Raw genomic sequence first — 53,814 nt, forward strand, 5'->3', positions numbered from 1 at the left:
GCTGCTGTATACACACAAACGCTCCCTCTGTCAGGTCCGATTGGTAATTACTTCACAGAGCCAGTTTGCATCAAACAAATAATCGTATGTCATTTCTGTTCATATAGACCAAACGGGCAGAATTATCAACATCAAAAAAGTCTCACAAAGTTACGCACTGCAGCTTTAAGAAAATAAGGTCCTTATTCCCAAATTTGACTGAGCCAAAGTTATGATATATTTTTCAAACTGGAAATGTGTTTGATGTTTTGTCATCTTTATTTCGTTTTTTTTTTTGCATGCTATGATTTTTTGACTCGAAATGTAAAGAAAGTGTATAATCTATAATACAGGATTTGTATGCACAATTGGTGGCACAAAATGTTGGCCGTCACTACTTTGTTGCCCATGTAGTTATTACTCCTGTTGTCTTAACAGATGTCGGCCTTATGGTGTCCTGTTGAGAGGTTCACTAGGGGTCGTGGGTTTAAAAAGTTGCTTTATGACAAACCGGAGTGCTGAATTCAAAAAGATGACGTGCTGCAGTTTAAATGTGTGAACTAAGGAGCGAGTGACACGTTGTGTTACCAGTGTTTATAGATTATCCATCCATCCATCTTGTACCGCTCATCCGGGGCCGGGTCGCGGGGGCAGCAGTCTGAGAAGGGACGCCGAGACCTCCCTCTCGCAGGACACTTCCTCCAGCTCTTCCGTGGGGGGACCCCAAGGTGTTCCCAGGCCAGCCGAGCGACGTAGTCACTCCAATGTGTACTGGGTCTTCCTCTGGGTCTCCTCCCGGTGGGACATGCCCGGAACACCTCCCGACCGAGGCGTCTGGGGGGCATCCGATACAGATGCCCGAGCCACCTCAGCCTGGCTCCACTCCGAGCGGTGACAGAGCTCCTCACCCTCTGCCACCCTGCGGAGAAAACTCATTTCAGCCTCTTGTATCTGGGATCTTGTTCTTTCGTTCATGACCACAGGTGAGGGTAGGAACGTAGATTGACCGGTAAACCGAGAGCCTTGCCTTGTTCTTTTTCTTCATAACGGGGTTTGTGAACTGCTCTTAGTCTGATCCGTCACCTAGGACCTGTTTGCCATTTCAGTGTGTGGAGTATGTTTTGCAGGTTTTAAGGGATATGTGAAAAAATTAAAATTTTCAGATAATTAAAGATCGCATTTGGCCCCTGAGTCACAGTTGAAGAAACCAGCTATTTAAGGTTCAGTGTGTAACATCTAGGCAGAAATTGATTCAGTAAAATAAGTCTAATTTGTTTTTTCAGAGCCTAAGAATAAGTTTTATACAAGAGGCAAAGGCCCCGTGTTCATTCTGTTCTGCCATGTTTTTACAACAGCCTGAAAAGACAAACCAATGAACAGCTTGCTATGGAGTCCCATGTTTGCTGATGCAGTCATTTCAACCAATATTTTGTTAAACCTAAAAAAATAAAATTAAAGTTTGTTTGCATATAATATATATATAATATATATATATAATATATATATATAAATATAATATATATATATATATATATAATATATATATATATATATATATATAATAAATATATATATAATAAATGTCCAACCACTTTACCCAAGTAAGTCACTCAATAAAACACTCAAGGTTGTAAAATTCAACCATCTTTTTTATTTTGTGACCCAATAGTTAGGGACCTGAAGGATAGTTTGCATGAAACCGTGATGTGACAGTGGTTAAGAGAAACAAAAGGAATGTAAAGTTATGCTTTAAATGATACCATCACATTTAACAAGCGTCTTTGAAACCTGAAACGGTACAGCTCGTACCATGCTTTTGCTTCACACAGTGTCCAGCCAGGAAGTGCACAAAGAGCCTCCACGTAGAAAATGCTGGAACTTTTCTTCACTTTCCATAATCTGAACAAGAAATTTACATCCAGACACCAAAGACCCCAAGGAGCAGGTCCTCAGCAGAAGGTGATTGAATTCATTCCGATACAAAATGATGTGCTGAGCACGTCATGTTTGAACAAATGTAAGCGTATCAAGTCCATAACTTCTTCTCTCAATGTTTTCATTGCTCATTAAATTAAAAAGAAAGCATACAAGGTAAGACATGAGTGCTACATAGTTACAGACAACCTACTTTCATTTCAAATAAAATGATTAAAATGGTCCTTCTTATAGACTTTAGGACAAAAAGTTTGAGAAACATCTTCAAAATAAAAATCATACAAATAGGCACAGCTTTTTAAATTTCTTTCTTCTAAAACATGTTCATCTTTCTCCTCCCCCCCTTCACTGCTCATTTAAAAAACTGGATTCCCATGATGAAGTATCAAAGCAGTACCACACACAGACACTGGACCCTGAAGACACGCGTCCATTTCCTTTCTCCATGTGTTCAAGTCTTTACGCCTCATCCAAACTCCTGTGTGAAATCTATGATTAAAGGAATATTACCTTCTCTTTGCCTTTTTCGAGAACCTCTTTGGGGAAAGGAGGTGGTGCGGGAGGGGTATTGTCACTGTTGTTGCTCCTCTTTTGTGTGCTGAAGGACTGAGTCGTCTTCACACTGTAGCTGGTTCCTGGTGGTCGGAAGGCATCTGCAGGAAAAATGACATCAGGAAATAAGTACAGACTAACCACGGCAGGTAACATCTGACTATGTGACACAGGTTTTCTTATTAATTTCATACTTTATGCATTATATTGAATAATTTAAACACACTCGTTTTGATCAAAAACACCAGCATTTGCATCTGCTTTCAAAAGGAAAAATATCTTACATACTAGGGCATTAACAGAAAAGCCGATGTGATAACATCAGTGGCACAAGTCGACAAGTCGTGTGAAGAGTCGCATGTTTTGTTTTTCTCTCTCTCTCTGTGTGTGTGTACATAATGCAATCACATGAACTACAATTGTGCTCATTCGTTTACATGATTTCTTGGCCATTTTTCAGAGAATATGAATGATATCACAAAAACTTTTCTTTCACTCATGGTCAGTGGCCATTTATTGTCAAACAACTGTGTTTACTCTTTTTAAAAATCATAATCAACAGAAACTACCCAAATGACCCTGATCAAAAGTTTACATACCCTGGTGATTTGGCCTGATAACATGCTGACAACTTGACACAAATGGGTTTGAATGGATATTAAAGATAACCATCTTCAGGAAAGGGATATAAGAAAATATCAAAGGAATTGAGAATGCCAATCAGCTCAGATCAGTTCAAACTAATTAAGAAGTGGAAAATGAGGCGTTCTGTTGAAACCAAACCATGGTCAGGTAGACCAACTAAAATTTCACAACTGTCAGGAAACTTGTTCGGGATGCAAAGAAAAACCCACAAATAACTTCAGGTGAAACACAGGATTCTCTGAAAAAATGTGGTGTGGCTGTTTGAAGATGCACAATAAATAAGGAGGCACTTGAACAAAGATGGGCTGCATGGTTGAGTTACCAGAAGAAAGCCATTACTACACAAATGCCACAAAGTATCCTGTTGACAATACACCAAACAGCACAGAGACGAGCCTCAAACCTTCTGGCACAGAGTCATTTAGAGTGATGAGACCAAAATGTAACTTTTTGACCACAACCATAAACACTACATTTGGAGAGGAGTCAACAAGGCCCATGATGTGAAACATGGTGGTGGATCGCTGATGTTTTGGGGATGTGTGAACTACAAAGGCACAGGACATTTGGTCAGAATTGATGGCAAGATGAATGCAGTAAATTATCAAAAAATTCTGGAGGAATATTTGTACTCATCAGCCCAAAAGCTGCGCACGGGACGTATTTGGACATTCCAACACGACAATGATCTAAAACACAAGGCCAAGTCGACCTGTCATTGCCTACAGTAAAATAAAGTGAAGTGGAGTGACCACTTCAGTCTCCTTACCTCAATATCATTGAGCCACTAGAGACCTCAAACATGGAGTTCATGCAAGACAGCCAAATCATTTTCAGCAACTGGAGGCTTTTTTGCCAGGAAGAATGGGCAGCTTTACTATCTGAGAAGATAAAAGAGCCAGATCCACAACTACCACAAAAGACTTCAAGCTATCATTGATGTTAAAGGGGGAAATACACGCCAATAAGAACTGGGGTATGTAAACTTTTGATCAGGGTCATTTGGGTAGTTTAACACATTTGTTTGACAATAAATGGCTTGAGCCAACCACTAACCATGAGTGAAAGAAAGGTTTTAGTGTCATCATTCATATTCTCTGAGAAATGGTTAAGAAATCATAAATTCTGCCAGGGTATGTAAACTTATGAGCACAACGGTCTATGTGAGGGTTGGGTACCAGTCAGCATGCGGACACTGCGGAGGGTGGCCGGGGTTCATTTTAACCGGCCCTGGATTTATTTCTTTGTATGAAAAGGCTTCCATCTTGCTACCACACGGTCCAAACATACAGAGAACACTCCCCATTGTTGTCACAACCAGTACTTGGCAAAAAAAAGGTGTTGCTGCAGGTCACTGTTGTTCCATCATTTCTCCACTTTTTGATGATGGTCTTCACTTCACTGTGTTTTTTTGGTATATCCAATGCTGTGGACATTTTGTCTACCCTTGGGAGTTTTTTTTTTATACAAAGTCGGCGATGCAGAGCACTTGAACGTGAGATGATGTGTATGAAAACAGCATTATGTTGGGGATAAAACAACTGTACAATGTAAAACATGATCAAAATGAGGTACCCCCCATGAGATTATGCCAAGGTCTTACATGTTTGAACAATGTTTTTATGTTTCGGGATTACACCTTAATGAAATAAATGAATAGGCTACCACTCAAGCAGTTTCCCCCTGTAATATTATTGTTACTGCAAAGGACTACATTTTAACGTACGCATTGACCCGGGCAGCAATGTTCTCCTATGCTGTCTCCCTCTCTTTTGCTGCTGCAGCAGTGTTACACTTCCTTCGAAAAAGATGCTCAAACTCACCGTATGAGCGCATTAAGATTTACAACAAGAAGAACGTCGCCCCTCTGCTTCCCCGTTGCCATGGTGACTCGTCAAATCGGGGCGTCTTTTTATACTTGCATACTACTGGTGCAATGCACTTAACTTCAGATGAAACTACTCCGAGTTGAACAAACAAACTCAAATCAGCTGTTGTGGAACTGAAAACTCAGAGTTTCCTATCTCAGAGTAGAGTTTGTTGAACCTGCTTTGTGAAACGGACCCCAGATCTCTTTAGTTAACTGCTCAAAGAGAGAGTGAAGAGGGTTCCGTCACAGGGAGTTCATAATCTGCGCTGTTTGCAGCCAAGTTTCACTTTTGCGCAAAGAGACGTTCCAGTATTTAATATCTGATGTTCCACAGTGTCCTCGCATCTTGTTGGAATAGTTTTATTGGTGTTCTAAACCGATCTTGGACAGACTCTAAGCAGGTATAGACAGGCGCGTGCTGGCCGCAGTTTTTGCGTGCGTCATCACAACGTTTTGGTGGTTACCGGGGGAAACGGGAAGAAAAATAGGGCATCTTTAGGGCGTCCTGCCTAAAAGTAGGGCATCTCATATCTTATTATTTTCAGCACTCAGTCCCCAGGCCAGGACTCCCTGGCTGGCTAAAAGCCTACGCTTGGATCCTGTCTTCGTCACATTACAGCAATTCCACAGTCAGTCTTATCCTTGAACTTCCCACTAACGGGCCATTGACTCTGTTGAACACCGCGGTTATATCCTGGTTGCAGCGAGTGTTGACTGATCTGATCTTCTCCCTGGCACCTGCGGGTGGAGAGACTGCAGCTCTACGGGCTTGGCGGGCCAGCTCAGTCACTGAGGATGCGCTGATGCAGGTTTAAGCAAAAAAAGAATCACATATAGGCTGCTATAGTAACTTGACAACAGCTGAGACGTTGTGATATAGATGTGTGTCTGTGTGTGTAACTGCTGTTTTGAATCAGCAGCTGCTACGGTCTGCAGCTTTTTGATTTGTTTGTTTTTCAATTGAATTGTACAGGTCATAGTTCATATTAAGGGTGGGGAAAGTTTTGAATGACTTTATTGTGGGCTCATTTTGACAAAAACCTGGCATTTTAACAGGGGTGTGTACACTTTTTATATCCATGTGACATCCATTAGATTTATGTCTCAGCTAAAACATCATAAAGCTGCTTGACCTGAAGTTAAGGACATAACCTGGATATGCTGTGCTGTCTGGTAGTTATAAATCATAATGCTCCTGCGTCCTGTTTTTGGCACAAATCTCACAAAGCTGCTTCTCCACATGGTGGAGCTGTTCAGTCACTCAATAGTTGCGCACAACAACAATGCACACATAGTAGGAAATAACAATAGCAGCACAAATTGGTCGAATAGTCAAATCGTTATGGGGTGTGAATCATGAAATTATTTCTGTTTGACAGTGTGTACCTGACTGGTGGTGTCTACGAGGACTAGCGTTCCTCTTGGCTCTCAGACTGCCTCCTTCCTTCCCCGTCACTCGAATGGGCAGCACCTGGTTCACGTCAATAGAGGCTGGATGCAGAAAGACAACACATATTTAAGACAATTACATTTTTCAAGCAGTTCTTCTTAAACTACAAAAACCATGCAGTCACCAAAACTTGAGGCTTTGCAATATGAGGTCTGCCATTTGCTGACTATGATGATAACAACTGCCCAACTGCAGATTCAATTCAATGATATATATACTGTATATATTCTTTCTCTTTTTTATTTTATATTCTTTCTAACTGTTTTTGTCTGTACATTTAATGCACAGTTGATATGCATGGATGACAAAGACAAGTTGTTTCTGTACATGAGAGGAAAAGGAAAATAAACAAGGAATTCAACTAAATACCTCTATTCAATCCACACAGGGCTGAGGTTTTTTTACCATGGCCTAACACCCAAATATTACCATGCTTGCTAATTGTTAATTGTCAAAAGATTAAAATTTTAAATCAGATTAATCACAGGGTAGCTGTGGATTAACCTCTTCTTCACGGTTGCCCCCGGCACCGAAGCGTCATCGCGATTATGTAAACAAAAAAAACACGTGTCAGCTGGACAGTGGAGAATCTACAGATTCCAGCGGTACCATTTTTATCACTCTACGACCAAGATTCACGGATCCCGCCCATGACCTCCATGTGTTTTTAAGCTCCTACTGCATATTTTAAAGGTGATATTTGCACTTTGCAATATTTTATTTTGCAATAAAATAAAATTTTTGCCAGAAACATTCTAATTTTCTCTTTATATTGTTGTAGGAACGTAGAGATAAATAAAGTATGTGAAAATATAAATGTAAAGAACAATAAAATACTGTAAATATAATTAAACATTACATTGTAAAGAACCCACATTATAAGACAATATAAATATATAGAAAAAATAAAATACTGTAAATAACTTAAAAAATGATACATGGCACTGTAAATAACTCACATTATAAATAAAATATTAAGTATAGAAGTTTTCTTGGGGTTACTAAACCCACAGCAGGAAATTCCTTAGCACCTTTTAACCCATTAAGGCCTGAAACCTTAATGGGTTAAAAAAAATTAACGCGTTAATTCCAAGAATTAATCATCCTGCGTTAACGCGTTAATTTTGACAGCCCTAATTAAAATATAAAATGTTTCCTAAATATTTGTCTAAAGGGTGTGTGTGTGTGTGTGTCCTGACCTGCACTGTGTGTTCTTTGGTGTGATGCCTTGGCCTTGAAGCCTTTCTCTTTTCCTTTGGACAGAGTAGCCAGCTTGGTGGGAATCTGCTGGTGCACCACAGGAGGTTTGTATACCTGGTTGGTGGTGCTGATCAAGTGGATGGGGAGATCAGCTTTGACTTGCAGTGTGCTGATGCTCTCTCTGCGCGGTGGAACCTTTGGAGGAATTTCCATGGGATCAGTGGAGGTGGGGAGCAAGATGCTGGGCTTTGGCGTCAGGGTCCGACTCCCACCTCCGTTCAATATGCTTCTGAATGATGGGTAACTGGATAGACTCTGGCACCAGAGAGAAACGGAAAAATACATCAAACTAATTAAACTATTTCAGGTCAACTCAATTCATCTTGGTTGAACTTGCAGGGTGCATCTATTGATTCTAGTTATTCTACACTTTGAATTGCACCTTATGTCAACACCATTCTGTCATTTGGTCAAGTTATACCAAGGTTTTTGTTTTTTTCTTGCTTCATGTTGACTTGCTGTTCCACGACTACATTGTATTGTGCCACTTGGTTTACTGGCATAAATGGTTTACTGGCATAAATTGAATACAGTACTCTATTCACTACACTATTGCAGGAAAAATAAAAATGCCGTGTCCTTAGAAAAAGCCCTTCATCTCAAGGCAAGGGCACTTTTTTTATAGAAGCCACCAGCTTCCGCTGCTTTTTTTTTCTACAGAAGCCCAAACAGACAAACTAGCCCGAGTGTGCTCTCTATAGTTTCAAGGGAAATCTTACTACCCAAATAAAATCAAACAACATTAGGTTTGGTATGTGAAGGCCATCATAGATCCCTGATGCATTTGGGAAAAGGATGGTGAGTGGAGGAGTCTTGAAATCTGTGGATTTGTTGAAATCTGCAGCCTCACCATTATAGGTCACTAATTCTTACACACATGAGCTTTAAAGTTAAAATAAATACACCATGAGTGCGTTAACATTAAAAAAATGATTACTGGCAATAATCAGGTAACTGGAATAAACCGTTTAAGGCGTATACATGTCTCAAAGAAATCAGATTATTGACAGAAACCTAGGTGTGTTAAACAGGTTTTTCAAAAACCGATAACGGCAATAAACCGATAATGATATCAGTTTATTCCGTTTACATGAGCACTTGAATAACCAGATAACTAGGGTTAGGGTTATAATAATATTTTTTTTTAGTGTGCATGTATACGCACTCCATGATGTTGATTGATATTCAGTAATTCAGATTCCCATTACTCACATATGAGGGATCATCATAGTTGGAGTGTCCTGGGTTTGAGAGTTGCATTATTTTTAACTTCAACTTCTCCTGCAACAGTTCCAGACGCTCCTTCTCCTGAGTCAGACAATCCCGCTCCTTGTCCACAGACCTCGTCGACTCCCTCAGCCTCTCCAGGTCTTCCTGGTAACTTCCCCGCTGGTTCTCAAGCTCGCTCTTCTCACCATTGAGCTTCTCCTCCCACTTCCTGCATTCATCCTCCCTCTCCTGCAACTGGGCCTCCAGTGCCCCCATGTGTAGCCTCTGCCGCTCCTTCTCCTTCTCCCAGCGCTGCTGCTCCTCTTGATGCTGAGCCTGTAGCTTGTGCAAGTTGGCGAGTTCCTGCTTATGCTTCTCCCAGTTGCGCTGCTTCTCCTGCTCAAGCAGCGTATTGCTGTAATGACGCGTTGGCTGTTGGCTGTGTGACTGAAGAGCCCTGTGCAGCTCAATCTGGCTGTCCTGCTGGACTATGATTGCCTGTAAATTTAATTTAAATCAGCCTTAAAAATTCACGTCTTATTTTTTGTAGAAAAAAAAAGACAGTCAAAAGTCACAAAAGTTACAGATTTCAACAGTGCATTACCTGTAAGCTGTGGAGCATCTGTGCAAGCTGAAGGAACCTTTCATACACCTGCAGAGACAAACAAGTGGCAGTGGTAGACACTAATAATTATACAGATGAAAAAGAAAATAATAAACATAAGTATGAGAAGGGTCACCTCTTCCTCAGGAAAACGACTGGGGGCTGAATTGCAGTTTGGCACTGGGAGTGTGTCGTCATCATCAGCCTAACCCAAACAAGTATAGGCAATATAAATACTTTTTTTTTTTTTTCAAATCATGTGTCAAAGTCAAGTTAATATCTTTTTACACCCATCTCACTCACAGACAGCTCCAGGCCTTCAGAGTAGAACATTTCCTCAGACTGAGGATTGCTTGGACTTCCCTTTCTGCTTTCTGACTGTTCTGCTTCATCTGAGGACATTAAATCATCCACATTAGCATGCAAAGGGATGGGATTTAGGATGGTTGGATTATTATTTGGAAAACCACTGCAACTAGTACTTTCACTCCTGATAAACCTGTCCAGACAAAACAACATAATAATAAAAGAACATGTCACAGCTTACTTTTCACAGTGTTTGCATTGGAGTCATCATCAGCCTCTTCAAAGCTCTCAGCCCGCTCATGCTGCCCACCTTCAATCTCACCGTCATCCCGTGGAAGATCTGAGTCTTTAATCCTTGAAAAAAGCAGGTTCTGCAGGTTTTCCACTGTAAACAAAAGAAAAACAACTCCTTAACTTCTTCCTCAGGGTCACAACTGAGGAGAAACACATTTCAATTTCAGTGAAGTCCTTCGAAATCAAAAACAGAAAGTTCTCTGCTTTCTTATTCCAGAGTCAGTCAAAATAAAAACATTAACTAGGATGGTTGTCCTCTGCTCTTACCCTCATCAATGGCTTGAATGAGCAGTGTCTCCCCCTGCTGGAGCTCAGCAGCCTCTCCTCGCAGCAGCAGCCCTTGACGTTGTGTTTCCTGATCTGTCACATGCTCGTGAAGAACAGCAAAAATCTGTTGTTTCTCTGCCAGACACTGGATTATCTGGTAATCCCTCTCTTTTAGAGCATCTGGGGGGATATTATGTTTAACATGTAAAACTGCTGATATTATCTAAAGATAACAACGAGTTGATGACTGAGAACATGGTACTGGAAGAAGATTGTTTTTGTAAGTGTCTTTGTGGGGAGGAAACAAAAATTATTTTAACATAAAATATTGTAATTATATATAATATTCAGAACATCAATGCAACACCTTTACAAACTTTATTGACTTATTGACGGTTTGATGATCTCAGCCGTCTTACCTCGACAGTGCTGCAATTTCGCCATTGTAGTACGATGCATCTCCTCTTGTGGATAACTGGAGAACAGACATTTGACTCAGAATTGCCTTACATTAAATTAAAAAAAGATAAATGCCTTTTTTGACTTCGAGTCAATACATTTTTGCTTCTTAATACAACACAATCCACTCTCAGCTTACCGTTCCACAGCTTCCCGTATGCGGGTCATCCAGGTGATGCGTTCATCTCTGGAACACATATGGATCTCGTACATTTCTGGCAAGCTGGAGGTGCAGGCACAAATAAGGAACAATGCTTTGTCTTCATGGGCCACTTCCCTCAATATCAGCCCCTGAAGTGAGATTACTGATGGTTTGTTGTCCTGCACGCGTCAAGATACAAGGAGGTTAGTATTATTATTATTTAAACAACTAAACTTAATCATTAAAGCTTGTAGTTAATAATATTATAATCTATAATCAACTGACTCAGTTGCAGGAAATCTCTCCTTCCATCCCAGTGAAGGTGTTGAATAACAGCCAGAAAAGTACAGAATATTATATTTGTTGTCCAAGAAAAGTTGACCTTACACAGATTATTTCTGTATATTTTATTTTTCTAGTGTGGCTTTTCTCAGAAAATATGTCAAAATTTTCCTTTGACCAAATCTGATGGGATTTGTGAGGCATCACTTGTATAAAAAAATACAGAAGGTCATGTTTGTTGACGGATGGTTTTACTTACCACAGCAGCAAATACAAGCTTCTGATCTTTCTCTTGTAAGAGGAGGAGAAAGCCTGACAGCAGCACAGCGAGGATGTCTGAGGGGGAAAATAAATGCTGATCAGCATCAAAACAACAAGAATGCTCATTGACTCTAGCTACAGTGAAAGATCGACTCACGCAATTGTCTTGCACTTTGTGCAACTGTTTGTCTTTGACACTTAAGTAATTACATAAAAATATGCTGCTGTACTGGTATATTACTGGTTCTCCGATTCCTCTGAAGAACAATTTGCCCCAATGAACTTCCGATAACACTCGTCATCCCTTTTATCCTGCCGTAATCCACACTGAGCTGTCAGTGTCTGGATGCGTCACCTCTTATAATTAATACATGACACAAGCTTCATCTCATCTTTTTAAATAAACCAAATTCAAACATGGTTTCTGCAAAACTGGATGTGCAGCCTCTCTAAACTAAATGGTCTATGGTACCACAAAGAATGTGATTATAGTGCATACAGGCAAAGACCACTTACAGAGACTAAGTCAGAGTGTCAGCAAATTCAGCACAAACCTTTCTGTTTTCCAGAAGACTTCCAGGTGACAGTGCCTTCATGTAGCAGCTTCCCGTCTCCATCAATCAGATCCTCTCTGCGAAACAGATGACCGCTCTTCAGCCGGCCCTGAGACTTGGGATCCAAGCGCAGAATAATATCTCTCAGTCGAGAAGCTTTCTCATATTCACTGACCTGAGAGTCCACCTGGCAGATTGTGTTCTTTATCTGTGCCAATCCCTGAACCAGAGACTTGTACTCTTCCGTGTCAGCTGTAAGAAGCATGAATTGTAAACATCAACCATTTTTCTTTTCTTAATTTATACAGTACTGTGCAGAAGTATTAGGCCACCAATAGACGTGTTGTTTTAGCAATGCTATCTGGAACACATATTTAACAAATATGTATGCAGTTTTTTGTTGTTTAAAAAACCCCCCCAAAAAAACATCCTCTACAGGTGTCAAGTATTTAGAGTGATCTACCCTTACACTTGAATAATAACACAGCTCTGTTACTGGAGTGGAACCTTAATTAATGTTACTGGTAAATCCTGTGTTTGTCCTACTATTTCATTTAAAGAAATATCTGCTTTTGTAGTAGGTGCAGCAATATTAAAACTTGTTTTAACTAAATTATGGGCAATTAGCCACTGTTATGTTTACAGTTGAGTTTACTTAATCATTCAAATTTGTTAAAAAATAAAAACAATTTCATGTTTTTTTTGGCAAAAATGTACCAAACTGTGATGTCAAAACCAAAGTACGTACCGAACTGTGACTTTTGCATACTATTACACCCCTAATTTTTAATAATATCAAATAGCATATATATGCTATGAACCGATCAATGTCCCTTCTATTAATATTATAAGTAGGTTTGCTGAATCTGTTCCTTTCTTCAGTGTCTTCAAATGAGTAACTATAACACATGTTAAGCTTTGCTGCTTTTCCTCCCACAGTCCAAAAACATGCAATATGGAAATTAGGTAAATTAGATACTCTAAACTGACCATAGGTGTGATTGGAAGAGTGGGTGGTTGTTTGTCTATGTATGTGGCCCTGTGATGGACTAGCAAACTGTCAAGTCTATCGCTCTAAGGGCCTGATTTACTAAAGCTTTGCGCGTGCAAAAACGTGTGCAAACTGGATTGCACACGCAGATCTGTGTTGATGCTGATCTACTAACAAGGCGCAACGAGGAACGCGTCCCTCAGACGGGCAAAATAGCACTCGCAACCCGTTTAGCGTTCTTGCCTTAATGCATATGCAATATGGGGCGTTTACATGCTATTTTGCGTGTGATGGGAGGAGAAAATGTAAATATGTTATTTTAGCACGCGCAAATTGATTTATCAAACCTGAAACTGATTGAGGTGTTTATTTTTGCGTCTATATTTAGCACGTTTGAAAGGCAGGTCTTAACTGGCACAGCGGTGCGCACACATGGCTGCGGTTATTTAAAGTTATATTATATTTGTAAATCAGGAAATTACGCTTTTCCAGAGCATGTTCAACTACGCGTTCACAGATGACGCACATTCATTTCTTATTTGCTATATCTGAATAAATTCAATATAGATATCCATAGGAGAAATGCGTGTTTGTACTGGTATGGGCTTACCTTGGTCTGCAGTTTGTGGTTCAAGGAGGGGCCGTACCTATGTTCCCCGGTTAAGACCGGAGGAACGGGGAACCCCGCTTTACCTTAACGGGTCCAGCTCTAACCTGGTCTACTCTCAGTGCACGGCGAAGCGCAGGTGGCACAGTGCGCAAGCGTCACCAAAACCTCACAGGCAGGTTACCCTAACCCTAAGAACGTCAGCTGTACTTTCTGTCCAGTGGCTTCAAATTTCATTCTGCGCTTCCGTTGAGTCTGCTCTTACTCCATGTTGACAACCCTTGACTCGCGTAAAATCCTCATTTAATAGGGTGGTCTTAACCACTTCTGCTCCTGTAGTCAATTGCGGCCTCAATCTTAGTAGTTCACCCGCAAAACGTAATCCAGTAACAGTGGCAGTCTTTCTGCTCGCGCAAGCAATTTAGCGCTCTCTATTTGGAATCTTAGATAATCAGGCCCTTTGTCAGCTGAGATAGTCACAGGAACCCCTGCGACCAGCAAGTGGAGGATAAGGTGGTAGAAGATAGATGGAAGTCTGGGGATTTATTTCTTAACACTGGCAAAGAAAATGACATAGGGCTACAAATGACACATTACTTTATCTCTGCTAACATTAACTTAGTGCTGTGCCTGGATTCTTGTGATCCAAACACTCAACTGGGCTGCTCCCTCTTTCTTTCTTCACCCATTAGTGGCAAGTTGTCAGAGAGACTTCACGTTATATTTATAATGTCAAAAATGTCTGTCCAAGTAATAAACAAGTAGATAGTTTTGAAATCATCGTTACCCTTTTTCAAATGTCACAAATAAGGGTCATGCCTGTCATGAAATGGCCGTCTTTTATGAAATACTGATTGAAGGTAAGCTGCTTCTTTTAATTTGTAATTTGTAAAATGAGTGCCTACAAGAATGGTATTGCATCAACCCAAATCAAATTTTTCCATCAGAATAAATATTGTTCCTGAACCAAAGTGAAGTCCCTGTATCAAGATACATCTAACCATCCTCTTGCGGAGAGCTGCACATGCCTAACACAGGATCATTGCAACCAGAATTAGTTTTACCAAATACTACAGTCATAAGTTATGCTGGAAAAGGAGTGTAACAACTGTAACTACTTGAAAAAGGTAGGTAAACGAGGAGTGGTGAGACTTTACCTTCAGTGTTTTGGATGATTCGCTCCACTAGGATGGGATACTTTGTGATGCGTTGGGTCACCAACAGAAAACATTCAGGGATTCCCAACCGTCGCACAAGAGGAAGTTGACGTAATTTCTGTCAAACAAAAGAACAATGGTTTATGTACCTAATTTATGATGCAATGGAAATATTCTCCTGAATTTCACTTCATTTTCAACAGGTTGCTATTACAGGTTAGGCTATACTACATATATTAAAACTATAAAAAATATATAAGCCTATATTGAAATCCAATATAGGCTTTATTGTCCGTTTTTGCCCTCATAACACAATAAAAGCAATAATAAGCATAACACAATTAAAGCAATAAAGAAGACATAAAAAAAAAAAAAAATTATACAAAGAAACAACAACATTGGCCTCTCATTGTGCCTGTTACCAGTGTGTGTTTTCTTACTCTCATAAGAGTCTGGATCTTTTTGCTGTTCTGCAGCTGCTCTTTGTAGTAGCTGATGGCTTCAATGTGACGGCTGCAGAAAACACTGTAACACTCCATCATTCCTTCTCCCAGGGAATCTGAAAACTATTACATAAGATAGAAATGAGATGCGTAGAATATTTCAAACATAATGCCTGCTGCCACAGCTAACACTGAATTGTCCTCACTAGTAGAGCTGAACACATGCACACTTACAGAATATACTCAAAAGGTTGGTGACTGAATATACTAAAATAAGAATTAGGTGTTGCTAAGCAGGAAAAACCATGTTGATAAATAAACCATAGTTGACTGTTGAACAAATCCCCAAACCTGTTCTTGTATTTGTGTTACAGTATCAACAATAACAGTAATAACGGATACAAAGCAGATGGAGCCAAGTTGCTTGTTGCAATTTAGCTTTACACTTTTAAACAAAATATATAAACATACATAGGCAAACTTAAAGAGAAATATGACATATGCATTTCAGCTGTTTGCCTGGATGTGTAGATTAATGCCTTCCTAAATGGATTTTAAAAAATAGTTTATTCTCAATCCTTGAAATGATGATGTTCCCAAATGTCTCGTTTCATCTCAAAACTAAAACGTCTCAGTTTTAATGATTTCTTAGTATATGAAGCAAAGGAAGCAGAAAATATTCACATTTGAGAAGCTGAAAAATCACTGAACATTTTACAATTATTAAAACACTCTTCATCACAAATAAGCATGATTCAAGAATTGTGGTCTATTTAGTGCAATTCCTAGAGCTAACATCAGAAAAATCATGACCATATTTAGTATCTAAGACAATATCATCACTATTTTTGCAAAATGTTCTCAATGAGACTGCTTTAATGAAGTGTTCTATTAAATTATTTTATATAGTTTTAAATGACCTACCTGAGAGAGGAGTATATCACTCAGCTGTGTGATTTGGTAGTCTGGGCTGCCTTCCTCCTGACTTTGGATCTGGCGGGTTTTGAGACAATTGAGGAAGTGCTGATGGAGGGTGAGGAGGGATTCAATGCCAGGGAAGAGCCACTCCAGTTTGGCTTCCTCCATCAGGTGAGACTGCCTCAGCTCATGCAGATAGACCTGGAGGAGGATTTTTAAGGTTCGCACATGGTTCGCCTCCGTCTGCATCAACTCTGGGGAATTGGTAAAAAAAAAAAGAAAGAAGTCTGGTCTGGGTGACTGGCAATAGTAGGAAAGACTGTCACAGTCACAATAACATCTCTATACTCCTTGCTCCAGCTACTACTAAAGCACTAACAATTAAAATTGTCAATATAAAATAACAAACCATCTTTCCCACTCCTGAAAAAGCAGACATCACAGATCATTCAAATGCCACCTGTGACTAAGTGAAAACCAGAAAATGCTGTGTTTTCTCAGGTTAAATTGTTCCGTCAGACAAAAGAAAATTGCTGGTGCCATGTTGTTATGTGTGTACCGAGTCACATCAAAAGGGCTGATCAGGTTGAGAAAACATCCATCATCTTCATAATTACAGGCACTCTCTATACCATTTGCTTGCAATTACACTGTACTCTGCAATCAGTGATAAAAGTTTCACCTTCTTCACTGGGTGACTGTCATGAGAAGGCTCTGTCTATAATAGAGACCAGAGAGTTTGCATATATTATATGCAAACTCTCTGAGAGGTGTGGGGGTGGTTTCATTTCATTCAGTTTCCTATTATTTATTGAGGCTATGAGGCCCTGCATAATCTAATTTGTATTTCAGTTTTACGCTCAATTTCCAGTCCAGTCGGTGGTGTGCTGTTCTTTTGGTCTAAGAAGACGACTGGTTCTATTTTCATTGAGTGGCAACACATCATCTTTTCGCCGAAGACTTTTTATCGTTTTTGCACACACAAATCAACAGACAGAAATGCTCTTGATTTTGTCACAATGGTTTTTTTGTATTTTTGCCAAGTATGTGCAGGTGAATGGTGTGGGGACTCTATGTGGATCGAACATGAAAAGTATGGAGGGAACCTCCTCTGGTTTGGCCTACCATATATTACATCCTGTCGTTTTACAGCCTCTTTGTTCAAGGCCTTCAGGTAGTTCTGGTCCACAGCAACACTCCAGGACTCTGCCTCCAGGTTCTGGGCATCATACTCAAGCTCTCCTTTCAGATGAGCGTAATGGGAATCTGAATGTCACAAAGACTAAATATTAGATAAGATGGAAAATATTAGATAAGATGGAAAATATTAGAACTTTTTCTTATCCTCGATACCTGAACACACTGTATACATTTATATTAGGTCAAAAACCAAGAAAGAGGCTCAAAAAGGCCATCTAAATTTAGACTTTATTGAAGTCTTATTTTTCACATTAAAGTTAAATCCTCAGTCACTTTCAGCAGTTTTTCATTCCTGCTGACAATAATAAGCTGACCTTCTAGGTTGATGGGCTCAGCGAACGAGGAAGCCAGGGACACAGAGTCCTCAGAGGAAGTCTTCAACCGCAGGCCGTCGACGTCATCCATCTGTGCTCGATCTATTTCAAAGTGAAGCTTGTTATTGCAAACATTTCCTGACATAAATATGTTAATGACTTAGAGGGAAACATAGGAAGATACCATTTTAAAATCCGCTGAGTATTAAGCATTCGGGGAGGATACAGATTAACCTCATTTAACCTCATTTTATTAGTTTAATTTCTGTTTTAGAATGATAATATTAGATTCTGTCAAATCAAAACATACATATATACATATTTTTTCTACTGCATATTTGTCACTACCCATAACACAACAATTATAATAAAAGGAAAAATAAGACATCACATGAAAGATTTTATTCGACACACTGTGTCTGTATCACATTCTACAGGAACCTGGTGGAAAAACATGTGACTAGTTTAGTATTTCTTCCTCTTGTATGAGGACTAACCAAATTATGACACCGTCTGTTGTATGGGAAATGTAAACAAAAGATTCAAGATGGAATTAAGTATTAAAAAACATGTTCACCAACCTTGGACTTGTGTCGAGTGAAGAGGAAGCAGGCTGAGGACTGGATTTTTTAGGGGTGACGGTCATACCTGGTCTGTGGGAGTTGGCAGGTTGGCCATTTGTAACCGAGGCGGAAACATTTTCCCCAGCACTGAGCGAGAGAAAGAACATGGTAAAAATGGTTAGTGACAGGCCAAATTATAAATTAGAGGCACAGAGGAATACAATTGTTTTGTTTTTTTTGTGAACAATTTTTTATTTTATAAATAATAATAATAGTAATAAACGGGTTAAAAAAAATAAATAATAATAATAAAAAAAAACAAAAAAAAAACGTAATATAGAAATAATAATAATATTTTTTAAAAATGTGTATGCGTCAAATAGCCAAAATATGTGACAAAAATTAAAAAATGGAGAAGGGGTAGTATTATATAAGTTTTTCTTATTACTAATCCTTTTCAGACATGTTAAAATGTATTTTGTTGCTTTATTTTGTATGTTTATTTTTATTTTATTTTTTTTAAATAAACTAAACTGAACTGAACAGTTTACATGCATGATTTTTTTTTTTTTAAAGATGTTATAAAGACTTTCATCTGCCTGATATATCTAGTCATTATGACACAAACTTAAAAGCCCAACTTGTGAAAAATGTGAGAGAGTTACTGTGGAGTGTAGCCTATTTCTTACTTAAAATATGTTTTGTTTCACTTAATTTCTTTTTAATTAATAATGCTGAAAAAATGGCAACAATTTTTCACATCGTTAGGACCGACTTTGCCAAGCACATTGCCAGTGCAGTCATTACCAACATAAGACATGCATCCTCACTCCCTTTGAAAACATGGCTGCCAGTGGGGACACAAGGAAAACTGATTTTATCCACTTCAAGGGGCCTAATAAAACCTACACCTGCTAAAGTAAATAATATTTTCAAAAGGTGTTTGATACTTTTTCTTATTAGACAGCATTTTGCAACTGGAAACTGAAGTTTGTGTAGCTTTGAAATAAAACCAGTCACCCCCACACCAAAGTCCACAGAGAATTCATATGACAGCACATTTTGATCCACTGCTTCCTCCATCTGTAAGTTCAAATGTGCAATTTTATGACTTTGGAGTTTAAAATCCTATGTTCAGATGTGACACAAACCTCCCAAAAGAAGTAGCAGTAGACTACAGTAGCTTCTTTTGTCCACACAAGCTAAAAATGTACAAACTTCATATTCCTGTCAGGATAATCCAACAGTGAAGTAAAGACTTATTCAGGGATATATTTTAGGTAAGCCTCCTGTAAAATAGCTAAAATTCTTTGTCCTTGTGTCCCCATGAGCAGCCATGTTTTCAGAGAGATCAAAATAATTTTCAGGCATTGAAACAATTTGACAGAAAAACACCAACAAACATACCTTGAATATTTGTTACCAAAACCCCTACTTTGCCGAGTCACAAGTGATCAAACTCAAGCCACCTGAAAAGAAAAAAAGCCTGAGTCAACATTTAATTCATTGGTGTTGAGTCCAAACAACAGTGTTTAGAAAAACACATTTAGCCCTGTGGAGAGAGAACTGGTTCGACAAAATGCAACAGCACAGCTCTGGTCTGAGCACTCGCAGGTAAAAAGTGAATGTAGAATGCAGCGTTGTGTTAAAAGCAAATACAAACCATACAAATACACAGAAGTGTAGATTTATCCACATATATTAATAGACGCACAGACATCACAAGGCGTGTGACAAGCTCCGATCTACCCAGCAATTTTCTAATCAAGTGACATCTGCTTTCAAATCAAGTGTTCCTCGTGTCTCTGTTATTTGCTTTAAAGCGAGCATCTCGAATGTGACAGAGTCACTAACTGACATATGGTTTTCTGTGTTAAATATTCTACATTTGATTCAAACTGTAATACTGGAAAAAATGGGGCAAAATTATTCAACCTATGTATTAAAATGAAAGAGGAAATTGCAGAAAGCGACAGGTATTTGATGCTGCCATTTCCCAGCGCTATTGAATTTGGTGCCAACTCAAACAGAGAGCAGAGTTTGTCCCAGTTTCAACACTGAATGTGTCCATGTGTGTGTGTGTGTGTGTGCATGATAATTGGCCCTTGAGCTCAGTGAAGCTGATCTTGAGTTGTGAACAAAGGCCTCCACCTGATCTAGTAGCAAAGTTTGTGGGAAATCATAGAGAAGAAGGAGGTGGTGACAAATTACACCAGATAAACAAGACATTGATCAATGTGTGAGAGAAAATGTTCTAAAGGGAAGCAATGTATGAAAAACAGCAAAAAAGTTGAATAAGTAACCACAGACTGCATTCTATTGCTTTCTATTAAGTGTAGTGCAGAAAGACAGAAGCATTTAAGGAGAAAAGCAGCGGTACTTCAAAGCACTGTGCGAAATTAAGGGGCGTCCCATCTTAGACCCCCTTGATTAACACTCGAGACCCCCTGAAAGCCTCAAAGGCACAATTTGAGGGGGTCTAAACTAGGGCTGGACAAATTAATTTAATTTTATTCATGATTTCGATTTTTTGCTTCTCAAGATCATAAAAACATTATAGACGAAGAAATCCGATTAACGTGGAAGATGGCACAGCGTGTATGTAAATTCCTATGCTCGAAAAACACCTTGAATGCACCCGTGTTACGTGCAGCTGCAGCAATCGCGTGACGTGTGTGGATCAATAATATGAGGAGCGAGCGATTGAAAACATGGCAGAAAGGCAGCCTTTGATTGAGAAGAAAGGTAGGACAATATTGTTATATGTTACCTGGAATCACTTTGGCTCCAATTTGACGGACGTTGAGCTAAAGAAAATTGTTTGCAAAGTTTCTCGCACTGTCGTGCCTGCTCCTCAAGGCAACACGACCAACTTATTCAATCACTTAAAGTTCAGCCATAAAGTGGTCTATGACCAGGCGATAAAGTTCATCAGTCAGCGCCACCGCAACACAGTCCTCTATTAAGGACACTCTTTACAATGCCGTCCCAAATCCCACCACGTCCACAGACATCAAGAGATAACGGAGGTGGTTCAATAAATACTTTCGAAATCAATGGATATCGTGTCTATTAATCATGATTACAATATCAGTCAAAAATAATTGTGACTAATAATTTTGCCATAATTGTCCAGCCCTAGTTTAAACATGTTACAGTGTAATTGAAAAAATGCTTTTTCATGTTTCATGTTTTTTTTTTTCCTAACGATTGTAATTTCAGTTTTACATGATCTACATACATAATACACTTTGTATGCTTTCTTATCATTTATAACCAGACAAAATATAAATTATTTTATTTGTAATTTTATATTTTTAATGTTTTAATGAATTCCTTTCCAAATGGCGCTGTGGAAAAGGCCCACACAAGGGGCATAGGAATTGTGTTCCTATCTGCTACAGAGGCTGAGAAATCAGCCATTGAACCTCAGGTTTTAGAGACATTTTTTCCAGGCGCTTCAGGCCTTAATGGGTTAATGGGTATTTCGCACACTGCTTCAAAGTCAGACACACCTAAAACACACACAAGTGTTTGACTACAGAAGGTATGACACAAACTCCCACGGTAGCTCCCCCTGCTACCCTTGGGCTTGTACAGGAAACACTACCTCAAATGTTTTATTTGTATATTATAGTGCTGGGCCGTATACCAGTTCTCACAGAATACCGGTTTATACTTTCTTATGATATACATTTTTAATATACCGCCATACCGTTGTATTTGATTACACATCTGCGCAGCCGTCTGCTTTGCAAGTGGGCACGTAAGCGTTTCATTAATGTTAATATATTTGTTTCAATCACTGAATGAAGCCTGTCATATTTGGGACAAGAGTCGGACCTTAAATTGCTTGCACAAAACATTTGATCAGCACTCAGCTTTTGTTTGTTGTTCATCAGCACCTACACAGCAGGAGAGAGAGAGCGAGTGCAAGCGAGTGAGGTCTGCGGTCTTGGTCATTAGTTCATTTACTTATTTTTATGTAGGTAATATGTTGCGAAATACGTTATGGCAAATGTATTCACAACAAATGCAGGGGGGTTATCATCCAAGATCTGCCCTGTGGTATAGGGTCCTACACGGAGGTTCGAAAGAACATGGCTTTCCCCACATAATGACAGTCACTGTCTTGTGGAGGAACAACTTTGATATAAAAAAGCTCTGAGACACGCAAGAACCTCTCATTTACTCAGACCTTATAGAGAAAAATAAGAGCAACCCCAGGTTCCTCTTCAGCACTGTAGCCAGGCTGACAGAGAGCCAACATGTAACAAACCCAATCCCTCTATCTGAGTAGTAAAGACTTGATAACATTTTAATGATAAAATAGAAAAAATCAGAGCTAGAATTAACCACCTCCTCCAGAGTAACTACATGTCATTACAGCTTCATTTTATTTTTCCAGTAATTACAACACTAGTCAATATAGAGTAAATCCAGCATTTTCCAGCACAGTGCTCAAATTTCAACACAGTTCAAACCTTGAAAACACTATATTTAAAATCAAGCATTTTCCAGACTTTCAAGGCTCTGTACGAACCCTGTATTATTTTTGTATGATCAGCATCATTATTATAATGCTGTTTTGCAATTAAACTGTATTTTTATATCAAAACTTGGGAGGGAGGAAGAGTCTGTCAGGGCAGGGGAGTGTAGTCACTCACTGACCCGCAAATGCACTGACACACAGAGAACTATGGCTGAGGATGTGAATCTTGTTCTGGGTGAGTAAATTGTTTATTCTTTTAATTGTCCCGCATGTAAACCAGCACCATGCACATTTGGACATGTGCACATTCAAATGCCATGTTTTTGGTTTTCTTTATTTTCTGTTGGTGAAATTAGAGCTACAGAGCTTTCTAACAAGCCCCTGATTGTCTCCCTGTGTTCAGTATTCATGTCAGTAAAAGCGGGCGTAAAGTTGGAAATGTCAGCAGCGCACTTCTGCATTCATTACTTGTGAGGAATAAATAAAAAAATTAAACATTAGTCAAAGTGTTTAATATCCTGCCATCTTTATGCACGAGCGATGTGTATTGTGAGCAGCTAATTGTATGACCTGTTGCGGTCACTTCGCTTGGGCGGGGCAGAAACCCTCCACTTCACCTGCACCTTGAGATCTGATCATTTCTTGCCAAGTTTTAGTAGGAAATCCACACAAGTCTTTGTACATGAGGCCCCAGAGACACTTACCTAAATATCAGCTTAACACTCCATTTCTAATTTCTAATTCACCAAACTAAATGATTTCAAGGACCCGAGAGAACCATGTATTTAATATTATTGTTTTTGGTTCCTGACACTTAAAGGGACACTCCACCGTTGAGAAGATGAATGTCTATTAAAACTAGGTCATCCATGTAGTAGAAATGTGAAATAATATTTGAAGCAAGTGCCTTCTTGGCTGAGAAAGTCAGAAAAATGTATTTATCGCTCATGTACACGAATGACAACTCCCAGAATGCCCCACGCTCGCTCTCTGCTAGTCTCGCCAATGCCGCCATTGTTTCTCCGAGAGTGGCGGACACGTCCATGAGTAGACAGAGTGAGTTGTCTAAAGACACAAATCCCCGAGAGGAATTAGTTGGCGGATACATTACGGACCTGCAAGTTACACAGGGTTGTTTTCTATGGTGCTTAATTATACCGGGACGTGCAGTAAAAACAAGGAAAGGACAAGCAGTAAGTTCCCATTATTTGCTGGTCAGAGATTCAGAGCGGTACAAGCCTGAAGCCGGAAGGATAAGCTAAGCTAAGCTAAGCTATGCAAACTTTTTTGAGTTTTGGAGAAGTCACTCAAGACAAAAGCTGGAAACTCAGAGGGTTCACAGTTCATTTCCAGCAGGAAGACGTCACTGAGAGGTAAGCCTGAAAAAGTAAAGCCACACTCTATTCGTTGGAGAATAATGTCAGTGTTATTCAAATGTTTTATTGTTATTCATGTTTGTTCAAGAAGCCACAGACAATGTTGTCATTTTCATCTAATGTTATTCATAGCCCATACAGACCACATTAGAATGTTCACAGCTCACTCAGTTGACATTTTTTTCCTGAAAGGTTTGTTTTTCTGGAAAAAGAAAATAAGTACTATCTTCGTTCATATTTTATGTGTAATTGTATTCCTTCTCCTTTACAGTTGGAGCATGGTTTAATCAAGTCTTGGAGAAGCATCTAGCTGCGCTACTCTTCATCACTGACTCCTCCAGCTGTCCCACATCAGATTCTGACACCGCTCTACATGTTTCATTATTTATTTTTTTGGTTGCATATTGTGTTAGACATAGGGTGACCACCCGTCCCACGTGCTCGCACAGCGCTTGTAGCCCAATTCATGCATCCCGCAAATTGAGACTGTGTCACGCATAATCAATGCTTGCTCAAAAAAAAGTTGGTCGCTCTATATCCTGGAGCCCGAGGCAGCCAAACGAACATTACTTGACAGTTCAGTGCAGCATCAGACGCAGCGACAAAAGCGTCATAAAACCATATCTAACTTTAACAAACACAGACATGCTGCATACCCACAGAAAGGTCAGAAACTCAGCTAAAAGCTCATATAAACCATTCGTATGTTCACGAAACACAATTAAGACACCGATGGATCAAACAGCAGGAGCGAAAAAAAAAAACGTCACAGCACACACGGCACCGGAGCGTCAGCGTGATTATGTAAAAAACATGTGCTGACTGGACAACAGAGAATCTACAGATTTTAACGGTACTGTTTTTATCACTCTACGACCAAGATTGACAGATCCAGCCCCAAAATAAGAGCAAAACAACAACTGACTTTCAAGAAATACAAGCAGAAATGTTGTCTTACTTTTGTTTTATCAAAACAAGTTATTTCCACCGGAACAAAACCCACTTCCAATGAAGAACTACACTTCCCAGCATGCTTTGGGAACAAATCCCGGTCTGATTGATCATTACAGAGTGACATTAGATCGTTCTGATTAGAGAAGGGCAAATGTCCGCACAAATGCGTCACATGCATTTATGTCCTTTTGACTCGCTAGTGAAGTGATTCACACGCATTTGGAGACCGGGGTCTGATTCTACCGGTTTAGAGGTTTAAAATGAGCTGTCGATCACCCTAATTGACCAAGGTAAGCCAGAGCTATGGCGCTGCGTAACTGAAGACGCTACAGAGCCACAGAGTTGTTATTACGCAAAATTCGTAATTTTGCGTAATTGTCGGAGAAAGTGTAAGGGGTAAATACGGACTTCTCCCGTCTCAGGGGAGAATGAGAGAGTGTTGAATGGCCATTCAAAAGTATGACTGGGTTTCTAACAATGCAAAGCTTAATGCAAATGGGCTTAATTGATCATATGCAACATATAAGACCAATAAACGTCCTCAGCATTTTAACATACATCAACAAGAAAAAACATCATGGTACGTAATTCAGCCAGTGTGTGGTTGTATGGATAGGCCCCAAGTGAGAGGCAGCCACACCTCAAATGATTCACTCTGGGTGGAAAGGTAACACAGCAGCATGAAATACAGGTCATTCCCTCAAGAGACAAAACAAGACCAGCAAGTCTGCCAAGTATCCTGCAGCAGGCTGAGAGATAGGGGAAAACACTGCGTACATGTGGAAAGAAGTGTCACTTACAGACACAGGCTCTGTGCTTTAGCAGCAAAACTATGAAAACAAATGTAATGTAATTTTCTGTAATGACAGGACAAAGTGAAAGGGCGTGGTCTTCTCCCAGCCATGCTATAGCTGGTTAACAACCATGAAACTATATCAGGGTTTCCCCCAGTGCGTTGCTTGATTTTTTTTATACACCACAGATTTTTCTATAACAAGTGCGCTGGTCTCTGAGCAGTTAACTAAAGAGATCAGCTCATCTGATGCATCTTTTATTCCCTTAATTGCAGCTTTAAAGCGTCTTCGACACAAAGGTTGAGAACACGGCGTGAAATCAATGAAAAACTCGCTCTGCTCTTATGAGTCATCATCATGTTTTACTAAGATCTACTTGGATCCCCTGTACATCTTGACTGTACTCGATCCTCGTCATAAATATCATTATTCGTACTTGGGGATAAACCACGTAGAGAAATGATCCCGTCTGCTTTGGATACGGAGATGCGCAGCGCCGGTGCTGTGCGCATGAAAAAATGGGTCTGCACCAGATGAGGGAGCACTACCACTTTTTTATTGATGTTGATTTATTTTTAAATGTGACCATTGCATGGTTTGTTTTAAGATTCACTGGCAAATTACCATTTCATTTAAAGAGCCCATATTATACCCTATTACCCCAAGTTAAACTAGTTCCTGATGTCCTAATAAACATGTCTGTGTCATGCTTTAGTCAAAATATCATAAGGATGAAGCACAATAGCAGTTCAATAACCCTGCCAAAACAACCCTTTTCAGAATGCTCGGTTTTGTGCCTGGTCATTTACCTATTGTCATGCACCGTCGTCCCAACCCCCGCTCTGTATACCCCATAGTAATGTCCGTTTACCCGTTGTTACTGCGTTTCACCGTAATGCATAGAGTGACCACGATTTTGGCTTCTCGCGATCATAAAAACATTAGAATCGAAGAAAAATTAATAATGCGCGCCGTGTATGTAAATTCCTATGCTAGAAAAACACCTTGAATGCACCAGTGTTACTGCAGCTGCAAGTGACGTGTGTGGATCAATAATGAGGAGAGAACGTGGAAACACGACAGAAAGGAAGCCTTTGGTTGAGAAGAAATGTAGGACAAAATCTACATCTTTATGCAGTGCTTTCAAACGCGTGGTCTTCATATTATTGATCCTTCACATGAACGCGCAAAAACAAGGGGTAGGGGGAAGGGGGAGGGCTAAGGGGTGGAATTGGGATTCAGCCTTAGCCTTTTGGACTAAAATGCTTATTAGTTTTAGTCACTTCTATATGTGATAGTTTTGGTCCAGTTTTAGTCAACGCAACACAGCCAAGTTTCGCTATTGCACAGAGAGACTTTCCAGCACTTAAAAGGTGACGTTTCACCGTTTACTCACATCTTGTTGGAATAGTTTTATTGATGTTCCAAACTGAACTTGGACAGACTCTATGCAGGTATAGACAGGCGCGTGCTGGCCGCAGTTTTCGCATGCGTCATCGGTGCTAAGGACATGTGTCCAGCCATGGCAAAACCGGGAACAGGGATAGAATGCAGCAGCTGACACTATTTAGGTTTTAATTGACACGCACAATAAGCAGAAATGTCATGCATTTTAAACGTCTGACAGACCACCCACTAACATTTTCGTCCATTCTCGTCTCGTCAACGAAAACTCACACAAGTCTCATCATGTTTTCATCATCAAAGAGCCATGTTTATCTTGTCCCTGTCTCGTTATAGTCATTAAAAAAAAGTGGCGTTAATGAAAAAAATAAAAAAAAGTCAACAAAAAAAATCGACACGTGGCGCTCGACAATCGACTCTAAAAAGTTGTGAAATTCCCATCCCTAATTGTGGTGCTTATGTTCCGTGGCGGTGACGTGCCCGGTGGAAATCGGGGGTTAGTCCGGTTCCGGTGCGATGGTCTTTGCGGTCTATTTAGGTTTGTTTAGAAATATGCATATGTGAAAGCAAACTGTACCCATGTCTGTTTGCTACATTGTAAAATTTTTCTGACCGGTGCTGACCAAAGCAATCGAACAATAGGTGTAAAAGCGCCCTAAGTGACTCTCACCTGTGTGACATCTTGCGCATTAAAACCACTGTTTTTGAGCCAGAACTGGACTACATACTGCAGTCAAGATCTCAGAATTACCCTTCACATTAGTGCAGGCATGATTTGTTTAGTCCTATGGGGTGAATAAATTCTAAAATCTTAATTTTAATCTTAATTTTTCGTGATGATCAAAACCCCCGTTTTAAATTTAGAAGTTTACAGTAAGCATTTAATAGTGAATAATATGTAATGTTTACATTTTTAACTTAGATATGTTTAATATTCGCTAAAGCGTTTCTTTCCAGACAGACTTTTTCTTCATTTTATGTGGTCTTCAAATACAAAAGGCAGAGTGATTTTGGTAAAAACTTGAAAATGAAAAAAAAATGAAGGATTTCATTTGCAATAAAACTTTCATTAAATAGATAATTTGTATTTATTGTTATTGGTTCAAAAAATGTCAGGCTGAATGGTCGGCCCCCACACATTTTCACCTTAGCTAATCAGACCCTCTTTGCAAAAAGTTTGGACACCCCTGTCATAGGTGGTAAATCCATTATCAAATTGAAAATTTTTTGCAGCCCCAATTATTCAATTATTAATCAATTACTAAATTAAGTGTCAACTACTTTGAGAATGGATTCATTGTTTTTTTTTTTTTTCAATTTTCAGCTTCTTAAAATGGTGAATATTTCCCAGTTTCTTTTCTCCATATAACCAAGGAATCTTTCAACTGAACCATTTTGGTCTATGAACAAAAGACATTTGCCAACATCATCATTTCCAGGTTTGGTAAACACTGATCAACATTTTGCAACATTTTCTGGGTGCTCAATTAATAAAGAAAATAATTGTTTGCTGCAGCCCTCAAATCCATCAGCAGAAATATATTTAAAAAGCAAAGTTGTTTAAAACAGGTAAGACTATTAGACTGACATCTACAGATGCTTCAGGTTGTGATGGCAGTACAAAAAGGTCGAGCCATCACAAATTATATGGGACTTCCCATAAATCATATTGCTCTATTTTGTCTGAATTCAAATACAAATGTTAACGTGAAGCACATAAACACAAATGCAACATATGTTTTGTATTCATTTTGTTATTTGCTTAATTTTATGCACTCTGTTCAAAATAATGGTATATAAAGTAGAAGCATATTTCTGATTTCCAAGTACAATCAGAGGAAGCTCACGTACCACTGGTGGTACACACACCACAGTTTGAGAACCATGGCTCTCAGTAAAATAGGACAAGGTAATTTTATTCATTTACCCCAAAACCCAAAAACAAGGAGCCATCGAACACTCCAGCACACACACAAAAGCATCCATTTTAAGAGAAACACCATTGTTTTCGATAGGAATGTAAAGAATGCCATGTTGAGGAAGAATAAATGGACCTGGATTCATTCCCATTGAAACGGGAGGGAGAGTGAATCAACAGTCAGGTGCTGCCGGAGTTTCACTGTGCAAAACAAACACATTGAAAAACAGCATTGGCTGCAGGTGTTATATTAGCTCACAGAAGCTAATCTTATTAGCTAGCTTATTATAGTAGCTTTGCATATTTAGCAGACAGACGCTAACTAATGCTACTGACCACACGGACAAGCACAGAAACTGCGCTAACGACTGCTGTAGTTGGCCCATGTCCAAATTAAAACGTAAAAGAAAGAGGAGTAAATGAATAAAAAACTATGTCAAGTTTTTAAAAGCGCAAACTTCGGAAACAGCTGTTTCATTGTCGCGACGTCGTGTTTTCTATTGACGAAACCAAACGGTCGCTTTGCCAACGAGTTTGTCGCGTCATTCCTGTTCATTTATGTCACAAGAGAAGTTCAGTTAAGTTAGCGACAGCTTTTTTCCTCTTACCTGCTGATGAAATAAAGCAGCTGAGGCTGCAGTGGCGCATATGAGACACACTGTGTTTACGTTCAGGTAAGAACTCAACAGCTGAATGAGGCAGACACACACAGAGGCGAGGATGAAGCCGAAGAGGAACAAGTGCACAAGCAGATGAAATGGAGGTGAAGGGAGGAGGAGGAGGAGGAGGTGTGAAAGAGAAGATAAATCCCTCCCACTCTGGACTGGTACTTGGGAACCATGGATGTAATAAACGCGGAAGTCAAACACTTTTTTGGCATATGTGCTGGGTGAGCACCATGGACGTTGGATGTATAATATGAAATGGATAGAGCAACGCCCCCTTGCTTCCGTTCATTCCTATGAAGCTGCTCACCCAGCGCATTCAAGTAGGTCTAATGGTGCTTTCCCACCGGCCCGACTCTCAACGGCACTACACTATACGACTCTGTTTAGCGAGTGTCTTCTTCTTTCTTATTAATGGCGGGTTACAGCTTTTGTTTGCGTATACCGCCACCTACTGTACAGGAGTGTAAAGTGGATGGGATAGACTCACATTCTCATTTTTGCAAGGAGAAAATAGATAATAAATAAATAACTAAGTACAGTAATAATAAATAAATAAATAATCAATCAATGAATTAATTGATTTATAAAAAATAAAATAGAAAAAAGGCAAATAAATTTACCTAAATTATTTCCATTAATCTTGTATTCTTTAAAGGGACACTGTGTAGTATTTATGGGTTTATATAACCCAAAATCCACTTTTTTATACATATTATGTGCTCCTGCATTGTCTAGTCGCTGTATAATAGTTTTTGTTTCATTTTCGTAGTGTTTCAAAAAGTCATGTAAAATAACATGGGCCGTTTCTCAATACCCAAGTATGCCAGTATGTACTTGCTTACTTGGAAAGTACATACTTGACAAGTACGACTGAAGTACATACTTGCCAAGTACGAGAGTACACGAGCACGATTCTTAAATTGGAACAGCAGCGAGCGTACTTCCTTGTTCTACTGTTTGAATGGCGGGTGGCGCGAAGCACTTAAGCCTCATTACCGCCACCTACAGTGTTGATGAATGAACATATAAAATACTTTTAATAAATACATATATTGTTGTTATTTTCACTTTTTAAATATTTTATACACTTTAAAATATTGTCCATTATATGTAAATACATATACAATGACAGTGCGACTTTAATATAAATCTAAAATTCAAAGTTACAATAAATTAAACATTAATATTATACAAAAGTTCACACTGTCAGGTCAAAACGTTTGCATTAAAAACAAAACAACATGTCAACAACAGATCTATCGATCACACCAAGTATCTAATGACGGAGCCGTCTGAACCAGCGGATCATTTCATCAGGACAGACCGAGGTGACGCTGCTCTGTGCCGGGCACTGGCAAGTGCACCTGACTGCCGTTGCGCGAGTGACATCTGGTGGCGGAGATCAGGCAGCACATACTCAAACGTCAACGCTGTATAATAACAATAAATATATATATATTATATTATATATATTATATAATTTATTATAGTATATTATATTATATATAATATTATAATTTATTATTGAATTATTTAAATGCAATATTATTTAATTGATTATAGTATATATATAGCGAGAGAAAATATAATTATATAATTGTTGTTTTGTAAATCCCTTTTTAAATTAGAAGCATTTATTGATGGATTAAAACATAACAAACATGGATTTTTAAAGTTGAATTTCTCCATATTGGTACAGTAAAAATGCTTCATATTGACTGTATGTGTAGTCTTAGATGTGTAGAAGACAGAGATACTATCCATAGCCAGGAATTATTATGCAAAATTTGGCCGATTATGCCACTTGGAAAATATGGACTTTTATTTTGAAATTCTCCACAAAGTAGTAGAGTAAAGATACTTTGATCTTTTTTATTCATCATGGGTGGATGAAACACTGGAATGGAACATGTTTTATTCAAAATCTATGTTATAATTATAGTTCACTGTTTTAATAACTTTGAACATCTGACAGCTATTTGCAATTTACTGCATGTATCAACAATTTCAAATGACGAGAAGTAAAACATGAAAACTGATTTTAGAGGAAACGACACAGATTCGACGGCTTCCTGCAAAAGCGCGAGTGAAATTACCGTAATAACCACACGTTTGGCTTTCACATGCAACTTCTCAGCGTTCAGAAACTGTTGGAAACGCGTCATTAGCAATACACTGGGTGTTCAAGGGTTAAACGACAAGGTCACACATGAGATTTATTTATATAATATAATAGTACAAAACTGTGATGAAAGGAACATGTTGTTTCACAGCAACTATTTTAAGGGGTGATTTTTCATTCGTTTTATTTTTAATTTGTTTTAGTGTTAGTTTTTTGTCATATGGAGTATTTGCCAGGTGCAAATAGGTCATAAAGACCCAACAAAAGACAGCAATTAAAAAACGTATTAGCACACATGAACAACCATCCCTGAATGAAATAGAACAGTCGACGACAAATTAGCCTGGAGTGCAAAATGGAGTGCAATTTTCAATATCATAATAATCTGTCAAAGCAACTTAAGGTTTTGTGAGAAAGTGATTTAGCTGTTGATTTACATGACAAATAAGCAGATTTTACTTTTTTATTCATCCCTAAAACATGTTAGTGTGAAGCCATACACTTTCACATCACATTTGAGCAAATGGCAATGCTTTACAAAGTTCGACCAAAATCCAGCCTTGCACGACACCGTGTCACACTGAGTGCCTTATGCATGCTGCTCTTTAGTGAAGGCCGAACAGCCACTGGCTGGCTGCAGACCACACCTTCCTTTACCCAGTGCTCTGTAAATGCTTCACGGGCTGATTTTAACAATAAGTGTCATGTTACTGTCACTGTCTAGGACCTTCCAGGGCAAGGTAATGGGTTAAGAGATTCCTGTGATTTTTTTGTTCTTTCTTCATATGAAGAACAGGTACAGTTGGACTGAACCCTTGATCTGAATCATATTTGAAAAACAGACCTTCATTTGTTGAGATATGGATTTCTTACAGCTGCCAGGTAAGACTATATACAATACATGAGTTATCTATTTACTATTAAACTACAAATATGATCCAACACCTCAACACAACATGGAAGTTATAGACATGGTTTACTTTATTATTGCGTAAAAGGTCCGAAAAATGCCCATTTAACTGGAAATGTCTTCTCAGATTATTTAATTAATGCACACATGGCTACAATGTGTTGTTTTAATGTTTGTTGTTGCACAGTGATACATCGTGAACATTTCATTCTATCATTTTATCAGACATTTGCTTCAGCAGTTTACACTGTCTTTTCTTTGATGTGGACTTAATCAACACACCAGCACATGCAGTATAATGACGCTTGTTTTGTTGTTGTTAGTTTTACATTTTCCTATGTTGTGCATCCTTTTCCCCTGTCAGTTCACACGTATAACTCAACAATCATAGCAAATTTGTGCATTTGCGATGGCAGCGGTTTACGTGGTGAAAATGTCAAAATCAGAATGTAACAGAATAAGAACAGAATGTAGGCAGGAAATAAATTGTGAATGTAAACGCCTGAAAATAACTGTCCACAAGCAGAGTTAAGAAGGATCTGCAGAGAACAATAGCAGAAAATCCCCCAGTCCAGGTGTGCTTGCATATTGTGACATTGCTGCAAAGGTGTTGAGTAAAGGTTTTTTGTTTTGTTTGTTTCTGTGTCCACTGTGACTACAATCTAGCTGTTTAATTTTGCTGTTGACGATCAATGTCTATTTTTCCAAAAGAAAAATCTTGCTGATAGATTACTGACTATACAATGTTTGACTGCGCATAGATGTCCTTACATTTCCAGACACTTATCTTTTTGAGTGTTTCACGTCACAGTCCATCATTTACATACACAATCTAATCCGTCCTTACATTTCCAACATTAGCAACCGAAGTCATGCTCTCACATCCCAGCAGATAGTGCGTTTTGCAAATGGGAGTTTTCCATACAAAGTCGGAGATGCAGAACACTTGAACGTGATATAAAGAATGAGAAGTCATTTATGTGTGTGAAAACAGCATTATGTTCACAATGTAAAACATGATCAAAATGAGGTAATCCCATGAGATTATCCCCATAAATTTAAACAATGTTTTTATGTTTCATCTTAAACTGCTGCCAAGTGCGCTTCTCCCCCGTGGGATTACACCTAAATGGAATAAATTAATAGTCTACGACTCAAGCAGTTTCCCCCTGTAATATTATTGTGATTAGATAAAGGACGACATTTAAACTTACGCACTGACCCGAGCAACTATGTTCTCCCTCTCTTTTGCTGCTGCAGTGGTGTTACACTTCCTTCTAAAAACATGCTCAAACTCACCGTATGAGCACATTAATATTTCCAACTGCAGCGGAGTGAAGAACGTAGCCCGTGGCAGACATTATTTCAGACTGCAGCTTCAACTTTCAGATAAACGTTCCATTCTCTGGACTAATTCTAGTCCAGAGAATGCTTACACATCACAATAAAAGCATGTAAAACAAACAAGATGAGGGCCCACGTTCGGTGTAGTGGTTAGCACTACACTACAAGAAGACACAGGTTCCTGGGTTCGAGCCCCGTTTGGAACAACTTCGAACAAGGGCCTTTCTGCATGGAGTTTGCATGTTCTCCCCGTGTGTGTGCGTGGTTGTTCTCCGGCTTCCTCCCACAGTCCAAAAACATGCACTATGGGGATTAGGTGAATTGGTCTCTCTAAGTTGACCGTAGCTGTGAGAGTGTGAGTGAATGGTTGTTTGTCTCTATATGTGTCCCTGCGATGGACTGGCGAACTGTCCAGGGTGTACCCCGCCTATCGCCCAGTGTCAGCTGAGATCACCTGCGACCCTCCGGTGGAGGATAAAGCGGTAGATGATGGATGGGTGGATGAACAAACAAGAAGTTCATTAGTGGAGTCTAGTGATGCTGAAATATGTATTCAGATTTGCAGCTTCCCAGTCAGCAGTTTAATGTGCCATATGTAAGTACGTGGCCAAAAACGGTTACTACATTCAAATTAAAAATACTGAGGTCTTTTAGGTTACGTTTTCTGACGTAACTGACAACCTGTGGTTGCTCGGCAGCTGAGACTCTACTGACTGCAATGATTGGTAGACGGTGGTAGGCGGCGCCACATGCCAAAACATGATTTGCAGTCTGCAAAATATTTTTTTTAATGCAAATATTTTGGCTGTACTGTTGTTGTTGGTGAGTTCAGTTTGTTATATGAACATTATTCCTGAGACTCTGTGACATATTAGGAGGATTTTATGGCCAGTTGCTTTAGATTTATTACATAATGCACCTTTTAATAAAAACTTACAGGAAACTTAGCTTACAACAAGCATGTCTATGTATTATCAAAGCGACTGAGAACAATTGTAAAAATAAAAATGTACTTAATCCCTTTATGAACATGTTGTGACTACTACTATCAGGCTATTTTTAATTTACAATGTTGTGCATGGACAGGCATAGTTTGAACACCTGCAAAACATAGTTACTGGTTTGAATAATATGTAAAATATTGAGGAGATTAATTTCCTGACCAAGAATGACCATGATTTGCCCTTGATGAAAAAAAATACAGTGAAGTAAAATGCAATCAATCACTTTATAAGATAAACTATAAAAGCCAAGAATTTCATGCCATTAATAACTTGTTAATTTCCTCATACCATAAACAATTTAATGGTATCTTATATGTTATTCTAATATATGTATATATATATATATATATATATATATATATATATATATATATATATATATATATATATATATACTGTGGTATTCAAAAGTAAATATACTGTGTACATTTTCATGATTTTCTTTTATAAATCATTGGTTGTTTGAATAAGAAATTAGATCAGTCAGATATATCTTAGAGGAGACAAGCACAGTGATATTTGAGGAGTGAAATAAGGTTTATATGATTTATAGAAAGTGTACAATAATTACCAATTATGTATGTATTATGGTGTGAAACTTAAAAACTTAATAATTCCTGTAAGTGTCTTTATCCATACTGCCCAAGGACTATTCATCATGTAAACTAGAGAAAAAGAGATTCAACCTGCTCTGCCATCTGAGTCACAGGAGGAGGTGATGTTTTTAATTTTTAAAATCCTGACCCTTTGGTTTAGGATTGAAAAATGGACATTGAGCAACTGAAATGTATACAAAGAATTGTAGCTCTGGCTTTTCCATCAGTCAAATGTATAATTTTAAGGAATTGGAAAGAACGCAAACCAAACTCCTTCCAACAAATTCACAGATAAACCCATGCTGATGAAAACACAACCTTCTTAGTAGAGGAAACTGACTCTTATACATCAACATCACAAAAGCAACTCATTGTTCTGTTGGTTCTGAACTTCCAGACAGAATCACTGGTACATCAGCAGGGAGGGACAAAGAGCAGGATGACTCAGCAGCACTCAGAGACAGGAGAGCGATTCCTGCTGACTTCAGCAGCATCTACAGCAAAGGTGAGAGCTCAGTCTGTCCATGTGTGCGTCTTCTGACAGTATGTGGGTCAGTAATTTCCACTCAACATACATGTGGGAGTTTTATTTGAGCTGACAATATGGGTTCCAAGTGGGGGGGAGAACTCTTATTGCACCACACTGACGTGCTGGCCGGGGGGATGGGTGAATTAGAAAAAAAAATCAGCTCTTTTTTTCTGTTTGTGCATGTGCAGACCTGCTCCCAGCTTCAGGAGGTCACGAGATCACTAGGGAGTTTTTGCAGGAGGTGGTTGCCATCCTCATGGGTTACATCTGCAAGTCAACTCAGAGGAATACCAAGGTACTCAATGTTTAAAAATAATAATAATAATAATAATAATAATAATAAATAGCAAAACCACTGATTCTGTGTAGCTGCAGAGATAAGTTGTTGATCCGAAACCCCTGAATATAATGAAGTCTGCTGAGAAATGTAAATATCATAGTGCTTTTTACAAGTTACAATAGCCCCAATATACTTGATTTGGATTAATTAGATTACAATAAGATTAAATTAGACTTCATTGATGCCACACTAAACAATACATATTGTATAACTAATCTAATTAATCCAGTCAAGTATATTGGGGCTATTGTAACTTGTAAAAAGCACTATGATATTAACATTTCTCAGCAGACTTCATTATATTCAGGGGTTTAAGATCGACAACTTATCTCTGCAGCTACACAGAATCAGTGGTTTTATTATTATTATTATTATTATTTTTTTTTTTTATTTATATCTGCAGTGTTGGAAATTCACTTGAGCACATTGAAGAAAACCATACAGGCGGGTGGAGAACAAGCAAACTGCACAGAAAGCCAGAACTGTCTTGTTCTGTAAAAAGAGAGTAAACCACTGCCCCATTCATCTATCTATCCAATTTTCTAGCACTTCCTACCATCCTCCACAGGAGGTTCTATGGGGGTGCTGTGCCAATCTCAGCTGACATTGGGTGATAGGTGGGGTCACACCCTGAACAGATCACTGCCCCATTCAGAGTCAAGTAAAGCTTTAATAGAACAAAGAAATCTAAACTGGACATATATCAGAAACAAAAGTAAAATAAACATATAAGAAAATAAAGAGGAGAGTGCCATTATGCACAATATAGACAATATCATTGTACAATAAAATTGAAAACACACCCCACTGCCACACTTTGCGCTTTATGGATACTTGCAGCAGAGTATGGACACATTGTACACAATGTGCAATTAATTAGCAGTTGAAAAACTGCAAAATCAAGCTTACCACCGACAAATCCTGCTACCTGTTCTGTAGGTCCTGGATTTCCACCATCCTCACCAGCTGAAGGAGGGACTGGAGGGCTTCAGTGTGGAGCTGCCAGACCAACCAGAGACTCTGGAGCAGATACTCGTGGACTGTAGGGACACACTCAAATATGGTGTCAACACAGGTAGGTAGGTGTGTGTGTGTGCGTGTGTGTTTGTGTTCACATGTTTTTATGTGTGTGTGGCTATGCTTTGTTTTGCTCGTTGACAGAAGAAAAAAAATGACACCTGCATGTTGTTTTTTTTGAAAGCTTTGTAGAATTATCTCCCAACAGAGATAATCCGATGCAACCTGTGACAAGACAAGGAGCATCTTTTGAAGTTATATTTTTGGTTTAGGGTTCACATAGGGCTGGGCAATATGGCCTCAAATCAATATCACGATATATCGAGCAGCTCACCTCGATAACGCTAAATTACTCTCTAGTCTCCAAACACCACAAAAGTCTCAAAAAACACCAGAAAAAGTCGCTACATATGTCGCGAGTCCCTTATGACAAAAAAAAGGTTGCTAGGAGGAGTTGGAAAGTCGCAAGATTTAATGACAAAGTCGCCCAGTTGGCAAAACTGCTACCGCGGCCGCTTCGTCTTTTCCTCACCGTCTCTTTCCCTTCTTGTTACAATCATCGAATATATCGACATGGGCAAAATGACGTTGATTATCATCGTACATTCCGACAACGATACATTTTTGATATATCGCTCAGCCCTAGGTTCACAAATAAGGAAACACTTATTATACTATAATACATAATACAGTTAGATCGATACTTGATATTTTGGATCCAGAAGGAATAGACTTCCAATATTTGTGTCAAATGGATTCTCATTATAAATTAAGCAGTGTTGGACATGCTTTTAATTGTGCCATAGTCATAATTAGCCATCACATCAAAAAAAATGGCTCCATGCTATTTATATTTTTGGTTTACCCCAGGCTCTGATTGGCTTCTTTCTGGCAAGGAATGAACACAATAACTCTTAGGGTCATTAACTAACTCAGCAAACTAACTCATACAATGTTCTCCTAACAAGTGATGAATTTCCCTCTCACTGTGGCTTCGTTCAATATTCCTTTATTGTCATTTTTTATTATGTACTTTAATTCCCTAAAATACATGAGATCAGATAGCAATATGAAATAAATAGGCCCCCAGTAAAATGTTTAAAATATAAAGTACTCAAATGTTTATTATAAGGGTCTTCCATTAGTGCATCGTATTTCATTAAAACATTGCAGGGTTAGATTTAAGTTAATGTGGGAAAGGGGAACTTTAACTAATTGCCCTTTTGACATAATGTCTGACCTTTGTTTCTCCAGGCCATCCCCGTTTCTTCAACCAGCTGTCCTCAGGTCTGGATGTGGTTGGTGTTGCTGGTGAATGGTTGACTTCTGTGGCTAATACTAACATGTAAGATCTCATCACCAGTTGTGGAAATGTTGACTTTTAAAAGTTGTCACCTTTAGACAATATGTAACATATTTGTCCAGTACACTCTTAGAAATAAGGGTTCCAAAAGTGTCTTTCTACAAGGGGCTGAGGTTCTACCTGGAACCTAAGCCCTTGTAGCCCTTTGCTTCTGAAAACTCTTTCCAGAAGAAAGGGGTTTTCAAGGGTTCTTGGTAACACTAATGGTTCCAGTAAGAACCATTTTGATCCAGAGAACCCTTTAAAACCCCTTTGATGAATAAAGGGTTTTAAAAGGGTTCTTGGTGGAACCCTCCAAAAGGGTTGTTGATCCTAAATGGTAAAAAGGTTCTACATGGAGCCAAAAAGGGTTCTCCTATGAGGACTAGCTGAAGAACCTTATATGATTCTACTTAGAACTTTTATTTCCAAGAGTGTAGTAAATATCCATTTTGTAGAAGTCTATAAATGGTTTGCATTTCTATAGCACTTTTCTAGTCTTGATGACCATTCATGACTGACTTCAGAAGTATTTTAGCCCAAAAGACTAAGGCCCTTGCATACTTGAGTACGAGTGGAGTACATACTCGTCAAGTACAGGAGTCCACGAGTACGATCTCTTTGGCCGTTTCTCAAAACCCAAGTATGCCAGTATGTACTTGCTTACTTGGAAAGTACATACTTGAAAAAAGTACGACTGAAGAACATACTTGCCAAGTACGGGAGTACACGAGCATGATTCTTCAATTGGAACAGCAGAACCGTACTCACTGCTCGCGTACTTGAGAATTATAACAGAACTTGGACTGAGGCTGATGACGTTTTCACTAGTACGGGACTAAAATGGCTTCCAAAACAACACTGTTTCAGAGTACATATTTTTATGACGCCACCATAAACATCTTTCCGTTATCCACCACTCCACCCTCCCTTCCCCTTCACAAATGCACATGGCATTTGTTTTCAGGGGAAGCTGTGAAACCATGTCCATACCAAAGGAAGAACCACTTCCGCTGAAGAAAAAAACAGCAACAGACATAATGGTAGCAAGCACCGTTACAACGCCCTTACAACAATGCACAGAGGATAGAATTTATCCCAAAGATACTTAAAGTGCAACAGCTAGAATGTCAGATCCGCTGGGCCCAAGTTGACGCATCCACGTATGTTGATCCTGCCTGAGTCAGACAGTCATTTTCGAAATTTTCTGCTAGGGTGTGTGCACAGTGCAGTGAAGCAATTTGTGTTTCTTCCAAGACACAAGACTTTGGGAGACCTCCTGATTCTTTTTTTTTTTTTTTGGTTTTCTACTAACAGAGGGCTCAGGGGAGAGAGACAGCCCCCACTCTCCTCGCAACAAGATATTTAACCATCACAATGACTGTAAAGCTGTCCTATCCTATATAGTTGTGCTTTAAAGACTTAATAATACACTACAACTGTGTATGTCTTTGCTAGGTTTACTTATGAAGTGGCTCCTGTTTTCACCCTTATGGAAGAGGTTCTACTCAGGAAGATGCATAGCTTGGTGGGATGGTCTGATGATGAAGCAGATGGAATCTTCTGTCCAGGTAAGAGGGTAGAATGAATAAACTGGAAGAGTTTAATTTATTGATAACCTTAACCTTTAGCTTTGCCTTAAAATATATCAACAGTTCAGCAGCTGTGGAAAAAAAAAATGCTGATTCTGTTCAGACATCATAAACTAGTGTTGCTGAAAATATAATTTTCTTTCTTCCAGAGATTCTTGGATTTCTGTAAGAAACTATTATATGGCATCTTCACACTGTGAACAACAAACAAACCACTACTTGTCCATTAACTGTGTGATTTGTTTTCGAAAAGGAGGCACCATCTCCAACTTGTACAGCATTCTGGTGGCCAGATATCACTTCAACCCTGAGGTGAAGACCAAAGGGATGGGAGCTCTTCCTCCACTGGCTCTCTTCACATCCGAGCATGTAATCACACTTCACATACACACATCAGCCACCAATCCGTGCATTTAACACCTGTAGTTAAAACACACATAGGCGATTGGGTACTTTACTTGCTTGCCTAATATGTGTACTCAAATGGTAAATATTTATATAATTCTTTTCTAGTCTTGATGACCACTTGCATCTATGTACAGTTCCTTTTCTATCACTCATCTTTCATACCCACTCACACGCTGCCGGCACAGCCGTCAGGAGCAATGTGGGGTTAAGTGTCTTGCCCAAGGACACATCGGCATGTAGACTAGCGGAGCCGGGAATCCGACACGCAACCTTCGAGTTGAAAGACGACTCACGCTACCACTGAGCTACCTTCGACTAAATAAGGTGACTGTGTGGTCCTCCGCTGCTGTAGCCAATCTAATTTAATATTACTGACGAAAGGTGGGTTGTTAATTAAATAATTTTAAATAATAAACTTTAAAATCAGTCTAAATAATCACTGTAATCGTCTATAATATCATATCATATAATATAAAGATATCCCAATTGAACAGTAATGAAGTTATGAATCCGAGCACTGACCCTCTCACCCCCGTTTGTCACCATATTCATTTGTAGTTTGGGCGTTAGATGTGGACATGCATGTGAAGATTTTGAAATGTCTGTGAAACATGTTGTCTCGTCAGTCTATGCCCATGTAAAATGTGTATCATTGTATCCACTGCATTTTTGGGGGATTATAAAACAAACATTCATGGAAATAGTGCTTTCACCACACAGTCCTCCACTAAAGACTGAAAAATTGTTAATTCAGAACCCTGATTCCTTTGTGATGTGTACTGATCATCTCTCTATTCACCTTTACTTGGCATGTGCACCTGGGAACATCTTCTTGCCTGAAACAAACAGTAGAGCAACTTCACTGAGTTTGAATGAAAAGCTTTTATATTCATTGTGTGTGTGTGAAGAAAGACAATAGGAGATGAAAGGTTTTCTTTTTACCCCTTTCAGAGTCACTATTCAGTGAAGAAATGTGCAGCCGTGCTGGGGATGGGCAGTGACAATGTGTTCGTGGTGAAATGTGATGAACGGTGGGTAAGGCAGAAACTCGCGTGTTAAAAGTCAGTGTGTTGCATGACAAAAGGCATGTTTGCTCACCTGTTCCAGCTTTATGTGTCTTCATACTGGTCAAAAAACATCCATTTAAACCGGAGTGCAAACCAGTAGAAATGGGTTTTATCTGCATTCACTCCAGGGCCAGTGAATGTGGTTATGTGACGCAAACACGTTATTTCTTCTCCGTCTTCTATCTGCACTGTACATTATTGTGATAGTTTTTGTACTCTGTTTGTTTCTATGTTATAGTTGGGATTTGTTCAAATTACAAAAACAGCTATATTATATAGACAAAAACAGAGACAGAATGAAGCGAGCTAGAGGAAATAACGGGGAAATAACGTATGTTTGTTTATGTTTTGTGCCGTTTACATGAATGTGAATATTTAGTGACTTTACAGACCCCTACAATTTTTATTTTTTTATTTTTAAAAGACGCGACGAGCGACACATCTACAGACTTTCCGTCATAAACCTAAATACTTTACGAGAAGGAAATTAACAATTCTGGTGCATGAGTGAGATCCATCTAACTGTATTTACTGTGGGGGGAGAGTCAGACACACACACGCAGAGCGCACAAACACACACACACACACACACACACAGAGTGCACATACACACACACACATACACACGGTTTCCATGATTTTAGAGGACCTTGCATTGACATACATTAAGTGCAATCATAAACAAACTTTGCGGTGCGAAGAAGATTTTTTTAATGCAAATATTTTTGCTGTACTATTTTTGTTGGTGAGTTATATGGACATTATTCCTGCTCCTTTGTGACATAATATTAGGAGGATTTTATGGCCAGTTGCTTTAGATTTATTACATAATGTACCTTTAAATTTTACAAAAGTAACAAACTTACCAAAGGCAGCAGTAGATGAGCTGTTCCAGTGGCCCCATGGTTAACATGATGGCCGAGTCCTTCACAAATTCCAGTTTCAATTCTGAAAGGTTGTCCAATGGAGAATTAATGTGTCAAATGTATTCTTACCATATTGTAGATTCTAGACAAACCTAAAAACAGTTTTCCTTGCCTTCCTACTGGGAGAACATGTTTACAGTGTGCATCTTCTTCAGTGTGGTTCTCAGTGCTGAGAGCACAGTCAGTATCGCACTCTCACCCTTGACCACTTTATCCTCCACATGAGGGTCACATGGGGGTGTCAGTGTTTCATAAAACTATGTGACTTTTTGTTTCTTTGTAGCTGTAGTTGGACAATAAGTTGGGGTTAAAATATGTGTTGCTGTTGCTGAGGATCTTCCATTTTCTCTTTTGGTTCTCAAAGGGGGAAAATGATTCCGACTGAACTCGAGTCTTGCATTGTTAAAGCTGAAATCAAGGTAGGAATAATGAGCAAAAACAGTAACTTTAACCAATTTGTATTTTAATATTGTAGTGTGTATGTTTTGTTGATTTTTGTTGTTGGGGAGAACTTTCCCTTGCATTAACTTTAAATTTACCATTAACTTTAAATCCGGTCAGTGTTACCTGGACATTTTTTTGCTCCACTCACACTGTTTGCTTTATTGACAACGCAGCACAACACTGGCACTGTTAACTTTATTAGCAACACAACAGCAGGGGTGTGACGAGATCTCGTGCCACGAGATTAAACCTCGGCGATATTTCTTGTCGCGTTAAAAATCAGAGCCACAACAATAACAAGAGACATAGGTGTTTTCATCACAGCAGATATGAGACCGTTTTCTGTGGTAGAAAATAAAGGATTGTAGTAGATGTTGCACACTGTAGTGCAACATCTGGAGGAACAATCTTGCTGTATTGGTGTTTAATTGTTTGGTTCCTTGCTTCCTTGTTGTAATGATGGAGAACGTTTAGTTGAAGAACTATGTGGGTTGATGAGGGCGGGGGCCAAAGACTTGGAGGAAGAAGTTTATTAAAAGCTCATCCTTACATCATACATGTAAAGAGTTACACATTTCAAAATGCATGTGCAACTTGCTTAAATAAATCTGATTTATTTAAGCAAGTTGCATATATTATATGTTGTCATTGTCATTTTCTTAAAATCTCGTCCTGTCTCGTGCTCGTGGACCCAATATTGTAACTCGTCTCATCTCGTGAGCTGATTGTATCGTCACACCCCTACACAACAGTGATTGCTATAAGGAACTCTATGCTCTAGGCTTGATCAACATTGCGTGAACTCATTTGACAATGCTTTTAATGTACTTTTTCCACACACTACCATTTAAAACTTGTCAAAATATTACAACATTCATCCATTATTGGTTCTCCACAAAATGTGTCTCACTTAAATTTGATTTGTCACCTGTATGTGCACAGTAATAAAGTAGAGACTTCTGGTGATTGTCATCTCTCTTTTTCCAGGGTTTGGTTCCATTCTATGTGAACGCCACGGCAGGAACCACAGTATTTGGTGCCTTTGATCCTCTCAGTGCCATTGCAGACATTTGCCACAAACACACACTCTGGATGCATGTTGATGTAATGTCCCACAACTCTTTGTCTCGTTGCCTCTTTCTCTCACACACAACCATAAATGTTTGCCTGCTTCTGTCCACCAGATGCACCAGGTTGAGGGTCTAGGGTATAGTTAGTTCTGATGTGCTCACAGTAAGAGGGCCCCAGTTTCAATCCCATTTTGAATCCTGGTTGGACCTGGCGTCTTCTGTGTAGAGTAAAGCGTGTATCCTGCCTCTCACTTAGTGTCATCCCAAAGTGTAATTGTTGGGAATTTTTGTGGAATTAAATGTGAATGTGTCTGTGGAGTGTGAAATGGTATGTTGATAACTGCACGTAAGAGCAGGTTGTTCATTGTCCGTTTTATGCCTTTGTTCAAATTGCAGTGAGCTAAAATGAAATAATAATAAGGACCACTCCTATGACACAGTTTTCTTTATTAGTATTACTGTATACTTTATATACTTTATTAGCAACCCTCCACTTACACTGATTTCTTTATTAGGTGAACTACGGTTTACTGCTGTGTTCTCACATGTGCTCACTGCATTCTACCATATGTCCAACAAATGTATACAGCAGTATAAATATACTCTATATCAGGGGTTCTCAAAGTTTTGATACCTGAGGACCAATTTAGGGACCCAACATTGGACTGAGGGCCGCCAAAGGAAAAAAAAAAACAGAAAGAAATCCCATTTGTAATAATTTTAATGACCAGATTGCAGTTCTACAGTTTGCACTTATTGGTCTGTATCCAGTAATGTCCAATAAACATTTAACACGCTTAGTAGCTCCTGGATTAAAACTATCAACTGTAATTCATTGCGGGCTGCCAGAAATGTTTCTGAGGGCCGCCGTTGGCCTGCGGGCCGCACTTTGAGAACCAATGCTCTATATCTATATAGACATACACTCTTTTTGTATTATGTAAAGTGATAAACATTCATGAACTCTGTCACGCATACCATATAACAGATATATATATATATATATATAATTAAAGAATCAGCATATTGAGCTTTCTTCTTTTGACTTCTCTTTTCATCCATGTCTTCACAGGCAGCGTGGGGTGGAGGCCTGCTCATGTCAGAGAGACACAGCATGAAACTTCAGGGCATCGAACAGTAATGACTTTAACATACACAATATTCACTCGAGCACACGATGACGTAACTCTGCACGTTTAAAGGTCCCATTTGTGAGAGTTGTGACATTTAATGGTAAGACTCCTCCACTCAACCCTCACTTTTTCAAGCTCATCAGGAATTACGGTGACCTTTGCTTACAAGAAAGAATGTTGTTGTCCTCCACCAATGAGGTATATGTTTTCACCGGGGTCTGTCTCTCTGTTAGTGACCAATATAACTAGAAAAGTCACAGACGGATTTGCATGAAATTTTCAGGGAATGTCCACAATGGGACAGGGACAAGTGATTAAATTTGGCCGTGATGCACACACTATCACTGGTTACTGGTGTATTTAATAGGCATTGAGCTGCCTTGGCGGACCTCTGTGCTGTGCTTTTCTAGATTTTCTTTGTTTCTGTAGTAAGCCTTTATTTTTTAATAACATAAAATGCACACTCTGAATAGTAGAAACTGCTGGTGTGAGATGACAGCTTTTGTAGAGCAAAACCCGTGCACAAAGGCTTATTCTAAGGCTACAAAACCTAAATTTATGTTATACACTAAACTTATGGATTATATTACATGCAAACACCACAATATATTCAATTTTGGTCAATAAGCCTTCCTAAATAGTACACATTGGAACTTAAACAGCACAGTCTGAGATCAATCAGTCAGTACTGAACTTTTCTTTTTTTTTCAGAGCTTGTTCTGTAACATGGAATCCTCACAAGTTGATGGGAGTCCCTTTGCAGTGCTCGGTCATACTGGTCAAGAAGAGAGTAAGACATTATTCTATACTCTTCACTTTACATGTCACATAATAGCCTCCCTGATCACTTTACTGTAACTGCAAAAAAAAATATTTTTTATTAAAAACAACCAAGGGGTTTGGAGGCTTCTGCAGTTGAAAGGTGAGGCAGGGGTGCAGGCAGAGCTCTGAAAGGGAAATTGCCAGAATTTATCGCCAGAATGTGGTCAGTGACCACAGTCATTGATTGGTCCAGTCCTTATTTCATGCCAGAATGAGGTTAATATTTGTTTATATTTTACTCTATAAGGATTGCTGTGAAATGTGTTTCACAAACTGGACCACAGTACTCTTTCTCACCTGAAGAAGTCAAAGAGGAGCCTGGTAACTGAAGGCTCTGCATTCCATTCTGCTCTTACATTCTCTGGGAACCACAATTAAGACTGTATTTTGGGACCTACGTAAGTGATCTCTTAAGAGGATAAGGTAAAAGTAGTTCTTTCTGGTAATGGGCCTGATCATTAAGTACTTTGTACGTGAGGAGGAGGATTATAAATTGAATTCTAAACTGTACGGGGAGCCAGTGTAGAGAAGCTAACACTAGAGTGGTATGGTATCTCTTTCCTGTCAGAACTTGTGCTGCAGAATTTTATGATTATGATTACTAATAATTAGTTAGTAACAATTCCGCTCGTTGTGTGAATTGTTGGGTTTCTCTGCTCTGCATGATGCTGTCTATGTATAGTGCCTTGACATGATGTATGATGTCATTTGGCGTGATACAAATAAAATGTACTTTAATTGACTTGATATGGAGGAGCTCTGTGAGAAACTGAGGGGCAAGATTGTTGATGGCCCTGAACGATACGAACAGCAAATGCAGTGAAAACAAAGCAGCAGCAGCCCAATGAAGTGGTTAAAGGAACCCCTTTTTAGCATCAACAGACACTCGCACTCACGAGTGGTGGAAGGGAAAACGGGCTCCAGGCAGCCGCCAGCATTTACCATACCAAAGCAGCGCACACTGGGAGAATGGAGCAGCACACCAACACGTGTGTTCCCTGTCAGGAACGCAACCTCTGACCTGGAAGTGACACAGGTGACAATGGGAGCACAGCGGGGGAGCCGGCGAGCAAACTACGGGTTATGTACCGTCGCACCTCAATGATTAGTGGAAATAAGAAACAGGAACCATAGCAACCGAACAAAAAGAGCGAAGGGGGAAAATAAGACCAAACGCTGATACTGCTACAGTCGGCATTGATCTTTATTAAATTAGAATGTCTATCTCCTTTAACTCCTTCTTTAGTAGGTCAGGGGACAGACAGACTGGGGGTTTCTATCCATAGAGTTTGACTGCAAAAAGTATGCATTAATGTATTTATTTTCCTCCCCACATTTGTGAAAGACATTGATGCGTACCTGTAACAGGTACCTCTGACCAAGGTGCTCCTGGCTACTGTAGCCTCTGCAAGGTCAAAATACAGGATTCACCTGCAACAAGAACGAAAGAAGAAAGACTGCCACACAGCCTCAAAATGAAACCAGCCAGAGATGAATTTGAAGAGCTGAAATTGAACAGAAAGGTCGTAAGAAAGGTGTGCAACGTGCCGCAGAAAGATGCCGATCAGCTCGCAGAGCAGGCAGACGGAAAATCAGGATCATTAATTGCCCAACTGATCACCAAGTCCAACACATTGAGAAGAAGACAGTGCGCTAAGGACAGGAACTGAGGAACATTGTCATGAGTTCTGATGTTATGTATTTATATTATTCACCCTGTTGTTTCATGAAGTTATCCTTTGTGGTCGAGTCAAAGTGTTACATGCTGTAACACCGTCCTTTGTATGGTTGTATGCTCTACAGATTTAATTGCAAACTAAAACTGTTTTGTAAGTTAAATATGTGTCGCTGATAATCTAAACCTGACATTTGAGTGATGGCTGCCATTAACTGAAGAGCCTTTTTGATTATCTGTGATCTCCCATGTCTTGCTCTTCCTCTGCAGGGTCTCTTACAGCAGTGCAATGAGCTGGGGGCTGAGTACCTTTTCCAGCCAGATAAACCGTATGATGTGACATATGATGCTGGAGATAAGAGCATCCAATGTGGTCGACATGTTGATGTCTTTAAGTTTTGGCTCATGTGGAAAGCAAAGGTAATATTTGACATGACTCATGACGTGCCAACAGCTCACGTCCCAAATTGCATATCACCTTTTACAATGCAAAGTGCATAGCTTGTTATTGCACAGTATCCATTAATATTGCACATAACTCCTTCATGTTGCCCACTGTCAATGTATACTGTACAATTATATTGCACATAGTCAATTTTTTTGCCTGTTTCAATGTCTTGTGTGTCAGGGCTCAGAGGGTTTTGGATCTCAGGTCAACAAATGCTTAGACAATGCTGAGTATCTGTATGATCAACTGCAGAGGAGGACAGACTTTGAACTGGTCTTGAAAAACAAAGTAAGCCTGTTTTGTCACACTTATTTATTTTAAACCTTGCTTTGTCATCACCACCCCATCATTTGTAATGTGTATGTCCTGTGTCTTTGTCACACAGCCGGAGCACAGTAATGTATGTTTCTGGTACATCCCTCCCAGTCTGAGAGGCCTGCCAGCTGGACCTGACCGAGATGAAAGACTCCATCAGGTCAGTAGTAGACTAGTTGTATTGTTCCATGTAAAATGCTTTCCATATATTGTTCCCTATAAAATGCTCTCTCTGCAGGTGGCTCCCAGGATCAAAGGCAGGATGATGGAGAAGGGCTCTGTTCTGATTGGCTATCAGCCTTTAGGAGCCAGAGTCAATTTTTTCAGGTGTGTCTTCTCCAATCCTGCTACACAGCGAGAGGACATTGACTTCCTGCTGGACGAGATTGCAAAACTGGGTTACGACCTCTGAACTCTCTTGTTATGGTCATGTTAAATGAGTAGATTGTGTGTGTGATTGAGTATGCAGTTACATCTAACTGTGCACTTGAGAAACATTTTCAACCTTCAACTGATTGGGCTCCTATTTACACCCATTGTCTCTCTAGCTATGGGTTATTTTATGTTTGAAATCAGCCTATAAAAGGCAGTATGTTTACTATCTCTTAAATGCTATAAATCACACACCTGCTGTTCATGTACATGTTGTTTTGGCAGCATTTAAATTTTTCAAAGAACCAAAAAAAATGGGGGTTACGTGCCTTGTCCAAGGACACATCGGCATGTAGACTTGCAGAGCTGGGAATTGATGTTCTTCTGACTTAAAGCTACACAATGTAGGATTTCATCCTTCAAATAATGTCTCCAAGATTATTTCGATGGTACAGAAACTTACAACAGGGTGAATGTCACCTCTGTCAAACCCTGAGCAGGATCTGCATTGCCTGTATTGGCACTTTGGAACTTCTGGTTTCCACAAAAATAACTACATTTTATTTTACAGCACATCACAACCCAATCATTCATAAATTAAGTGACACAAAATGCATACAAGGAGCAATACTGTAGAGTGTTCACTGGAGGCAGAGAGCAAATTCCTTAAGAGTGTATGAGGGATTATTATTAAAATGTCAGTAATGCTTTTTCTTTTATAGATAGACAAAGTATTTCATTACACTTTACCTTTCAAATATAAACCCATATTAAAATGTTTCTTGTGTCTTTTAATGTGGCAGCACACTGAATAAAGTCTATCAATATGTAGTTGTAACTGTTGGGCCTAGCCATTGTAATCTGTTGCGGCCTACTGTGAAGTCATAAATGAAGATTCCACCCCACCAGAGGGTCCAGTCTGTGATGGAATCATTCCCCACAAGCCATTGCGGCATATGACGTCAACGGCAGGCAGCCGTTCACCCATTGGTGGAAATTCTTGGAGGGTTGTACCCCCCAGGGGAATCTTTAAAATTCACAGACAGGCTCCTCCCCAGTCTCTTCCACCTTACTGTCAGCGTGAGCAGACATATATGTTTTAGGAGAGAATCAACACCCCGGAGATCTACGTTCTTACTGGCCGAGCTTTGAAGATTCTTCCTTTGTCTATTCCTTTCTTTTGTTTTTGATACAAGGATCCCGTGAATAACTCCCTGCGAGTTATTCCCCGTTATACCTGCAGAAGAGGACAAAGTGATTTGAACACATGTGATTTGTTCCTAACTACCTTCGGCGAGCTGTCCCTGTCGTTGGACTACGCATCATACAACTACACGAGCTGCAACGAAGCACCCGCTAGCCTTTCCCGTTACCTGCATTGACCGAAGGACGGATCGAACCGCATGAAGCGGCACCCCCCCCCCCCGGAAGAGCTGAGCGACGAAATCTGAGCACGAGCGCCATCTCGATTGACGCCATTTTTACATGACCCATTTTTGTAACCCGGAAGTGGGAGGAGTGTCGCCGTGACAACCGTCACATCAGAGATCCCTCCTTCTTTTACCTTTCCCGTTTCCCACGCTATCACCAGCTGCCAAAGAGTGACACACCCACCTTTTCTTTGCACACACACACACACTTCTGCACTCATATCCATGCCCTTTTCCTGTATATTTGAACAGTTTATCAGTAGTTACTTTAGATTAAGGGATTGATGCGTTTTGTTGTTTTTGATCAATTTAATACTTTAGCTAATACATTTTAAACCTTTATCTTAAAAGTACTGTTTCTGTCTTTTGTGCTTGCTTGTTTGTGACAAGGGTAATTGAAAGAAGCCAGTGCACAACCTCACACCTTCCCTTCTTAAAGGTCATAGAGTGGTCCTGTTGCACATGTTAGTTATGGAGGTCTACTTACATACATTAACTTGTTTTTATGGTCAAAAACCTCCTAGTTGCTGAAAACGAGCCGATAGAAATCCTTCTTTTCTGACGCTGTGCTGAGCCGCAATATTTCAGACATAAATATCACACCCAGAAGACAGAGTGTGTTGTGATTGGCCAGCCAGCGTAGAGCCTTCCCAACTGTCTTGTGATTGGCCAATACCCAGAGTGACATATTCAGCACACCCGATAGAATTCCTCTTTTCTGGCACTGTTCCCCAGCTGCAATATTCAACAAATCTCACCCCTAGAAGACTTGACTAGTGCCCGGAGCAGGAGGATCTGCTGTTCCACTGTTTATGTAACCGGGTTTTTTCATCTCGCTGAGCCCCCAATAAAATACAGCGTTCTCAGCAACTGCTGAACTTTTACTTTCGAAACTTTAGGGCTTCATAAACAACGTAAAGATGCAGATACACTCGGTCTAGGTCCGCTTTAAGCACTTGGCATCACTCACTATTCAAACCGTAAAACAAGGAAGTAAGCTGCTGTTCCAATTTAAGAGATCATACTCATGTACTCGACAAGTATGTACTCCAGTTGTACTTCTCAAGTATGTACTTGCATACTTTGGTATTGAGAAAGGGCCACAGCTTCTTTTCAACATGGACAAAACTTTAATCCATGTGAAGGGGCTGGAAGACTGGCATGAGGAGTAAGGAGAAGAAAAATCTAAATCATATGATATAAATCATGTTTATTGAAAAATGTTTTACATTTTAAATTCATTTTAATATTAAATAGATTAAAATCAAATGTTTTGAATGGTTAGTGCTCAGCATTGTAGATTCCTTCCACTTCCACCTGGAGAAAGAAACGGGCAAGGAAACATTGTTTTTAAATCATGAATAACATCAAAACATTTAGGTCAGGACAGAGTAAGACGGCACATTTAGGAGGCATTTACAACAGTCAGTTTAAAATAAATAACTGAGGTTACTAGACTTCAAAATAGTTTAGCTTTCATGCAGGTACTGACAGTGTTGACTTTGCCATGTAATCTTCCAGTACCAGAATTCAGCTTGATAATCCGATGCCATTTTGCACAAGGAAAAAAATGACGGTGGCCTTCACAGGTGTAGCTGTACATTTGTCAGTTCAAGATGGCAGTCTCCATAACACAAAACCCATGCCTGAAGTACATACAATGCTTATTCCAAGGCTACAGAAACCAAGCGCAATTGTCAGTGATTTTGAAGTGAAGTTAACCCCCAAATACAGAATATCTTCTTTCTTGGGTCATCCAGCAGCACTTCACATGTAATGAGAGCAGCTCAACTGTGTGAGCACTCACGCCAAACAAAGAGTCTAACAACTGGTCTCAACAGATTGCTTGAGAAAGCATTAAGCATCGATTTTTAATCTGCACAGCACAATCATTATAACACCAGTGAGGATTGAGGTTAAACTCCCACCTTGAGGTTTCCCAGGTTTGCCAAATAATCCATTGAAGACTTCCTGGTGGCTGCTGTACTTTTCTGGAAAAAGAAAAGCAGTAAAAAAATAAAAATGAAAAATCACATATACATCTATATATTGACACATCTATTCCACAAAAAAACCAAAAAAAACAAGTGACTGTTCTACATGAAAAAAAACGTAATTTGTTTAGTTGTGTCCTGGCTGGTTTGAAGTGGGATTTTGAATGTGAAATTAATCGAGGTAGCAGTTGTGAATAATAACCACCGTTTGCTGCAATTTAAAGATCATAGCATACAGGAGTATGCATTGATGCCCACCACTGAGCAGGTCTGTGCTTGTTGGCTGCAGGACGTTAACGCATTTCATAAATAGGCACCTTTTCAGTACTCAAGGACACTGAACTATGAATAAAAAGGAAAGCATTAACAATATACAGTTAAATGGTTACAGTGCAATTGAGATCATGGACAGAAAGCAATCTCAAACAGATGAGTTTTGAGTGATGGTTTAAAGAGCGGAAGTGAATTGATATTTCTTTGTTCCAGTTGTAGTGAGTTCCAGATACAGGGAGTAGAGTGGATGAAAGCACTGCTGCCCATGGTGGTGTGATGGGTGGAGGGGACACCCAAGTGGACAGAGGAGGAGGATCTATGTGTACGAGTGGGAGTGGCAGTATGGATGAGGTAGGACAGATATGGAGGGGTAAGGTTGTGCCTGTTAAAAGGAGGATTTTTAATTCAATACACAATTTAACTGAGAGCAACTGTTTTACATTTTATATTAGTAATAATTTCCAATTTGTTTTAGTGTGACTTTGCTTGTACAGAACTTAGAAGAACTGGGAGCCAGTGGAACTACTTCAGGACAATTGTTTTGTGGAATGTACCTTTTATTGCTTTGTCATATATCATGTCAGAATTGTGATTGCAGAAAAAAAAAATTGTGATTTGTTAGTGGTCATTGCATGGCATTCAGGAAATTTGAGATGCATTCTTGCCATATTGCATAGATTACCTGTCCCTCTGTTCCTTCGCTGATGCCACCTCTTGTGGTTCCTCTGCATGTGCCCGTTCATGCCAATTCCTTCATCCCTTCCTCTGTACGC

At 39.3% G+C, this 53,814-nt stretch overlaps 2 protein-coding genes across 2 annotated transcripts; one reads left to right on the forward strand and one right to left on the reverse strand.

Annotated features, from left to right (window-relative positions):
* Window positions 1-1,800: 1,800 nt before the first annotated feature.
* arhgef18a (rho/rac guanine nucleotide exchange factor (GEF) 18a) lies at window positions 1,801-18,345 on the reverse strand (the record flags this gene model as incomplete). The annotated part of the gene is made up of 20 exons (XM_083907807.1): window positions 1,801-1,878; window positions 2,425-2,567; window positions 6,368-6,472; window positions 7,631-7,946; window positions 8,904-9,398; window positions 9,505-9,552; window positions 9,641-9,709; window positions 9,808-9,896; window positions 10,052-10,195; window positions 10,372-10,551; window positions 10,791-10,846; window positions 10,970-11,151; window positions 11,514-11,590; window positions 12,070-12,321; window positions 14,825-14,942; window positions 15,265-15,390; window positions 16,192-16,439; window positions 17,311-17,451; window positions 17,700-17,802; window positions 18,277-18,345. The coding sequence occupies 20 exons, from the start codon at window positions 18,343-18,345 to the stop codon at window positions 1,801-1,803; spliced, it is 3,039 nt and encodes a 1,012-aa protein (XP_083763933.1).
* A 2,628-nt stretch (window positions 18,346-20,973) lies between these two features.
* gad3 (glutamate decarboxylase 3) lies at window positions 20,974-49,384 on the forward strand (the record flags this gene model as incomplete). Its single annotated transcript, XM_083907808.1, has 16 exons — window positions 20,974-21,007; window positions 36,209-36,349; window positions 36,562-36,668; window positions 37,653-37,788; window positions 38,985-39,075; window positions 40,531-40,643; window positions 40,918-41,033; window positions 42,024-42,103; window positions 43,430-43,484; window positions 44,497-44,613; window positions 45,652-45,716; window positions 46,424-46,502; window positions 48,480-48,629; window positions 48,838-48,945; window positions 49,043-49,132; window positions 49,211-49,384. 16 exons carry the CDS (start codon window positions 20,974-20,976, stop codon window positions 49,382-49,384), a joined length of 1,656 nt encoding a protein of 551 aa, XP_083763934.1.
* Window positions 49,385-53,814: the final 4,430 nt, after the last annotated feature.

The sequence above is a fragment of the Microchirus variegatus genome (genome assembly GCF_963457635.1).
Source record: "Microchirus variegatus genome assembly, chromosome: 21".
NCBI lineage: Eukaryota > Metazoa > Chordata > Actinopteri > Pleuronectiformes > Soleidae > Microchirus > Microchirus variegatus.